At 48.5% G+C, this 71,355-nt stretch overlaps 8 non-coding genes across 8 annotated transcripts; 2 read left to right on the forward strand and 6 right to left on the reverse strand.

Moving 5' to 3' along the window:
* Nucleotides 1–11,982: 11,982 nt before the first annotated feature.
* trnad-guc (transfer RNA aspartic acid (anticodon GUC)) lies at nt 11,983–12,054 on the forward strand. Its single transcript has one exon. It is a non-coding gene; the product is annotated as a tRNA-Asp (tRNA).
* Nucleotides 12,055–13,063: 1,009 nt separating this feature from the next.
* trnad-guc (transfer RNA aspartic acid (anticodon GUC)) lies at nt 13,064–13,135 on the reverse strand. Its single transcript has one exon. It is a non-coding gene; the product is annotated as a tRNA-Asp (tRNA).
* A 3,079-nt stretch (nt 13,136–16,214) lies between these two features.
* On the forward strand, nt 16,215–16,286 carry trnad-guc (transfer RNA aspartic acid (anticodon GUC)). Its single transcript has one exon. It is a non-coding gene; the product is annotated as a tRNA-Asp (tRNA).
* Nucleotides 16,287–17,295: 1,009 nt separating this feature from the next.
* trnad-guc (transfer RNA aspartic acid (anticodon GUC)) lies at nt 17,296–17,367 on the reverse strand. Its single transcript has one exon. It is a non-coding gene; the product is annotated as a tRNA-Asp (tRNA).
* Nucleotides 17,368–19,405: 2,038 nt separating this feature from the next.
* trnad-guc (transfer RNA aspartic acid (anticodon GUC)) lies at nt 19,406–19,477 on the reverse strand. Its single transcript has one exon. It is a non-coding gene; the product is annotated as a tRNA-Asp (tRNA).
* A 4,671-nt stretch (nt 19,478–24,148) lies between these two features.
* Nucleotides 24,149–24,220, reverse strand: trnae-uuc (transfer RNA glutamic acid (anticodon UUC)). The gene has a single exon. It is a non-coding gene; the product is annotated as a tRNA-Glu (tRNA).
* Nucleotides 24,221–26,551: 2,331 nt separating this feature from the next.
* Nucleotides 26,552–26,624, reverse strand: trnaf-gaa (transfer RNA phenylalanine (anticodon GAA)). The gene has a single exon. It is a non-coding gene; the product is annotated as a tRNA-Phe (tRNA).
* A 30,643-nt stretch (nt 26,625–57,267) lies between these two features.
* trnad-guc (transfer RNA aspartic acid (anticodon GUC)) lies at nt 57,268–57,339 on the reverse strand. The gene has a single exon. It is a non-coding gene; the product is annotated as a tRNA-Asp (tRNA).
* Nucleotides 57,340–71,355: the final 14,016 nt, after the last annotated feature.

A 71,355-nucleotide genomic window follows, 5' to 3' on the forward strand; every position in this document is an offset into this window, starting at 1 on the left:
ACTGGTTTTTGTTTTGCTGCTTGTTGGCTCTTTTCTCTAAACAGTTGAGTTGCGTGAGCGACGGGCAGCGCTTCAGAACTGTGAATGGCGGTTGAAAGGTGCACATTTGGCAAGTTGGGGCGGTGCAGTAAGATCGGAAGTGTTCCGCCTTGATCGTAATAGTTCTGTTGAAGCGTGAGATTGAATCGAGTAGAGGATAAAGGTAAAGAGCGCCTGTGGGGAAAAAGGAGCGATTACAGGCCATGAGCGGAAGGTCTTTCAAATTCTCGTGGCGCAGGACGCTGTGTGCGGAAACGGCAGACTTTAAAGCGTGTGTGTCGGAAAGTAAAGTGCGATCTTGTGTGTGAAAAGAGCACAAGAAAGTTGTGCTTGAAGCTGCGCCCTTGAGGCAAGTTGCAGGTTGTCAGGAAAACTGCGATAGTGAAAGCTCAAAAATAAACCCAGAAACTGCTGGCAACACTCAGCAGGTCAGGTCGTATCTGTGGGGAGATACTCACTTTACCGGGGCCTCATTGTGCATTGATTAATATTAAACACCTGCACAAGATGGACGTGTTGCACCTCAACAAGGCTGGGACCAATTTCCAGGCAGGGAAGTTCCTCTTGACTGAACAGAGAGCAATGCCGGCCGTTTTTGGGCGTCAGCTATTTTCAATCTGTATTAACGACTTAGATGAAGGGACCGAGTGCAATGTGTCCAAGTTTGCTGACGATACAAAGATAGATAGGAAAGTAAACTGTGAGGAGGACACAAAGTGTCTGCAAAGGGAGATAGACAAGTTAAGTGAGTGGGCAAGAAGGTGGCAGATGGAGTATCATGTGTGGAAATGTGAGGTTATTCACTTTGATGGGAAGAATAAAAGAATAGAATATGTTTTAAATGGTGAGAAATCATTAAACGTTGGTGAAATTAAAAAGGAAAATAGGAAAGCAAAGAGAGGGCATGAAAAAATAGGCCTCTTGCGCATCCACGATTTTCATCGCTCCACCATTGGCGGCCGTGCCTTCAACCGACTGGGCCCAAAGCTCTGGATTTCCCTCCCGAAACCTCCCCGCCTCTCTACCTCTCTCTCCTCCCTTAAGACACTTAAAACCTACCTCACCTGTCCCAATATCTCCTTATGTGGCTCCGTGTCACAATTTGTTTGATAATCGCTCCTGTGAAGCGCCTTGGGACGTTTTACTCCGTTAAAGGCGCGATATAAATGCAAGTTGTTGTTGTTGTTGGGATGGAGAAAGGGTTTTCTGTCTTTTTATCACTCTTTTCTATCTCTCTATTTCTTTCCTTTCTAGGACTCTGTTTTCCGGGTCTGTTTACTGACACACATTACAATCTGTGTCACTCGGTGTCTAACAATGTGAGGCAATGTGTTTTATTCCCGCTGTGTTATCTCTCTGGCGGTTTGCTGATAAATGTTTAACTCGCGGCCTGTTCCCGTTAATGGTCACAAGCAGTAACAGACAGACAGAGCGTGTCTGACCGCCCTGAGATGTGGAAAAGGCATCAGTTTAGGACAAATGCATCAAATCAAATGTTCATCGAGCACCGAGAGAAACAAAAACCAGAGAGAAAGGCAGAAGGAAATAGAGAAATAAAAGCTAAATACAGACATCCTTGATGTCTCTCTATTCCATCCCCAACCATTCAGTGTCGGGTAAAAATGTCAGTGTCAATAAATGTTTGAGAATCGGCCCAGAGAAGAAGAAACAAAAAACTGCTGAAACCCGGGATCGAACCAGGAACCTTTACATTTTCTGTTAAACGCTCACCCAATTGAGCTGTTTCAGCCCCACTGTGAACTACACTTTGAGTCATCCTCTTGGAATAAAATATAACCCCGGGTGGAATTGCCCCTCCCGCTCATTCCTCACTTCGGGAGAATGAGACCGACCATCAAGGAGAGATTTTCTGATCCTGTCGGTGAATCTCATTTATATTAAACATTCCTTGAACTCTCTGCCGGGGGGATTCAGAGCTGGGGTTCGCCATGAACCAGCTTCCCCTCAATTCCCAGCTTTATCAGTGAATCGACCAATGAACGCTCGAGAGAGCTCAGGTTATATTAATAATAAAAACAGAAAATGCGGGAAACACTCAGCAGGTCAGGCAGCATCTGTGGAGAGAGAAACATCCTTTCAGGCCGATGACATTTCATCAGAACTCTCTCCACAGATGCTGCCTGACCTGCTGAGTATTTCCAGCATTTTCTGTTTTTACTTCAGATTTCCATCATCTGCAGTATTTTTCTTTTGTTTTACAGCTTGTATTAATGTTCTGCTGATTATATCTTAATATTATCTTATTTTTGGCCACTTTAATTAAGTTCACGGACAAATTCTTCCATCATCCCTTCTCCCACATCGCTTCTCTCTCTCATTCATTCTTTTCTCCTTTCAATCCAGAAGAGGGCGGGAATCAGAGCTCACCCCCCCGAACCCTCCGCACACAGACCCCCGTCGACCACTCCTTCTGATCCAAGAGACAATTCAATATATTACACTCTGTATAAACACTGAAAGCTGACACACCAGGTGAGATCGCACGGTGTTGCACACGGAGTGAAATAAACTGAAGTGTTTATAAAAAGTTACAGATCACAACACGTGTCTCTGTCTCTCCCCGCCATCCCGGCCTGTGCTGTGTTATTCGTTCTCACCCAATGTGTTACTGGTAATTTTGTGGAAGTGCATGACGGGATACTTGACCATATTAACTCTTTATTAACTCACATGATAGGATTAGCCACAAACACAAAGTAAGCACAATTGTGTAATTGCGTTTGAGCCTTGGTATGTTGATAATTAGGCCTAGCACAGCCAGGCCTTCCCTGAGAGAAGGACAGAATATCATAATAATAGAGTTGATGAATGGCCATGAAGCCTTGAGACTGGCTCCAGCCTTACTGATAACAAGGAACAGGAATGCAGAGAGAAAGAAAATAGCTGACATCTGCTCAGGCCTACGTGATGGCAATGGATGTTCGGCGGCTGGCTCACTACTTGATTGACCAACTACCTGAGCCAATAAAGAATGTACGTGTACGCCCATATTCTGTAACAGGTGGGCGTTGCCTCATGAATTGTATAAACATGAACTGATTCATTGACTCGGCGAAGTTACACCCTCAACCATTGTTTGAGGTGCACATCCACTTGTATACAAGTTGGGGATCAATAAAGTTTCTCCTTGTACTACTTGTTTGGGTGTTAATGCATTTGTATAGTGTTAAGTTTCGACAGTTTTCATCAACATCTTTGAATGTGGCAGCACAAGTTGGTGAAACCGTTAAAACAGCATCCGGTTCCTTGGCTTAATAATAGAGAAATAGAGCACAAAAACAAGGAAGTTATGTTAAACGTTTATAAATCATTGTTCAGGCCTCATCTGAAGTATTGTGTCCAATTCTGGGCACTATAACTTATTAAGGATGTCAAGGTCTTGGAGAGGATTGAGAGGAGATTTCCCAGAATTATACCAGGGATGGGGTTTAGTTGTGTGGAGAGACTCGAGAACCTGGGATTGTTCTGCTTCGAGCAATGAAGGTTAAGGGTAGAAGTAACCCACGTGTTCAAAATTAAGAGGGGTTTTGATCGAGTAAATAAGGAGAAACTTCACCCACTGGCGGGAGGGTCGGCAACCAACGGACGCAGATTTAAGATAATTGGCAGAAGAACTGGAGGGAAGTGAGGAGGTTTTTTTACACAGCAAATTGTTATGATCTGGAACGCACTGCCTTAAAGGATTGTGGAGCTCGATTCAATCGTAACTTTAAAAGGAGAATTGGATAAATACTTGAGTATCTCTCCACAGATACTATCTGACCTGCTGAGTGTTGCCAGCAGATTCTGGGTTTATTTTTGTGCTTTCACTATCGCAGTTTTCCTGACAACCTGCAACTTGCCTCAAGGGCGCAGCTTCAAGCACAACTTTCTTGTGCTCTTCTCACACACAAGATCGCACTTCACTTTCCAACACACGCGCTTTAAAATCTGCCGTTTCCGCACACAGCGTCCTGCGCCACGAGAATTTGAAAGACCTTCCGCTCATGGCCTGTAATCGCTCCTTTTTCCCCACAGGCGCTCTTCACATTTATCCTCTACTCGATTCAATCGCACGTTTCAACAGAACTATTAAGATCAAGGCGGAACATTTCCGGTCTTACTGCACCGCCCCAACTTGCCAAATGTGCACCTTTCAACCGCCATTCGCAGCTCTGTCGCGCTGCCCGTCGCTCACGCAACTCAACTGCTGAGAGAAAAGAGCCAACAAGCATCAAAACAAAAACCAGTTCTTCAGTTACCATCCCCTGGATCACAAGATTCCACAAGTAAATTTCGTGAACATTCGGGCGGCTGTCTTTCCAGAGACCAGCCCTGCTTTCGTCGTGTTTGTCTGTCGAGCGGTCACGCAGATCGAAATGTGTCGACTGGTTTCAAGGCACAAATGAACATTGGTGTGAATGGGACATGTGCCCAATAGAAACAGCGGTCGTAGCCGAGCAAACCTAAAGGCGTGAGATCCTGAAAGTGAATGTTGGAGTCGGCAATGGAGCAGGAAAGTGTCCATGAAATGGAAGGAGGAAAGTAAAGGCGGCCTATTGACTGTGGAAGGAAGAAAAAGCTGGGAGAAGAGGGGATTTGAACTGTGGAACATCAAGTACAGGCATGTGAGAGAGGTGGGATTTGACGGAATTGAAAGGTTTTCACCAAAACATTTTTCTTTCATGTTCTGAAGATTGATTTCTTGCTGCATCCTCTCAGCATATGTGGCAAAGGAAAAAAATCGGTAAATGAAACTCTGTGGAGACTCGGATTCGCTCCGATGTTACTGCGACCACAACGCAGAGTGTTAATCACAAAACGATCACGACGCAGCACATGAGGTGTGGCAGTTGTGCCCCAACAACATTAATGGCACGCATGACACTGCTGAGAAAAGAAAGATTTTGGTGATGAGGCTAAAATGTTCAACAGCTCAGATTATGGCAGCGCAGAGACTGGAGCCGAAATCCAGCGCCTTCGACCGCTCGGCCACGCTGCCGCTTCACAAGAGTGTTGTCCAGAATCTCGGAACTGGTGATTGAAAAGCGGCTTTCCGACTCTGACCTTTGAGTCCAAGATTTTTGCCTTGAAAGAATCAAATAAAAGGGCTTTCTTTGCACTGTTCTTGCGCCCAGGTGGCTGAGTGGTTGAGGTGATGGACTGCTAATCCATTGAGCTTTGCCAGCATGGTTTTGTATCCCAGCCGCGCCATTACTGCCTTTTTTTAATCGTTCATGGGATGTGGGCGTCGCTGGCGAGGCCACCATTTATTGCCCATCCCTAATTGCCCTTGAGAAGGTGGTGGTGAGCCGCCTTCTTGAACTGTTGCAGTCCATGTGGTGAAGGTTCTCCCACAGTGCTGTTCGGTAGGGAGTTCCAGGATTTTGACCCAGCGACGATGAAGGAACGGTGATATATTTCCAAGTCGGGATGGTGTGTGACTTGGAGGGGAACGTGCAGGTGGTGTTGTTCCCATGTGCCTGCTGCCCTTGTCCTTCTAGATGTGAGAGGTCGTGGGTTTGGGAGGTGCTGTCGAAGAAGCCTTGGCGAGTTGCTGCAGTGCATCCTGTGGATGGTACACACTGCAGCCACAGTGCGCCGGTGGTGAAGGGAGTGAATGTTTAGGGTGGTGGATGGGGTGCCGAACAAGTGGGCTTCTTTGTCCTGGATGGTGTCGAGCTTCTTGAGTGTTGTTGGAGCTGCACTCATCCAGGCAAGTGGAGAGTATTCTATCACACTCCTGACTTGTGCCTTGTAGATGGTGGAAAGGCTTTGGGGAGTCCGGAGGTGGGTCACTCACCACAGAATACCCAGCTTCTGGCCTACTCGTGTAGCCACAGTATTTATATGGCTGGTCCAGTTAAGTTTCTGGTCAATGGTGACACCCAGGATGTTGATGGTGGGGGATTCGGCGATGGTAGTGCCGTTGAATGTCAAGGGGAGGTGGTCAGACTCTCTCTTGTTGGAGATTGTCATTGCCTGGCAATTGTCTGGCATGAATGTTACTTGCCACTTATGAGCCCAAGCCTGGATATTGTCCAGGTCTTGCTGCATGTGGGCACAGACTGCTTCTTATCTGTGGGGTTGCGAATGGAACTGAACACTGCGCAATCATCAGCAAACATCCCCATTTCTGACCTTATGATGGGGGAAAGCTCATTGATGAAGCAGCTGAAGATGGTTGGGCCAAAGACACTGCCCTGAGGAACTCCTGCAGCAATGTCCTGGGGCTGAGATGATTGGCCTCCAACAACCACTACCATCTTCTTTTGTGCTCCTTCTGACTCCAGCCACTGGAGAGTTTTCCACTGAAGCGGCAGCTGAACGGATGGTCTCAATCTTTGTGACAAAATAGTCCAGGAGCTCCTCGCAAATTTTGTGGTGAGGGTGGAGGAGGCAGGGGGTGCAAGAAGTCGGTTTGTGGTCGAGAAGAGATACCGGGGGTATCTTTGGATTCCTGGATAATCCTGGAATAATGAGCAGTTTTCTGTCTCTCTCTGTTTCGGGCTGGTGAATTAGCCCGGGTCTGTTCACAGGGCGATTCTGCGTTTTATTTCTTCCTCATTATTGTGGTTCTGATATCGAGGTGAGGATTTTAAAATCTGCTCGGAGATCAGTGAAATTAAATCGTAGAAAGTGAAAAAGTCCGAGTCAGTTTTTCACTGTATTTTCTTCATTCGATGTTGCTGATAAATGAAAGTGAAGCTTCTAAAGGCAGACCTTCCCGTCGGGGAATTGACCCCAGTCTCCAGGGTGATAAACACTGATACTCACCACGATACTAACGAGGAACTGGTGCCGGAAGGGCATGGACGTTCACCACAGATGCTTCACGTTTCAGTAAATCTGTTTGAGCTATTCTTTTGGTGACAGTTTGTTTAAATTTCCACGGACCACTGTTGAAAGAAGAATTACCGACCACTTTTCCATCTCATGTTGGATCATGATGTGGTGAGTGCGGGAGAGAGTGAGACAGATAAAGACCGACTCAAGAAAACAAAGAAAATATGAGGCACATACACAGACAGAGAGACACAGACACGCATACACATGGAGTGACTCAGAAATATGGAGAGACAGAACATGGATAATTTGGCTGATTTTTGTTCTATTTCTGTCGTAGATTTCGAGAAATCTCACAGATCAATGAGCATAAAACTCGAGGTGTTCAATGCTGTGGAATTTTAATTCACTTCAGAATTATTAATTCCACAAGAAACTTGTTGAATTTTGAAACGCAGAGATGAACACGTTGATAAATGACGGGATCTGAAGTCTCTCAGATTCGAACCTGTGCGAGGGAAATGAATGAAATTTTAATCTGACACCTGAACCACGAGTCAGTTAAAATCACAATCGCTCTGCATCCAGTCTCCAAACAGTCTCTGTTCAATAATATTCTGAAAGCGACAATCAGCTGTTTATTTTTCTCTGTAGTTTTTTTTAGGAAGAAGCTCGGCGAAGACATAAAATTAAAAGTTGGCGTCTTATAAATGCTCACCACGATAAGAGAGAGAAAGAACGAAAGAAAGACAGAGTCAGTTGTTCGTTGTCTAACAAAGAGAAGGAAATGGAAAAGGTTCTTTCAACAGTGGCCCGTGGAAAATTAAACAAACTGTCATCAAATAAATAGTTGAAGAAATTCACTGACACATGAAGCATTTTTAACACCATCTGGGGTGAGTGTAGAATCAATGCAGTAGTTCATCGTTAGTATAGTGGTGAGTATCCCCCGCCTGTCACGCGGGAGACCGGGGTTCAATTCCCCGACGGGGGGATTGAACTTCCGCCGCCTTTCGAAGCTTTTCTCTCATTAATTTCCAATATTGGATGCGGAATGGACAGTGTCAAACTGTTTCGGAGTTTCCCACTTTCCCCAATTTCATTTCACTGATATTCCAGCGGTTTTAAAATCTGCTCTCAGCTTCACTCTTCTCCTCGATGTTCGATTGGCTTCTGTGATGGTGGGAATTTCGGGAGGAGGCCGAGATGGATCGTCCACTCGGCACTTCTGGCTGAAGACGGTTTCTAACACTTTGCACTCACGTGCTGGGCTTTACCATCATTGAGGATGGGGATGTTCATCGAGCCTCTTCCCGTCAGTTGTTTAATTATCCACCATCATTCACAAATGGGTGTGGCAGGACTGCAGAGCTTTGATCTGATCCGTTGTTTGTGGGATCACTAAGCTCCATCAACAGCATGCTGCTTCCACTGTTTGTCAAGTATTCCTGTGTTACTTTCAGGTTATTGGTGTGTGTATGTGTTTATGTAGCTCGGAATGTGTGTGTTTGTGTATGTGTGAATATGACTGTCTGTCTCACTTGTTATATGCGTTTCTGAGTGTCTCTCTCTTTCTTTCTATCTGTCACTTTTTCCCTGCTCCCCAAATAATTTTTCTCTGGACCTTGACTAATAAAGAGATAGAAAGTAAGTCTTCTTTCAACAGTGGCATGTGGAAAGTTAAACAAATTGTCATCAAAGAAGTCGTTAAAATAGATTCACTGAAACGTGCATCCTTTTCATTGCTGTATGTAAGATCTTTCATGTCTGCGCCTGTTCCGAGACCTGTCTCTCTCTGTTTCGGCCTGGTGACAGCGCGATTCTGCGTTTTATTTCTTGCCCATCATTGTGGTTCTCACATCGAGCTGAAGCGTGAGGCAGAGAGCAGATATTTAAAATCGCTGTGAAATCAAATTGCAGAAGTGGGAAAGGCCGAGTCAGTTTTTCATTGTATTTTCAACATCCAATATTTCAGATAAACAAAAGTGAAGCTTCGAAAGCAGCAATAACCTCCTCGTCAGGGAATTGAACCCCGGTCGCCCGCGTGACAGGCAGGGATACTCATCACTATACTAACGAGGAATTGGTAAAGACATTTACCGTATATTCACCAAAGATGCTTCACTTTTCAGTGAATCTGTTTGAACTGTTCATTTGATGACAGTTTGTTTAACTTTCCACGAACCACTGTTGAAAGAAAAATTACCGACCACTTTTGCATCACATGTTGGATGATGATGTGGGTAACGCGGGAGAGAGTGAGACAGAAAGAGACAGATCTTCTCAGGAAAATATAGAAAATATGAGGCACACACACAGACAGACACACAGAAACAGACACACATGCACATGGATTGACTCAGAAATACTGAGAGTCAGAATATGGATAATTTGGCTGATTTTTGTTCTATTTCTGTCGTAGATTTCGTGAAATCTTGCAGATCAATTAAAATGAGCATAAAACTCGAGGTACTCAATGCTGTGGAATTTTAATTCACTTAAGAATTATTAATTCTACAAGAAACTTGTTGAATTTTGAAACGCAGAGATGAAACAGGTTGATGAATGACGGGATCTGAAGTCTGTCAGATTTGAACCAATGAATGAATTTCTAATCTGTCACCTTAATCACCAGTGAGTAAAAATCACAATTGCTCTGCATCCAGTCCTCAAATAGTCTCCGTACAATAATATTCTGAAAGTGACAATCACCTGTTTTTTTGCTCTGCAGTTTTTGTTCAGGAAGAAGCTCGGCGAAGACATAAAATTAAAAGTTTGCGTCTGATAAATGCTTCCTCCCCGTCGGGGAATTAAACCCCGGACTAAGGCGGGGCAACTCACCACGATAAGAGAGAAAGAAAGAACGAAAGAAAGACAGAGTCAGTTGTCGTTGTCTAACAAAGAGAAGGAAATGTAAAAGGTTCTTTCAAGAGTGGCCCGTGGAAAATGAAACAAACTATCATCAAATAAATAGTTAAAAGAAATGCATTGATATATGAAGCATGTCTAACGCCATCTGGGATGAGTGCATGGCCAATGTCGCAGCTCCTCGTTAGTATAGTAGTGAGTATCCCAGCCTGTCACGCGGGAGACCGGGGTTCAATTCCCCGACAAGGAGATTAAACTTTCGCCGCCTTCAAAAGCTTTTATCTCCAATATTGGATGCGGAATATACAGTGAAAAACTGACTCGGAGTTTCCCACTTTCCCCAATTTAATTTCACTGATATTCCAGCGGTTTTAAAATCTGCTCTCAGCTTCACTCTTCACCTCGATGTTCGACTGGCTTCTGTGATGGTGGGGATTTCGGGAGGAGTCCGAGATGGATCATCCACTCGGCACTTCTGGCTGAAGACGGTTTCTAAAACTTTGCACTCACGTGCTGGGCTTTACCATCATTGAGGATGGGGATGTTCATAGAGCCTCTTCCCGTTAGTTGTTTAATTATCCACCATCATTCACAAATGGGTGTGGCAGGACTGCAGAGCTTTGATCTGATCCGTTGTTTGTGGGATCGCTAAGCTCCATCAACAGCATGCTGCTTCCACTGTTTGTCAAGTATTCCTGTGTTACTTTCAGGTTATTGGTGTGTGTATGTGTTGATGCAGCTAGGAATGTGTGTGTTTGTGTATGTGTGAATATGACTGTCTGTCTCACTTGTTATATGCGTTTCTGAGTGTCTCTCTCTTTCTTTCTATCTGTCACTTTTTCCCTGCTCCCCAAATAATTTTTCTCTGGACCTTGACTAATAAAGAGATAGAAAGTAAGTCTTCTTTCAACAGTGGCATGTGGAAAGTTAAACAAATTGTCATCAAAGAAGTCGTTAAAATAGATTCACTGAAACGTGCATCCTTTTCATTGCTGTATGTAAGATCTTTCATGTCTGCGCCTGTTCCGAGACCTGTCTCTCTCTGTTTCGGGCTGGTGACAGCGCGATTCTGCGTTTTATTTCTTGCCCATCATTGTGGTTCTCACATCGAGCTGAAGCGTGAGGCAGAGAGCAGATATTTAAAATCGCTGTGAAATCAAATTGCAGAAGTGGGAAAGGCCGAGTCAGTTTTTCATTGTATTTTCAACATCCAATATTTCAGATAAATGAAAGTGAAGCTTCGAAAGCAGCAATAACCTCCTCGTCGGGGAATTGAACCCCGGTCGCCCGCGTGACAGGCGGGGATACTCATCACTATACTAACGAGGAATTGGTAAAGACATTTACCGTATATTCACCAAAGATGCTTCACTTTTCAGTGAATCTGTTTGAACTGTTCATTTGATGACAGTTTGTTTAACTTTCCACGAACCACTGTTGAAAGAAAAATTACCGACCACTTTTGCATCACATGTTGGATGATGATGTGGGTAACGCGGGAGAGAGTGAGACAGAAAGAGACAGATCTTCTCAGGAAAATATAGAAAATATGAGGCACACACACAGACAGACAGACACAGACACACATACACATGGATTGACTCAGAAATACTGAGAGTCAGAATATGGATAATTTGGCTGATTTTTGTTCTATTTCTGTCGTAGATTTCGTGAAATCTTGCAGATCAATTAAAATGAGCATAAAACTCGAGGTAATCAATGCTGTGGAATTTTAATTCACTTAAGAATTATTAATTCTACAAGAAACTTGTTGAATTTTGAAACGCAGAGATGAAACAGGTTGATGAATGACGGGATCTGAAGTCTGTCAGATTTGAACCAATGAATGAATTTCTAATCTGTCACCTTAATCACCAGTGAGTAAAAATCACAATTGCTCTGCATCCAGTCCTCAAATAGTCTCCGTACAATAATATTCTGAAAGTGACAATCACCTGTTTTTTTGCTCTGCAGTTTTTGTTCAGGAAGAAGCTCGGCGAAGACATAAAATTAAAAGTTTACGTCTGATAAATGCTTCCTCCCCGTCGGGGAATTAAACCCCGGACGAAGGCGGGGCAACTCACCACGATAAGAGAGAAAGAAAGAACGAAAGAAATACAGAGTCAGTTGTCGTTGTCTAACAAAGAGAAGGAAATGTAAAAGGTTCTTTCAAGAGTGGCCCGTGGAAAATGAAACAAACTATCATCAAATAAATAGTTAAAAGCAATGCACTGATACATGAAGCATGTCTAACGCCATCTGGGATGAGTGCATAGTCAATGTAGCAGCTCCTCGTTAGTATAGTGGTGAGTATCCCCGCCTGTCACGCGGGAGACCGGGGTTCAATTCCCCGACGAGGAGATTAAACATTCGCCGCCTTCAAAAGCTTTTATCTCCAATATTGGATGCGGAATATACAGTGAAAAACTGACTCGGAGTTTCTCACTTTCCCCAATTTAATTTCACTGATATTCCAGCGGTTTTAAAATCTGCTCTCAGCGTCACTCTTCACCTCGATGTTCGACTGGCTTCTGTGATGGTGGGGATTTCGGGAGGAGGCCGAGATGGATCATCCACTCGGCACTTCTGGCTGAAGACGGTTTCTAAAACTTTGCACTCACGTGCTGGGCTTTACCATCATTGAGGATGGGGATGTTCATAGAGCCTCTTCCCGTTCGTTGTTTAATTATCCACCATCATTCACAAATGGGTGTGGCAGGACTGCAGAGCTTTGATCTGATCCGTTGTTTGTGGGATCGCTAAGCTCTATCAACAGCATGCTGCTTCCACTGTTTGTCAAGTAGTCCTGTGTTACTTTCAGGTTATTGGTGTGTGTATGTGTTTATGTAGCTCGGAATGTGTGTGTTTGTGTATGTGTGAATATGACTATGTCTGTCTCACTTGTTATATGCGTTTCTGAGTGTCTCTCTCTTTCTTTCTATCTGTCACTTTTTCCCTGCTCCCCAAATAATTTTTCTCTGGACCTTGACTAATAAAGAGATAGAAAGTAAGTCTTCTTTCAACAGTGGCATGTGGAAAGTTAAACAAATTGTCATCAAAGAAGTCGTTAAAATAGATTCACTGAAACGTGCATCCTTTTCATTGCTGTGTGTAAGATCTTTCATGTCTGCGCCTGTTCCGAGACCTGTCTCTCTCTGTTTCGGGCTGGTGACAGCGCGATTCTGCGTTTTATTTCTTGCCCATCATTGTGGTTCTCACATCGAGCTGAAGAGAGAGGCAGAGAGCAGATATTGAAAATCGCTGTGAAATCAAATTGCAGAAGTGGGAAAGGCCGAGTCAGTTTTTCATTGTATTTTCAACATCCAATATTTCAGATAAACAAAAGTGAAGCTTCGAAAGCGGCAACAACCTCCTCGTCGGGGAATTGAACCCCGGTCTCCCGCGTGACAGGCGGGGATACTCACCACTATACTAACGAGGAATTCGTGCAGACATTTACCGTATATTCACCAAAGATGCTTCACTTTTCAGTGAATCTGTTTGAACTGTTCATTTGATGACAGTTTGTTTAACTTTCCACGAACCACTGTTGAAAGAAAAATTACCGACCACTTTTGCATCACATGTTGGATCATGATGTGGGTAACGCGGGAGAGAGTGTGACAGAAAGAGACAGATCTTCTCAGGAAAATATAGAAAATATGAGGCACATACACAGACAGACAGACAGACAGAAACAGACACACATGCACATGGATTGACTCAGAAATACTGAGAGTCAGAATATGGATAATTTGGCTGATTTTTGTTCTATTTCTGTCGTAGATTTCGTGAAATCTTGCAGATCAATTAAAATGAGCATAAAACTCGAGGTACTCAATGCTGTGGAATTTTAATTCACTTAAGAATTATTAATTCTACAAGAAACTTGTTGAATTTTGAAACGCAGAGATGAAACAGGTTGATGAATGACGGGATCTGAAGTCTGTCAGATTTGAACCAATGAATGAATTTCTAATCTGTCACCTTAATCACCAGTGAGTAAAAATCACAATTGCTCTGCATCCAGTCCTCAAATAGTCTCCGTACAATAATATTCTGAAAGTGACAATCACCTGTTTTTTTGCTCTGCAGTTTTTGTTCAGGAAGAAGCTCGGCGAAGACATAAAATTAAAAGTTTGCGTCTGATAAATGCTTCCTCCCCGTCGGGGAATTAAACCCCGGACTAAGGCGGGGCAACTCACCACGATAAGAGAGAAAGAAAGAACGAAAGAAAGACAGAGTCAGTTGTCGTTGTCTAACAAAGAGAAGGAAATGTAAAAGGTTCTTTCAAGAGTGGCCCGTGGAAAATGAAACAAACTATCATCAAATAAATAGTTAAAAGAAATGCACTGATACATGAAGCATGTCTAACGCCATCTGGGATGAGTGCACGGTCAATGTAGCAGTTCCTCGTTATTATAGTGGTGAGTATTCCCGCCTGTCACGCGGGAGACCGGGGTTCAATTCCCCGACAAGGAGATTAAACTTTCGCCGCCTTCAAAAGCTTTTATCTCCAATATTGGATGCGGAATATACAGTGAAAAACTGACTCGGAGTTTCCCACTTTCCCCAATTTAATTTCACTGATATTCCAGCGGTTTTAAAATCTGCTCTCAGCTTCACTCTTCACCTCGATGTTCGACTGGCTTCTGTGATGGTGGGGATTTCGGGAGGAGTCCGAGATGGATCATCCACTCGGCACTTCTGGCTGAAGACGGTTTCTAAAACTTTGCACTCACGTGCTGGGCTTTACCATCATTGAGGATGGGGATGTTCATAGAGCCTCTTCCCGTTAGTTGTTTAATTATCCACCATCATTCACAAATGGGTGTGGCAGGACTGCAGAGCTTTGATCTGATCCGTTGTTTGTGGGATCGCTAAGCTCCATCAACAGCATGCTGCTTCCACTGTTTGTCAAGTATTCCTGTGTTACTTTCAGGTTATTGGTGTGTGTATGTGTTGATGCAGCTAGGAATGTGTGTGTTTGTGTATGTGTGAATATGACTGTCTGTCTCACTTGTTATATGCGTTTCTGAGTGTCTCTCTCTTTCTTTCTATCTGTCACTTTTTCCCTGCTCCCCAAATAATTTTTCTCTGGACCTTGACTAATAAAGAGATAGAAAGTAAGTCTTCTTTCAACAGTGGCATGTGGAAAGTTAAACAAATTGTCATCAAAGAAGTCGTTAAAATAGATTCACTGAAACGTGCATCCTTTTCATTGCTGTATGTAAGATCTTTCATGTCTGCGCCTGTTCCGAGACCTGTCTCTCTCTGTTTCGGGCTGGTGACAGCGCGATTCTGCGTTTTATTTCTTGCCCATCATTGTGGTTCTCACATCGAGCTGAAGCGTGAGGCAGAGAGCAGATATTTAAAATCGCTGTGAAATCAAATTGCAGAAGTGGGAAAGGCCGAGTCAGTTTTTCATTGTATTTTCAACATCCAATATTTCAGATAAATGAAAGTGAAGCTTCGAAAGCAGCAATAACCTCCTCGTCGGGGAATTGAACCCCGGTCGCCCGCGTGACAGGCGGGGATACTCATCACTATACTAACGAGGAATTGGTAAAGACATTTACCGTATATTCACCAAAGATGCTTCACTTTTCAGTGAATCTGTTTGAACTGTTCATTTGATGACAGTTTGTTTAACTTTCCACGAACCACTGTTGAAAGAAAAATTACCGACCACTTTTGCATCACATGTTGGATGATGATGTGGGTAACGCGGGAGAGAGTGAGACAGAAAGAGACAGATCTTCTCAGGAAAATATAGAAAATATGAGGCACACACACAGACAGACAGACACAGACACACATACACATGGATTGACTCAGAAATACTGAGAGTCAGAATATGGATAATTTGGCTGATTTTTGTTCTATTTCTGTCGTAGATTTCGTGAAATCTTGCAGATCAATTAAAATGAGCATAAAACTCGAGGTAATCAATGCTGTGGAATTTTAATTCACTTAAGAATTATTAATTCTACAAGAAACTTGTTGAATTTTGAAACGCAGAGATGAAACAGGTTGATGAATGACGGGATCTGAAGTCTGTCAGATTTGAACCAATGAATGAATTTCTAATCTGTCACCTTAATCACCAGTGAGTAAAAATCACAATTGCTCTGCATCCAGTCCTCAAATAGTCTCCGTACAATAATATTCTGAAAGTGACAATCACCTGTTTTTTTGCTCTGCAGTTTTTGTTCAGGAAGAAGCTCGGCGAAGACATAAAATTAAAAGTTTACGTCTGATAAATGCTTCCTCCCCGTCGGGGAATTAAACCCCGGACGAAGGCGGGGCAACTCACCACGATAAGAGAGAAAGAAAGAACGAAAGAAATACAGAGTCAGTTGTCGTTGTCTAACAAAGAGAAGGAAATGTAAAAGGTTCTTTCAAGAGTGGCCCGTGGAAAATGAAACAAACTATCATCAAATAAATAGTTAAAAGCAATGCACTGATACATGAAGCATGTCTAACGCCATCTGGGATGAGTGCATAGTCAATGTAGCAGCTCCTCGTTAGTATAGTGGTGAGTATCCCCGCCTGTCACGCGGGAGACCGGGGTTCAATTCCCCGACGAGGAGATTAAACATTCGCCGCCTTCAAAAGCTTTTATCTCCAATATTGGATGCGGAATATACAGTGAAAAACTGACTCGGAGTTTCCCACTTTCCCCAATTTAATTTCACTGATATTCCAGCGGTTTTAAAATCTGCTCTCAGCGTCACTCTTCACCTCGATGTTCGACTGGCTTCTGTGATGGTGGGGATTTCGGGAGGAGGCCGAGATGGATCATCCACTCGGCACTTCTGGCTGAAGACGGTTTCTAAAACTTTGCACTCACGTGCTGGGCTTTACCATCATTGAGGATGGGGATGTTCATAGAGCCTCTTCCCGTTCGTTGTTTAATTATCCACCATCATTCACAAATGGGTGTGGCAGGACTGCAGAGCTTTGATCTGATCCGTTGTTTGTGGGATCGCTAAGCTCTATCAACAGCATGCTGCTTCCACTGTTTGTCAAGTAGTCCTGTGTTACTTTCAGGTTATTGGTGTGTGTATGTGTTTATGTAGCTCGGAATGTGTGTGTTTGTGTATGTGTGAATATGACTATGTCTGTCTCACTTGTTATATGCGTTTCTGAGTGTCTCTCTCTTTCTTTCTATCTGTCACTTTTTCCCTGCTCCCCAAATAATTTTTCTCTGGACCTTGACTAATAAAGAGATAGAAAGTAAGTCTTCTTTCAACAGTGGCATGTGGAAAGTTAAACAAATTGTCATCAAAGAAGTCGTTAAAATAGATTCACTGAAACGTGCATCCTTTTCATTGCTGTGTGTAAGATCTTTCATGTCTGCGCCTGTTCCGAGACCTGTCTCTCTCTGTTTCGGGCTGGTGACAGCGCGATTCTGCGTTTTATTTCTTGCCCATCATTGTGGTTCTCACATCGAGCTGAAGAGAGAGGCAGAGAGCAGATATTGAAAATCGCTGTGAAATCAAATTGCAGAAGTGGGAAAGGCCGAGTCAGTTTTTCATTGTATTTTCAACATCCAATATTTCAGATAAACAAAAGTGAAGCTTCGAAAGCGGCAACAACCTCCTCGTCGGGGAATTGAACCCCGGTCTCCCGCGTGACAGGCGGGGATACTCACCACTATACTAACGAGGAATTCGTGCAGACATTTACCGTATATTCACCAAAGATGCTTCACTTTTCAGTGAATCTGTTTGAACTGTTCATTTGATGACAGTTTGTTTAACTTTCCACGAACCACTGTTGAAAGAAAAATTACCGACCACTTTTGCATCACATGTTGGATCATGATGTGGGTAACGCGGGAGAGAGTGTGACAGAAAGAGACAGATCTTCTCAGGAAAATATAGAAAATATGAGGCACATACACAGACAGACAGACAGACAGAAACACACACACATGCACATGGATTGACTCAGAAATACTGAGAGTCAGAATATGGATAATTTGGCTGATTTTTGTTCTATTTCTGTCGTAGATTTCGTGAAATCTTGCAGATCAATTAAAATGAGCATAAAACTCGAGGTACTCAATGCTGTGGAATTTTAATTCACTTAAGAATTATTAATTCTACAAGAAACTTGTTGAATTTTGAAACGCAGAGATGAAACAGGTTGATGAATGACGGGATCTGAAGTCTGTCAGATTTGAACCAATGAATGAATTTCTAATCTGTCACCTTAATCACCAGTGAGTAAAAATCACAATTGCTCTGCATCCAGTCCTCAAATAGTCTCCGTACAATAATATTCTGAAAGTGACAATCACCTGTTTTTTTGCTCTGCAGTTTTTGTTCAGGAAGAAGCTCGGCGAAGACATAAAATTAAAAGTTTGCGTCTGATAAATGCTTCCTCCCCGTCGGGGAATTAAACCCCGGACTAAGGCGGGGCAACTCACCACGATAAGAGAGAAAGAAAGAACGAAAGAAAGACAGAGTCAGTTGTCGTTGTCTAACAAAGAGAAGGAAATGTAAAAGGTTCTTTCAAGAGTGGCCCGTGGAAAATGAAACAAACTATCATCAAATAAATAGTTAAAAGAAATGCACTGATACATGAAGCATGTCTAACGCCATCTGGGATGAGTGCACGGTCAATGTAGCAGTTCCTCGTTATTATAGTGGTGAGTATTCCCGCCTGTCACGCGGGAGACCGGGGTTCAATTCCCCGACAAGGAGATTAAACTTTCGCCGCCTTCAAAAGCTTTTATCTCCAATATTGGATGCGGAATATACAGTGAAAAACTGACTCGGAGTTTCCCACTTTCCCCAATTTAATTTCACTGATATTCCAGCGGTTTTAAAATTTGCTCTCAGCGTCACTCTTCACCTCGATGTTCGACTGGCTTCTGTGATGGTGGGGATTTCGGGAGGAGGCCGAGATGGATCATCCACTCGGCACTTCTGGCTGAAGACGGTTTCTAAAACTTTGCACTCACGTGCTGGGCTTTACCATCATGGAGGATGGGGATGTTCATAGAGCCTCTTCCCGTTAGTTGTTTAATTATCCACCATCATTCACAAACGGGTGTGGCAGGACTGCAGAGCTTTGATCTGATCCGTTGTTTGTGGGATCGCTGAGCTCTATCAACAGCATGCTTTTTGTCAAGTAGTTCTGTGTTACTTTCAGGTTATTGGTGTGTGTATGTGTTTATGTAGCTAGGAATGTGTGTGTTTGTGTATGTGTGAATATGACTATGTCTGTCTCACTTGTTATATGCGTTTCTGAGTGTCTCTCTCTTTCTTTCTATCTGTCACTTTTTCCCTGCTCCCCAAATAATTTTTCTCTGGACCTTGACTAATAAAGAGATAGAAAGGAAGTCTTCTTTCAACAGTGGCATGTGGAAAGTTAAACAAATTGTCATCAAAGAAGTCGTTAAAATAGATTCACTGAAACGTGCATCCTTTTCATTGCTGTGTGTGAGATCTTTCATGTCTGCGCCTGTTCCGAGACCTGTCTCTCTCTGTTTCGGGCTGGTGACAGCGCGATTCTGCGTTTTATTTCTTGCCCATCATTGTGGTTCTCACATCGAGCTGGAGAGAGGCAGAGAGCAGATATTGAAAATCGCTGTGAAATCAAATTGCAGAAGTGGGAAAGGCCGAGTCAGTTTTTCATTGTATTTTCAACATCCAATATTTCAGATCAATGAAAGTGAAGCTTCGAAAGCAGCAATAACCTCCTCGTCGGGGAATTGAACCCCGGTCTCCCGCGTGACAGGCGGGGATACTCACCACTATACTAACGAGGAATTGGTACAGACATTTACCGTATATTCACCAAAGTTGCTTCACTTTTCAGTGAATCTGTTTGAACTGTTCATTTGATGACAGTTTGTTTAACTTTCCACGAACCACTGTTGAAAGAAAAATTACCGACCACTTTTGCATCACATGTTGGATCATGATGTGGGTAACGCGGGAGAGAGTGAGACAGAAAGAGACAGATCTTCTCAGGAAAATATAGAAAATATGAGGCACATACACAGACAGACACAGAGAAACAGATGCACAGAGATTGACTCAGAAATACTGAGAGTCAGAATTTGGATAATGTGGTTGATTTTTGTTCTATTTCTGTCGTAGATTTCGTGAAATCTTGCAGATCAATTAAAATGAGCATAAAAATCGAGGTACTCAATGCTGTGGAATTTTAATTCACTTAAGAATTATTAATTCTACAAGACACTTGTTGAATTTTGAAATGCAGAGATGAAACATGTTGATGAATGACGGGATTTGAAGTCTGTCAGATTTGAACCTGCGCGGGGGAAATGAATGAATTTCTAATCTGTCACCATAACCGCCGGTTAGTAAAAATCTCAATTGCTCTGCATGCATTCCTCAAATATTCTGTTAATTATCCACCAGCTATCACAAATGGGTGTGGCAGGACTGCAGAGCTTTGATCTGATCTGTTGTTTGTGGGATCGCTTAGCTCTATCTACAGCATGCTGCTTCCACTGTTTGCCAAGTCGTCCTATGTTACTTTCATGTTATTGGTGTGTGTATGTTGGTCTGTTTATGTCTGTGTGTGAGTGTTTTTGTAGCTAGAATGTGGGCCTCCATTTTTACAGCTTTTTTATTTTAACCTCTTGGGGCCGGGATTCCTGGGCCTTCTCCTTCACACCACATGAGAGGAGGCGAGAAGGCCCGAAACAGCAGGTAAGTGCCTTTATAGCACAGCTGGTGGCCCGGAGGAGCAGGAGTGCTTTCCGCTGGCCCAACAAGCCAACCTGCCGTGATCCCATCCAGATGATCGGCCGACCCCCTCCAAATCACCGACACCCCTGCACGAACTACGAACCCCATGATCTCCGACCCCTGCAATGACTCCCGAACCCGACCCCCGATGACTGAGCCCTCCCTCCGAGGACTGACCCACCCATGACCTCATGACCCCGTGACCCCCCTCCCCGATAAAATCATGCCCAATGAGTTTGATTCCCGTTGTGTTCTCTCTCTGTCGGTTTGCTGATAAACGTTTAACTCGCGGCCTGTTCCCGTCAATGGTCACAAGTAGTAACAGACAGAGCGGGTCTGACCGTCCCGAGATGTGGAAAAGACATCAGTTCAGGACAAATGCCTCAAATCAAATGGTCTCCCGGCTCCGAGAGAGACAAATTCCAGAGAAGAAGGCAGAAGAGAAAAGAGAAATAAAAGCTCAATAAAGACACTATCTATATTTCCCATTCTTGATGCCTGTCTGTTTCTTCCCCAACCTTTCTGTGCCGGTTAAAATTTCAGTGTAAATAAATGCGAGAATCGACTCAAAGAATGAGAACCAAGCAACAAAAATTGCCGAACACAGAATCAAACCCAGAGACCTTTAGATCTTCAATCTCACGCTCTCCAAACTCAACTTTTTCGGCTCCACTGGAAATTGGACTTTGTGACATCTCTTTGGACAAAAATATAAACCGGGTGGAATTTCCCCTCCCGCTCATTCCTCACTCTGGGGGAATGGGACCCGATCAGATCCCGGAGCTCAGGTTATGTTAATGTTCTGCTGATGACATCTGAATATTATCTTGTGTTTGGCCTCATTTAATCAGGTTCATGGGCACTTTCTTCCCTCATCCCTTCTCCCAAATCGTTTCTTCCCTGAAGCAATGTGGTGCAGCCGTGGCCAAATTTAACAGGAAAAGCCAATTATCGCCTGCTTCCCACAGGAGAAAAAGCTCACCCTGGAGATTCAAGCGGAGCAAATTCCCAAATAACGTTCTCATCTGGGATCGAACCGGGGACTTTTCGCGTGTGAGATAAATGTGATAACCGCTCCACTCCAGAAACCATTGCTCAATTTATCGCATCGTGTGGCTTCTCTGTTAAACAACATCTGTCCCACACTAAAGGCTCTCAATCCTTCTCTTTCACAAACATTTCACTGATCAAAACTTCACAAGTCAGACAGGAAAAAGTCTTCATTTCAAAATCATTAAACTCCCGAAGGAGCTGCGGGAACAGATTGAACGGTGTAACTGAGTACAGAGATACAGAGAGACACCAGCAGAGGGAGGTAGAGAGCGGTGCAACTGAGTGCAGAGATACAGAGAGACACCAGCAGAGGGAGGTAGAGAGCGGTGTAACTGAGTACAGAGATACAGAGAGACACCAGCAGAGGGAGGTAGAGAGCGGTGTAACTGAGTACAGAGATACAGAGAGACACCAGCAGAGGGAGGTAGAGAGCGATGTAACTGAGAACAGAGAAATGCAGAGAATTTGACACCACCAGGTTATTGTCCAACAATTTTATTTGAAAATGACAGCTTTCGGAGGCTTTCTCCTTCGTCAGGTGAGACACCAGCAGAGGGAGGTAGAGAGCGGTGTAACTGAGTACAGAGAAAGAGAGAGACACCAGCAGACTGTGCAGCAAAGCAACCTTTTATCTGAAATCTGAGGCGACATCGAAACTGCACAGAGTGGAGGAAGCATTACTGTGTATCTAACCCGTGTCGTACCTGCCCTGGGAATGTTTGATTTGACAGTGTAGAGGGAGCTTCATTCTGCATATAACCCATGCTGTCCCTGTCCTGCGAGTGTTTGATGGGGCAGTTCAGAGTGAACTTTAATCAGTCTCTCCACATAACTGAAGTCCCTCATCCCTGGCACCATTCTAGTAAATCTCCTCTGCACCCTCTCTAAGGCCTTGACATCCTTCCCAATGTTTGGTGTCCAGAATTGAACACAATACTCCAGCTGAGGCCCAACCAGTGTTTTGTGAAGGTTTGGTATCAATTCCTTGCTTTTGTATTCTGTGCCTCAATTAATAAAGCCAAGGGCCCCATTTGCTTTTTTAAACAGCCTTCTCAACTTATCCTGCCACCTTCAAAGATTTGTGTACATACACCTCCAGGTCTCTCTATTCCTGCACTCCCTTTAAAATTGCACCATTTACTTTTTATTTTCTCTCCTCATTCTTCCTACCATAATGTATCACTTCACAATTCTCTGCATTAAATTTCATATGCCATGTTTCTGCCCATTTCACCAGTCTGTCTGTGTCCTCCTGAAGTCTGTTACTATCCTCCACATTGTTTCTTACATTTCTGAGTTTCGTGTCATGTGCAAACTTTGAAATTATACCCTGTACTCCCAAGTCCCAGTCATTAATATATATCAAAAAGAGCAGTGGTCCTAATACCGAGCCCTGGGGGACACCACTGTATACTTGCCTCCAGTCTGAAAATCAACTGTTCACCACTACTTTCTGTTTTCTGCCCCTTAGCCAATTTTGTATCCACGCTGCCATTGTCCGTTTAATCCCATGGGCTTCAATTTTGCTAACAAGTCTATTGTGTGATACTTTATCCTCCCTTAATCTCTCCCTGCATAGAAACTCCCCGACCCATATTCATGGCCAGTCCCTCGACCTTGCCATCTCACGTGGCCTCTCTACTCCCGATCGTGTCAATCATGGATAAGGCCATCTCTGATCACTTCCTTGTATCCCTCTCCACCCACATAGAATCATAGAATCATAGAAACGTTACAGCACGGAAGGAGTCCATTTGGCCCATCGAGTCCATACCGGCTCTATGCAAGATCAATCCAGCTAGTCCCACTCCCCCAATGCACATCACAGAATGAACTCAGGAATCCCACGCCACTTTCTATGAGCGGTAACAGGCTGCGGTTATGGTGCAGACCGGAACCCAGGGCTGAGGCTGTGGTCATCAGTTACTCTGGGAGTGGCACAGTCTGTTTCATGACTCGCCAAGGGTGAGAGTAACCCCAGGGAGTCAGGCTAGTGTTTAGAAGGGTGTGGGTTCCAGCTCCCGTTCCAGGACTGGGACACATGATCCAGACTGACTGTGTCGTTCTGAGAGGGAGCTGCATCGTGAGAGGTGCTGTCCTTTGAATGAGGTGTTCAGTGGTAATTTGTGAAGAGCAGGGAGTTCTCCCGGTGTCCTGGCCAATATTCTTTCCCCAACCATCAGCACCCAACAAACAGGAGGTCTGCTCAATATCTCATCACTGTTTGTGGGATCTTGCTGTACACAACTTGGCTGCTACGTTCTCTTATAAAACGATAGTGACTGAACTTCTAGTGAAGTGCGTTGGGATGTCCTGAGGATGTGAAAGGTGCTATACAAATGCAAGTTCCTTGTTTCTCACAGTGGGCCGTGTCTCTTTCCTCGTCTCATTGAGACTCTCAGTTAATTGGTCCGTTCTCTCCGCAGATGGGGTTTTACAGTAAATAATAAAAGGACTGCAGTCAGACACTTGGCCATGAGCTGCTGAGTGACCTGTCGGGACATTGTTGCTTGCTTCCCTTCAGCTTGTGGGACTGGGTTTTTGGTGCATTGTCCCTTCAAGTGCTGTGGTTTGCCTCATTTCTCAGTGTGATTATGGTGCGAACTCAGAAGCAGCCACAGTCCGGACTGCAGGCAAATTGGGAGGTTGGGACTAAAAGTTCACTATTCCCACACCGGGAGTCGAACCCGGGCCGCCTGGGTGAAAACCAGGAATCCTCACCGCTAGACCATATGGGAACTGAAATACCAACTAGCAAGAAGGGCACTGAGACTACAACCGGAAAGTTAACGGGCGATTCAAAGGAGGTATTCACAATTATGAAAGGTATTGACAGAGTATTTAAGGAGAAATTGTTTCCAGTGATGGAAGGGTTAATAACCAGAAGAGAAAGATTTAAGGTAAATTGAAAGACAGTCATGGGGGGTGTGACTAAGATTGAGACCATTCATTCAGCTGCCTCTGCAGCTCCCCTCCCTTCCCCGAGCCCACCAAGTTTCTCTCCTATCTCCCCTCATGCCCTCTCTGAGCTCTCTTGACCATGAGACCCACCTCCTGCTCCCTCGACCCTATTCCCACCAAACTGCTGACCACCCAACCTCCCTTCCTGGCCCCATGTCAGCTGACATTGTTAATGTTATCCTCTCCTCAGGTACGGTCCCCCTCCCGATCAAATCTTCCATCATCACCCTCCTTCATAAAAGACCCACCCTTGACCCCTGTGTCCTTGCAAACTACCAACCCATCTCCCACCTCCCTTTCCTCTTCAAAGTGTTGTCCCCTCCCAAATCCATGTCCATCTTTCCCACAACACCATGTTTGAATCCCTCCAATCAGGTTTCCACTCCTGCCACAGTACTGAAACGGCCCTTGTCAATGTCACAAATGACATCCTCTGTGACTGTGTGGAGGGAGATTTAATCTTGATCGAACCCTTGATGTACCTGCCCCCGGAGTGTTTGATGGCACATTGTGGAGGGAGCTTTACTCTGTCATGTACTGTACAGTATCAGTCTGTGATGGAGCAGAGCCCTGCTCTTTAATAGAAATCATTCTTTCGATGAGCCAATGAGCCCCGAAAGCAGCCTCCAAGATCCAAAGTCTGATTTCCATCCCACAGTTCCAGCAGTTAGCGAGGGCTGGGCCACGTTAACAGCAGCTCTCTGTTCCTGGTCTGGAGCTTAGGTGTTGTGTATTGTCCCTGACACAGGGACCAGACGGTGAGCTGCTGGCTCCTATTGTTCTGGGATCATTCCCTGCTGCTCTGTTCTCACCTCTTCACTGGGTCTCAGATTATTACCAGCCATCTTCCTGATCAATAAACAATCGCCAGTCTGACCGCGGAGATTTGAAATGTGTGAAACATTTCATGTGTCTCATCCCTCTCCCTGGACACAAATAAATAGGCCGTCATGAAATGGTCACAGTCCATTTCTTGAGCCTTCTCCTCCTTAGAAGAATCTTTTAAACTCCTTGCTAAAGTGACCATTGATCTTAATGTCCTGTTTTGCGGTATGTTCTAGATTGTTCCAGGTCAGCATTGTAATAATTTGGGGTAGTTGAAAAGTGGGATCATTATATTAAATCAAGATATTTATCACAGCCCCGCCCCCCAAACATTCAAACCACCGTTCAGGAGGAGAACCCCTCTGCTCACTGACCGACATTGGCTCCCAGTCCACCAACATCTCAAATTTTAAATTCTCATCCTCGTGTTCAAATCCCTCCATGACCTCGCCCCTCCCTATCTCTGTAACCTCCTCCACCCCGACAACCCTCCGAGATCTCTGAGCTCCTCCAATTCAGGCCTCTCGCGCATCCACGATTTTCATCGCTCCACCATTGGCGGCCGTGCCTTCAACCGACTGGGCCCAAAGCTCTGGATTTCCCTCCCTTAACCTCCCCGCCTCTCGACCTCTCTCTCCTCCCTTAAGACACTTAAAACCGACCTCACCTGTCCCAATATCTCCTTATGTGGCTCCGTGTCACATTTTGTTTGATAATCGCTCCTGAGAAGCGCCTTGGGACGTTTTACTCCGTTAAAGGCGCGATATAAATGCAAGTTGTTGTTGTTGGGGTGGAGAAAGGGTTTTCTTTCTTTTTATGACTCTTTTCTATCTCTCTATTTCTTTCCTTTCTCGGACTCTGTTTTCCGGGTCTGTTCACTGACACACATTACAATCTGTGTCACTCGGTGTCTAACAATGTGAGGCAATGTGTTTTATTCCCGCTGTGTTATCTCTCTGGCGGTTTGCTGATAAATGTTTAACTCGCGGCCTGTTCCCGTTAATGGTCACAAGCAGTAACAGACAGACAGAGCGTGTCTGACCGCCCTGAGATGTGGAAAAGGCATCAGTTTAGGACAAATGCATCAAATCAAATGTTCATCGAGCACCGAGAGAGACAAAATCCAGAGAGAAAGGCAGAAGGAAATAGAGAAATAAAAGCTAAATACAGACATCCTTGATGTCTCTCTATTTCATCCCCAACCGTTCAGTGTCGGGTAAAAATGTCAGTGTAAATAAATGTTCGAGAATCGACCCAAAGAAGAAACAAAATAATCTAAAAACTGCTGAAATCCGGAATCGAACCAGCGACCTTTAAATTTTCGATCAAACGCTCCGCCAACTGAGCTATTTCAGCCCCACATCAAACTGTGCCTTGGTTCATCCTTTTGGAATAAAATATAACCCCGGGTGGAATTGCCCCTCCCGCTCATTCCTCACTTCGGGAGAATGAGACCGACCATCAAGGAGAGATTTTCTGATCCTGTCGTTGAATCTCATTTATATTAAACATTCCTTGAACTCTCTGCCGGGGGGATTCAGAGCTGGGGTTCGCCATGAACCAGCTTCCCCTCAATTCCCAGCTTTATCAGTGAATCGACCAACAAACGCTCGACAGAGCTCAGGTTATATTAATAATAAAAACAGAAAATACGGGAAACACTCAGCAGGTCAGGCAGCATCTGTGAAGAGAGAAACATCCTTTCAGGTCAATGACCTTTCATCAGAAAAAGGAGATATTCTGTTTTTGCTTCAGATTTCCAGCATCTGCAGTATTTTGCTTTTGTTTTACAGCTTGTATTAATGTTCTGCTGATGATATCTGAATATTATCTTGTGTTTGGGCCACTTTAATCAGGTTCATGGACAAATTCTTCCATCATCCCTTCTCCCACATCGCTTCTCTCTCTCATTCATTCTTTTCTCCTTTCAATCCAGAAGAGGGCGGGAATCAGAGCTCACCCCCCGAACCCTCCGCACACAGACCCCCGTCTACCACCCCGTGTGATCCAAGAGACAATTCAATACATTACTCTGTATAAACACAGAAAGCTGACACACCAGGGGAGATCACACGGTGTTGGACACGGAGTGAAATAAACTGAAGCGTTTATAAAAAGTTACAGATCACAACACGTGTCTCTGTCTCTCTCCGCCATCCCGGCCTGTGCTGAGTGAGCTGATCTCAACTGATGTGGTACTGAGTCCCACACAGAGCAGGATGGGCACATGTTCAATCTCCAGCCTGTACTGAGTTAGCTGATCTCACGAGGTGTGCTACTGAGCCCCGGAGCAAGAAAAGCCGAGGCTCAGTCCTCGGCCTGAGCTGAGTTACCTGGATTCACCCGTGTGGTACTGAGCCCCACAGGGCAAGTTGGATCCCCGGCCTGTGATATGTTAGTTCATCTCACTATAATTTATTAAGGAGGTCAAGGTCTTGGAGAGGATGGAGAGGAGATTTCCCAGAATTATACCAGGGATGGGGTTTAGTTGTGTGGAGAGACTCGAGAACCTGGGATTGTTCTGCTTCGAGCAATGAAGGTTAAGGGTAGAAGTAATCCACGTGTTCAAAATTAAGAGGGGTTTTGATCGAGTAAATAAGGAGAAACTGCACGCACTGGCTAAGGTGCCTGTCTACCTCATACGTTGCAGGAAAGGATGCCCCGGAGCATGGTACATTGGCGAGACCGTGCAGACACTGCGACTACGGATGAACGGACACCGCACAACAATCGCCAGACAGGAGGGTTCCCTCCCAGTCGGGGAACACTTAGCAGTCAAGGACATTCAGCCTCCGATCTTCGGGTAAGCGTTCTCCAAGGCGGCCTTCGAGACACACGACAATGCAAAATCGTCGAGAAGAAATTGATAGCCAAGTTCCGCACCCATGAGGACGGCCTCAACCGGGATCTTGGGTTCATGTCGCGCTACATGTAACCCCACCGCGGCGGGGGGGGGGAGGGGGGGGAAGAGAAAAAAAAAAGTTATCTGTTTTTAATACAACTGGCCATTCTTTGTCTCTCTCTCTGTCTCTTTTTTTCCCCGGGATGAGGGGGCGGACATATGAGGAGAGGTTGAGTAGATTGGGACTCTACTCATTGGAGTTCAGAAGAATGAGAGGCGATCTTATTGAAACATATAAGATTGTGAAGGGGCTTGATCGGGTGGATGCGGTAGGGATGTTCCCAAGGAAGGGTGAAACTAGAACGAGGGGGCACAATCTTAGCATAAGGGGCTGCTCTTTCAAAACTGAGATGAGGAGAAACTTCTTCACTCAGAGGGTAGTAGGTCTGTGGAATTTGCTGCCCCAGGAAGCTGTGGAAGCTACATCATTAAATAAATTTAAAACAGAAATAGAGAGTTTCCTAGAAGTAAAGGGAATTAGGGGTTATGGGGAGCAGACAGGAAATTGGATATGAATTCAGATTTGAGGTTAGGATCAGATCAGCCATGATCTTATTGAATGGCGGAGCAGGCTCGAGGGGCCGATTGGCCTTCTCCTGCTCCTATTTCTTATGTTCTTATGTTCTTATGTCTTTGTAATCTGACCGCTTGCGTATTCAGTGGTCTTGGGTGTAATGTTCCCCTGTCTGAACACCATCCATGCAGAGGTGTGATAACAGGCAGTTGGAAAGATTATCTGTAATCGCCAGGCATTGTTCTGTTACTATACATGCGGAGCTTTTATGGAAACCTTCACACACCTGACGAAGGAGGAAAGCTCCGAAAGCTTGTGATTTTCAATTAAAACTGTTGGACTATAACCTGGTGTTGTAAGATTCCTTACATTTGTCCACCCCAGTCCATCACCGGCATCTCCACATCATATATTCTTTCAGTTCTGGTATCATACTTGTGAATCTTTTTTGCATCCTCTCCAATGCCTCTATATCCTTTCTATAATATGGAGACCAGAACTGTGACCAGTACTCCATGTGTTCTATAAGCGTTTAACATAACTTCTCAGCTTTTGAATTCTTTCCCTCTAGAGATGAACCCCAGTGCTTGATTTGCCTTTTTATGGCCTTATTAATCTGCGTCACTACTTTTAGTCATTTGTGTATCTGTACCCCTAGACCATTTGGTCCTCCATCCAATTTGGACTTTTATTATCCAAGTAGTGTGAGGCCTCCTTATTCTTCCTACTGGTAGATGCCAGTGTTGTCGATGTAGTGGAACAGCTTGGCTGGTTCTGCAACACGTTTTCAGCTGGGATGTTGTTGGGGCACATAGTTTTACTGTGTCCAGTGCGTTCATCCGTGACTTGATATCTTGTTGAGTGAATCGAATTGGCTGAAGACTGGCATTTGTGATGGTGGGGACCTCAGGAGGAGGCTGAGAAGGATCATCCCTTTGGTGCTTCTTGCTGAAGATGGCTGCGAACACTTCAGCCTTGTCTTTTGCACTCACATACTGCGCTCCACCACCTTTGAGGATGGGGATGTTCAGGGAGCCTCTGCGTCCCGTTAATTTCTTAATTCTCCGCCACCATTTTTGACTGGATATGGCAGGACTGCAGAATTTGGACCAGATACGTTGGTTATGGGATCATTTAGCTCTGTCTATCGCCTACTGATTCCGCTGTTTAGCATGTAGTCCTGTGTTGAAGCTTCACCAGGTTGACATCTCATTTTCAGCTACACCTGATGCTGATCCAGAGATGCACTTCTACACTACTCATTGAACCAGGGTTGGCTTGATGGTGATGGAGGAGTGAGAGATATGCCGGGACATGAGGTTACAGATTGTGGTGGATTAAAATTCTGCTGCTGCCAATGGCAAAACAGTGCCTCGTGAATGCCCAGTTATGAGCTGCTAGATCTGTTCTTAATCTTTCCTATTTAGCAAGTTGAGAATGTCACATGACACGATGGAGGGCTTCCTCGTTGGGACCTGGTCTCCACAAGGACTGTGCGGTGGTCACTCCCACCAATACTGTCATGAACAGATGCATTGGTGACAGGTGGATTGGTGAGGACGGTGTCAAGTAGATTGTTACCTTATGTTGTTTCTGTCACTAACTGTCACAAGCCCAGTCTAGTAGCTATATCCTTCAGGATTCTGCCAGCTCTGTCAATGGTGGTTTTACTGAGCCACTTTTGGTGACTGACATTGAAATCCCCACCCAAAGTATATTCTGTGCTTCCTCCAAGTGGTGTTCAACATGGAGGAGAACTGATTCATCAGTTGAGGCGAGGTGATAGGTGATAGTCAGCAAGAGGTTTTCTTGCCCATGTTTGACCTGAGGCCTTGAGACTTCATGTGGTCCAGACTCAATGTTGAAGAATTCCAGGGTCACTCGCACCACACTGTATATCCACTTCTGGTGGGTCAGACCTGCCGGTGGGAGAGGATGTACCCAAGGATGATGATGGGACTTTTGCTGATAGCTTTGATTCTGTAAGATTGACTAGAATGTGGGACTGCTGTCCCAACTTTGGCGCCAGTCCCCAGATGTTGGAAGAGTTTTCATGGTTGACTGGGCTGGGTGTGCCTTTGTCATGTCCGAATTCGATGCTTGGGAGGCAGCCAAGTGGTCCGTCCGATTTTATTCTTCTCAGCCTTTTTTTGTAGCGGTTTGATTCAACTGAGTGTCTTGCTTGGCCATTTCAGAGGGCAGTTCATCATCACGTATAGGCCAGACCGGTAAGCACGGCAGGTTTCCTGCCCTAAACGACAATAGTGAACCACTTAGGATAACCTGACAGCTTCGTAGTCACTTTTTGTTCCAGGTTAATTTTGTTTTTTTCCATTTAAACTGAATTACAATTCACAAACTACCGGTGGCGATAGAGGGAATAGTTGGACCAGGCTGGCAATGGGAGTACAGAAAATTCAAGTAGAACTTTCACATTGATGAACTGAGTTTCGATATTTCTTGCACGGTGTGCTTGTGGTTTCAATCTTCATTTCATATATTTAACTTAGAAATTGTGGCTCTGTCATTGTACAATTCATTGTTCCAAAAGGTTACTCAGCTGGTCGATGTGTAATGTTCCGTCTCCTTCATGATTGTGATAGTCAAAGGTCAGATGGGACCAAAACCTGTTTGTTCAAGAGTCTGTAAGCAATATCAGCAGATATGCGATCTAATTGTCTCATGAGAGGTTTACTTAAACTATAAGTATCTCGCTGCTTTAACTTCGTTACCTGACATTGAAGCCCGCATACCTCTTTACAGCATCGAAATTAATCGTCTCCACAGAGAAATGCATGTGCCTGCAATTGCGGAGACAGAAGCAGTTTATTACCCTATTCTCGCAGCAATTGGGTTACCTGGTAGGTCATTATCAGCACGTATGGTGTAAGTAACAGAACATTGAACTATTTCAACGCTGAGTCTGGTAAACATAGAATGTTATTTTGCAAAGTTTTGTGATACAGCTAAAACTTCCATCCTTGTACCATTGGTCAATGCACCGAGTAACTCACCCTCGCTCTGTGCTGAACTGTCGAGTCTGGGGTCTAAATGTGTCCTTGGTGCTCCCTGGCCAGGCAGGGGTAAAACAGGCAGGGCGCACAGTCCTGAGTGTAATCCACTGCCTCCTGGTGAAAGCGCGCCTGTTGTGGAGATCGGGTGAGGAAGGACCGGGTGAGATTGTCGTGTTTCCCGAGGACCGATCGCCTGGGGTTCCGGAGAGCAGATTGCGGCTGTGTATCCCGGCATGAGTCAGTGTCTTCAGGATAGAAGGACAGGGAACAAATGGAATACATATCAGATAAATAAAACATGTGACAGAAACTGTCCTCCTGAGTTGAAGGTACAATCTTGTGTTCCCATCAAATGTTCCTCTCAGATCATAATTATATTCCCGCAATGACTTTACAGGACTTTTATGCATTTGATGTTTAAAGTATTGTAAGGGCTTGGTGAAAAAAGGTGACTGTAGGAATAAACGGATCATTCTCAGGTTAGCAGGCTGTAACTTGTAGGGTGTCACAAGGATCAGTGCTTGGGCCACAGCTGTTTTCAATCTATTTGAATGACTTAGATAAAGGGACCGAGTGCAATGTATCCAAGTTTGCTGACGATACAAAGCTCGGTGGGAAAGTAAGCTGTGAGGAGGACACAAAGAGTGAGCAAAGGGAGATGGACAGGATAAGTGAGTGGGCAAGAAGGTGGCAGATGGAGTATAATGTGGGGAAATGTGAGGTTATTCACTTTGGTAGGAAGAATAGAAAAACAGATTTTTTTTAAATGATAAGAAACGATTAAATGTAGATGTTCAGAGGGATTTGTGTGTCCTTGTACACAAAACACAGAAAGTTAACATGTTGGTACAGCAAGCAATTGGGAAGGCAAATGGAATGTTGGCCTTTATTGCAAGGGGTTGGAGTACAAGAGTAAGGAAGTCTTGCTGCAATTGTGCATGGCTTTGGTGAGACCACACCTGGATACTGTGTACAGTTTTGGTCTCTTTACCTAAGGAAGGATATACTTGTCTTCGAGGGGATGCAATGAAGAAAAGAAAGAAAGTCTTGCATTTACCTAACGCCTTTCCCGACCTGCCAAAGCGCTTTACAACCAATAAAGTACTTTTGAAGTGTAGTTGCTGTTGTAATGTAGGAAACACAACAGCTCATTTGCTCATAACACAGTCCCACAAATAGCCATGTGATAATCACCAAATGATTTGATTTTTTAGAGATGTTGGTTGAAAGACAGTATCTACCGACAGAGCAACACCCTCAGTCTGACACTGGAAGATCGGCCGAGATTGTTGGTGCAACTTTCGTGCAGTGGGGCTTTGAACCCACCACCATTTGACTCAGAGGCGAGAGTGCTACCAACTGAACTACAGGTTCGCTCGATTAATTCCTGGGATGAGAGGGTTGTGAGGAGCGATTGAGTAGAATGGACCTATAATCTCTGGAGTTTAGAAGATTGAGAAGTGATCTCATTGAAATATGTAAGATTCTGAGAGGGCTTGAGAGGGTAGATGCTGAGAGGCTGTTTCCCCTGGCTGAAGAGTCTTGAACTGGAGAGCATTGTCTCAGGATAAGGAGTCAGACATTTAAGATGAGGAGGAATTTCTTCACTCCAAGGGTTGTGAATCTTTGGAATTCTCTACCCCAGTAGGCTGTGGATGCTGAGTCATTGAATATATTCAAAACTGAGATCGATAGATTTTGAGATTCCAAGAGAATGAACCGGGCGGGAAAGTGGAGTTGAGGTCGAAGATCAGCCATGATCTTATTGAATGTCGGAGCAGGATCGAGGGGCTGGATGGCCTCCTCCTGCTTCTATTGCTTATGTTCTTATGTACTTTTGTACTAATGACTGCATGCTGCTGCCCATGTATGTTATTGTGGAGAGTGGGGGAAACCAGACTTGGCATTAATTCGAGAGGGGTTTAGCTGGAGAACATGAATGAGAGTTGGCGGTCATTTGTTCTTATGTAGCGCGGCTTCTGGGATCCATCTCTTAGAATCATAGAGTAGTTACAGCACAGAGGAGGCCATTCGGCCCATCGAGCCGGTGCCGGCTCTTTGTCAGAGCAATCCAGTTAGTCCCATTTCCCCGCAGCCCTGCAATTTTCTTTCCTTTCAAGTATTTATCCAATTCCTTTTTGAAAGAATTGTGCACACATATCCCCAGATCTCTCCATTCCTGCACCACCTTTAGAATTGTACCATTTAGCTTATATTTCCTCTCCTTATGCTTCCTGCCAAAATGTATCACTTCACAATTCTCTGCATTAAATTTCATCTGCCATGTCCCGCCCATTCCACCAGCCTGTCTGCCTAATTTACGGGAAATTATCTTGTCGCATTTGCTTTCAAATTTGTTGACGTCCTGTCCCGTGGACCTCCCAGTGTCGGAATCGACTGAATAAACTTAATCTCAAGGATCACAAGTGAGGACTCAGCTGTCGGGTGAGGGATCCCGGGGCCACCGTCACCCGAAAGGAACCTCCCAGAATGAGCTGCCCCTTCGGAACAGGAGGCAGAAGCCAAGGGGAAAAACCAATAAATAAACACAATCATAGCCCATGTACATCGGTTAAACTGAGAGCTCATTGATCAGCCCGGTTGGTGATTTCACTGTTTCTGTTTCTCTCTTTCTCTCAGTGAACTTGCTGGTGATTGTGATCCTGTCCCGTGGAAAGTGCGTTCTCTCCAAATGTATCACTCGCTACCTGGTGGCCATGGCGACGGCGGATCTCCTGGTGATTGCCTGTAATGTGATCTTATATCGGATTGCTCATCTTTATTGGGGGATCACTTTCCTGCTCTACACTCCTGTTTGCAGATTCATTCTCTTCCTGGCTCCTGCTGCCACAGACAGTTCTGTTTGGTTAACGGTCGCTTTTACCTTTGATCGTTTTGTAGCCATTAGTTGTCAGAAGCTGAAAACAAAATATTGCACCGAGAAAACTTCACTTGTGATTATCGTGACTTTGAGCGCGCTGTTCGGTTTAAAGAACATTCCCCGGCCCTTCGTGTATGTTCCGTATCCGTATGTAACAATTAACAATATACCGTGGGGTTGTCGTGTATCATCACAGTTTTATATTCTACCCACATGGATCGCATTTTCTTGGATTGAACAGCTGTTAACCCCGTTGCTTCCATTCTGTTTGATTTTATTGTTTAATGCTCTCACCGTCAGACGCATTTTAGTGGCCAGTCGGGCCCGAAGGAGCCTCCGGGACCTCAGCAATGGTGAGAATGACAAGGACCCTGAGATGAAGAACCGCAGAAGGTCCATCGTTTTACTTTTTGCCATATCCGGCAGTTTTATCCTGCTCTGGATGACAACGGTCGTATATTTTTTATATTATCGAATCAAAAGCATCTTTAACCGCAGATCTTTCCATAATCCTTTCGCAAACTTCGAACAAGCGGGAATTATGCTTCAGCTTCTGAGTTCCTGCACGAACACGGCCATTTACACAGTGACCCAGAGTAAGTTCAGAGAGGAGCTGCTCAATGCGATTAAATATCCGTTTACTCTAATTGATAAATTGATCAAATGAGGAAAACGGTTGAAGTGAAGCAGGAATGGACTCCCAACATCACAACTCAATTCCATATCACAATTATCACCTCAATTTACCAAAGGGACTCAGCATCAGGGCCATCGATATCTCCTTTAAAGACATTTGTTGTCAAAATTTAGATCAAAGTTAAATTTGACAGCACCCGACATAAAATGAGCAAAAGCAACAGACAGTAACATTATCAAAACATGTTCCTGTATTCAGATCATTTTTTAAACACGTCCTCAGGGAGTCTGACCTGAAATGTAATTGTCCGGAGGAAGGGCTGTGAATTAGCGACTGGATATTAGTTTCCACTGGACCGGACTAATAATCGAGCCCCGCCTACAGCATCTGTGGGGTTAATTCTCTCTTTTAACTATTTCTGGGCCCCCTTAAAACATTCCTGTAACTCCGTGTCTGTGATATTTTAACAGCCGTTGGTCCTCAATAGTCTGGGAATGACTGGTGTTGATCACAGTGAAGGAATGTTTCCACATTCAGTTGCTGTTCTTTTTAAGGGGCACAACTAATTAAACCCAAATCATACAAAGAAGGACAAAAGAAACTTATTTAATTGAATCATTAAGTTGTTGCTGATGTCGACTGTACGGTCCAGCCCCGACGGTGCCCACTGGTCGCGGAAAGCCTCCAGCAACCGGCGGACGCCGAGTGCTCCTTCTCCAGGGCCCCCTGGGGCGGACAACGCCACGGAAGAGAGGCCGGCAGTCGGAGCTACCACCCCCTCGGGCCAGGTCTAACCTGGACCTGTGGATGGCCACCTTGGCCAGACCCAGGAGGAGATCCTCTGACTGACCCGCCCTCCTCCTCAGTCGGTGGCCAAAGACGAGGAGCGTGGGACTGAAACGCAGCCAGAAGTTGAGGAGTAGCCCCTTTAAATAGTGGAACAGGGGCTGCAACCTCTCACACTCCTTGTAGACATGAAACACAGACTCCTCCAGGTCGCAGAAGGTCCGTTGCTGTTTTAAAACGGCCGTTAAGTCTTTTAAACAAAATTATCAGGCTGATGACTCAGTTAGAATAGTCGATAGAGGAATTTCACAGGAGGAGATGCAATTTCCATCAGTCAGTATATTTATTTTCTATAATGGGAGGAGAGAGGCCGCCAGGCGGAAGGGTTTAACAGAGAGTAAAGCCGGGTTAGCTGCAGGCACTGCCGCAGAAGGGGAACCGAGGAACGAGTGAATGCACAGAAGGCCAGTGTTGGAGGGCCAAAGAGTGTGGGACATGGAGATGGAGGCGTTTGCAGAGGTAGGATAGGGCAAACCTTGGAGGGACTGATTTGTTTCCTGTCCCTCAACATATTACCTATGAGATCTGATAAATTGAGGAATGGGAGGGCGGGGTATGGAGACCGGCGGGGAGGTGATTGAAGAGGTGGAGTCCAGAGATAATGCTCAAAGGAAGAGAAGTTAACGAAGCAGGAAGGGGTGAGGCCAATGTGTGTTTGGAAGAGATCGATGGCAACACCACAGCGGTTAGGGGAGAAGGTGAATTGTACAGACAGGCAGTGAGGATTCAGAAAGTACCTTGTATGACAGTGTTACCACTCATCAGCCAAGTTTCAGTCAAAGAAAGAGACAGTGAAAGGGGAAAACACCAAATACAGGGTGAGGGACACACAGGGAGACAGGATCAGGGACACACGGGGAGACAGGGTCAGGGACACACAGGGAGACAGGGTCAGGGACACATGGGGAGACAGGGTCAGGGACATACGGGGAGACAGGGTCAGGTACACACGGGGAGACAGGGTCAGGGACACAGAATTTTTTTAAAAAGTTAACATTGCTCCAGTTAGCTCAGTTCCTGCAGACAGCAAGTTGTACACAGGGCGTCATCACTGACATATGAATAACCCTCTTTGTAACTGAGTGACAAATTTCACGAGTTTGTTGGATCCCTTTTGTACAATGTGTGACTTTGCCAGTAAGGGTTGGACTGTGTAAGAAATCTCCATGTACTGTGTTAATAAAACTCTGGTCCCGGTGTCACTGGGGACCTGCTCTCTCTTTACTGTAAGAAATCTCCATTAAATGAATAATCTGTGAATCTAAATAGCTGAGATCACCTTAAAGAATGGCTGACCTGCAGCACGAACACAGCTGTCCGTGGGCCTGTCTCTCTGTCTCCCACCTTCCCGTTCACGTCTCTATCTCCCTCTCTCTCTGACACGGTCTGTATCTGTCTTCATCCCTCTCTATCTCCCATTGCCTATCTCACTATTCCTGCTGCGCTGCTTATTTGCCTCCAACTCCTTGCACACTAGTGTATCTCTCTTCCTCCCTGTCCCTTTCACTCGATCCGCATCCCTCTCTACCTTGCTCCCCATCTCCCATTCTCTCCCAACCGAGTTCTCACCTCTGAGTCCACCTCACTGTTTCCCTACCCCTCACTCTCTCACTTCCTTTTCATCCCTCTCTATCATCCCCATCAATCGCTCTTTACCCTCTCTCTTCCCTCCCACTCTGTCCCTATCCACTTTCTCTCTGTGCCTGGCTCTGTTCTCTGCAATTTTGCTGACCCGTTTTCTGCACAATCCCCACATTTTGCCCCGTTCCTGGATCTCTCTGCCTGCCGTTCATTCCTCTCTGTTTAAGTTGCTCCCTTTCTTTATCCACCCTCCCTCTTTCTGAATTTCCTTTTCTCTCTCTCCACATCCCTCCCTCTCCCTACCCATCTCTCTCTACATATTCCATTTCTCTGCCTTAAACTGCAGCTGCCACCTATTTGTTCACTCCACTCCATGGTTGATGTTCAGAGATTATGAGGGTGATTTTAAAACGGAGCCGGGAAAGGGGCGGGGGTCAATTTGAGGTCAGGAAACCCATTAGTACGGGTTTCCCGGACATCCTTACGATTTTGACGAAAGGACATCTTTTATTTTTTTTTTGTCGGTCTCCCGTGTGACTGACCGGTTGATTGACAGGCTGGTATCTGTGGGACGGTCGACCAGCCAAGGAGAGAATGTCTTCAGGTAAGTCTGCAGGTAAGTCTTTGTTTGCATCGATGGGGTGGGGGGGCATGGGTAGGCACGAGGCATGGACGGGCATAGGTGGTCACGGGGGTCACAAGTCATGTGGGATGGGATCCGGGGTCAGTCATGGGGTGGGGGCCGGGATGAGTGGTCATTGCAAGGGTGAGCAATCGTTGAGGGGCAGGGTCCGGGATCGGAGGGGGAGCGTCGGGGGTCGGAGGGGGAGGATCAGGATCGGCGGTCAGAGGGGGAGCTGGGTGTCTGTGCAGGAAGGTTTGTTGGGCCTGGGGGAAGCACTCCTGCTCCTCAAGGCCCACAAGCTGTGCCTTTCTAGGCACCTACCTGTTCCTCTCAGACCTTCTCACCTCCTTTCACGAGGAGTAAAACAGAAGGCCCAGGAATCCTGGCCCCCAAGGGTTGAAATCGGGAATTAGTAAAATTGGATGCCTGAAGCCTCCTTGAAAGGTTTTAAGGCCCGACCCGCACCCTGGGAGCGGGCTGTTCGCCCGCCCTTCGTCAGGCCCCCGTGAAAACGGGAAATTGGCAGGTTAGAGGCGGGTCTGAAATGGTGGCAATTTTCAATGCACCCCCGCCCCCAACCCACCTGTTCTTTACTTATAAAATCGAGCCCATTGTTGAGGCGGTCTGGCTGCTGCTGCTTCCGCCTCTCGCCCTCCGAGAGTCCCGGCGGCGGTCGGTACCGATCTCCCTCCTCTGGATCCGGATCCACCTCGTGCCGCAATTAACAGCTTATGACTCCCGATCAGTTCGAATCAGGTCGGGATCACAGCATTTTCACAGCGGCTCAGGGTCCTGGGACTGGTTTTATATCAGTGTTTGAGGGATGGGCTGTTCAGGTTTCATACCATAATAATGATCAGAATTAAGTTTGATGGATTAAAATGTTTTTTCTGTTACTTTCTATTTACACACTCACCAGTTTCAGACAGAAACGGGTAACAATGTTTAAGGGATGTGATGTGCAGCCTCATCTCCCATCCTTTAAGACCAAGGTCGCAGACTTGAACGTTTATGGCGGGTAATTGGTTCAGCCATTCATCGCCAGATCTGGCGGGAACACTTAAAGCTCCATCAGGTCCTGCTCTCTGCCAAAACTGCTCATTATTCCAGGATCATCCTAGAATTTAAAGATAACCCCGGCTTCTCCTCACTACGAACAGGCTTCTTAAACCCCTCTCCCCTCCCCCGGCCACCCTCACCTCCAACAACAAGTGCGAGGAACTCATGGATTTCTTTGTCACTAAGATTGAGACCATCCGTTCAGTTGTCTCTGCTGCTTCCCTCCCTTCCCCTAGTCCACCGAGCCAAACTTTCCCTACGGTTCCCCCCTGCCTAGCCCTGAACTCACAACTTTCTCTCCTTTCTTTCCTATCTCCCGTCATGCCCTCTCCGCGCGCTCATAAGACCATAAGACCATAAGAGATAGGAGCAGGAGTAGTCCATTCGGCCCCTCGAGCCTGCTCCGCCATTCAATGAGATCATGGCTGATCTAATTTTTACTTCAACTCCACTTTCCTGCCCTTTCCCCATATCCTTTGACTCCCTTGCTGATCAAAAGTTTGTCTAACTCAGCCTTGAATGTATTCAATGACTCAGCCTCCAAAGCTTTTTGGGGTAAAGAATTCCAAAGATTCACGACCCTCTGGGAGAAAAAAATCCTCCTCATTTCCGTCTAAAAAGGGCGACCCCTTATTCTGAGACTATGTCCCCTAGTTTTAGATTCCCCCATGAGGGGTAACATCCTCTCAGCATCTACCCTATCGAGTCCCCTCAGAATTTTGCATGTTTCAATAAGATCTCCTCTCATTCTTCTAAACTCCAATGAGTATAGACCCAACCTGTTCAATCTTTCCTCATAAGACAACCCTTCCATACCCGGAATCAACCGAGTGAACCTTCTCTGAACTGCCTCCAATGCAAGTATGTCCTTCCTTAAATGAGGGCACCAGAACTGTACGCAGTACTCTAGGTGTGGTCTCACCAGCACCCTGTACAGTTGAAGCATGACTTCCCTGTTTTTATACTCCATCCCCCTGAAAATAAAGGCCAATATTCCGTTTGCCTTCCAGATTACCTGCTGCACCTGTATGTTGACTTTTTGTGTTTTATGTACGAGGACACCCAGATCCCTCTGTACCGCAGCATTTTGTAGCATTTCTCCATTCAAATAATATTTTGCTTTTGTTTTTTCCTCCCAAAGTGGATGACTTCACGTTTTCCCACATTATATTCCATCTGCCAAATTTTTGCCCATTGGCTTAACCTGTTAATATCTCTTTGCAGACACTTTGTGTCCTCATCGCAACTTGCTTTTCCACCTATCTTTGTATCATCAGCAAATTTGGCCATAAGACACGCTGTTCCTTCATCCAAGTCATTGATATATATTGTAAATAGTTGAGGCCCCAGCACTGAGCACTGCAGCAACCCACTAGTTACAAATCGGCATTTTGAAAATGACCGTTTTATCCCGACTCTTTGTTTTCTGTTAGTTAGCCAATCCTCTATAGATGCCAGTTTATTACCCCCAATACCATGAGCTCTTATCTTGTGCAGTAATCTTTTATGTGATACATTATCGAATGCCTTTTGGAAATCCAATCATACTGCATCCATTGGTTCCCCTTTATCCATCCTGCCCGTTACTTCCTCAAAGAACTCCAATAAATTTGTCAGACATGATTTCCCCTTCATAAAACCATGTTGACTCTCCTGGATTGTATCATGTATCTCCAAATGTCCTGCTACTACTTCCTTAATAATGGATTCTAGCATTTTCCCAATGACAGATGTTAGGCTAACTGGTCTATAGTTACCTGCTTTCTGTCTCACTGCCTTCTTGAATAGGGGTGTTACGTTTGCGGTTTTCACATCTGCTGGGACCTTACTAGAATCAAGTGAATTCTGGAAGATTACAACCAATGCATCCACTACCTCTGTAGCCACTTCCTTTAAGACCCTTGGATGCAAGCCATCAGGTCCAGGGGACTTGTCAGCCTTTAGACCCATTAGTTTACCTAGTACTTTTTCTCGAGTGATAGTGATTGTTTTTAGTTCCTCCCTCCCCTTTGCCCCTTGATTTTCTACTATTATTGGTGTATTATTAGTGTCTTCTACTGTGAAGACAGATGCAAAATATCTGTTCAATTCCTCTGCCATTTCCTTGTTTTCCATTATTATTTCCCCAGTCTCATCCTCTAAGGGACCAATGTTTACTTTAGTTACCCTCTTCCTTTTTATATACTTGTAGAAGCTTTTACTGTCAGTTTTTATATTTCTTGATCGTTTACTCTCATAATTTATTTTCTCCCTCTTTATTATCTTGACCATGAGACCCACCCGCTACTCCCTCAGCCCTATTCCCAACAAACTGCTGAACCCCAACTTCCCTTCCTGGCCCTCATGTTATCTGATATTGTTAATGGTTCCCTCGACTCAGGTTCTGTCCCCCTCCCCTTCAAATCTGCCATCATCACCCCCCTCCTCAAAAAATCCATCATTGACCCTCTATCATTGCAAACTATCACCCCATCTCCAACCTCCCTTTCCTCTCCAAAGTCCTTCAACGTGTTGTCGCCTCCCAAATCTGTGCCCATCTTTCCTGCAAAATTATGTTTGAATCCCTCCAATAAGGTTTCGGCCCCTGCCACCGGAGTGAAACGGCCCTTATCAAAGTCACAAATGACATCCTCTGTGACCGTGGTGAGCTATCCCTCCTCATCCTTCTCGACCTGTCTGCAGCCTTTGACACGGTTGACCATTCTCCTCCAAAGCTTCTCCTCCGTAGTCCAGCTGGGTGGGACTGAGCTCTCCTGGTTCCATTCCTATCTATCCAGTTGGAGCCAGGGAAACACCTGCAATCGCTTTTCTTCCCATTCCTGCAACATTACCTCTGGAGTCCCCCAAGGATCTATCCTTGGCCCCCGCCTATTTCTCATCTACATGTTGCCCCTTGTGATATCATCCGAAAACACAACGTCAGGTTCCACATGTACGCTGACAACACCCACCTCTATCTCGCCACTAGTCTCGACCCCTCCACTGTCTCTGATTTGTCACACTGCTTGTCCAACATCCAGTAATGGATGAACAAAACATTCCTCCAAATAATAATTGGGAAAAGTGAAGCCATTGCGTTCGGTCCCCACCACAAGCTCTGTTCCCGAGCCACCGACTCCATCCCTCTCCCTGGCCACTGTCTGAGGCTGAACCAGACCGCAACCTTGGCGTCCTATTTGACCCTGAGATGAGTTTCTGACACCATATCCCCTCCATCACCAGTACCGCCTACTTCCACCTCTATAATATCGCATGCCTCCTCCCCACCTCAGCTCATCTGCTGCTGAAATCCACATCCATGCCTTTGTTTCACTAGGCTCGACTACTCCAAAGCTCTCCAGGGCGGCCTCCCATCTTCCACCCTCTATAAACTTGAGCTCATCCAAAACTCTGCTGCCCACATCCAAATTCACAACAAGTCCTGTTCACTCATCACCCTTGTGCCCGCTGAGCTACATTGGCTCCTGATCGTAAAATTCTCATCCTTGTTTTCAAAACTCTCCATGGCCTCGCCTCTCCCTATCTCTGTAACCCCCTCCCTCTCCGTTTCTCTGTAACCTCCTCCCTCTCCCTATCTCTGTAACCTCCCCCCTCTCCCTATCTCTGTAACCTCCTCCGCCCGACACCCCTCCGAGATCTCTGCGCTCCTCCAGTTGTTGCTTCTTGCGCATCCCCAAGTTTAACCACTCCACTATTGGCGGCCGTGCCTTCAGCTGCCTAGGCCCTAAGCTCTGGACTGATCCAATATTGCCCAAGATCAATTTCTGTCCCATGTTTTCTGAAAAGACAATAGGCTATCCTGAAATGTTCACAGTCCATTTGTTGAATCCAAAACTCTGCTGCCCATATCCTAACTTACACTAAGTCCTGTTCTACTCTTTAGATGGATCTTCTAAACTCCTTGCTAAAATAAGCATTGATCTTAATGTCTTGTTTTGCGGTATGTTCTAGATTGTTCCAGGTCAGCATTGTAATAATTCGGGGCAGTTGAAAAGTGGGATCATTATATAAAATCTAGATATTTATCACAGCCCCGCCCCTCAAACATTCAAACCACCGTTCAGGAGGAGAACCCCTCTGCTCACTGACCTACATTGGCTCCCAGTCCACCAACATCTCAAATGTTAAATTCTCATCCTCGTGTTCAAATCCCTCCATGACCTCGCCCCTCCCTATCTCTGTAACCTCCTCCACCCCTACAACCCTCCGAGATCTCTGAGCTCCTCCAATTCAGGCCTCTTGCGCATCCACGATTTTCATCGCTCCACCATTGGCGGCCGTGCCTTCAACCGTCTGGGACCAAAGCTCTGGATTTCCCTCCCTAAACCTCCCCGCCTCGCTACCTCTCTCTCCTCCCTTAAGACACTTAAAACCTACCTCACCTGTCCCAATATCTCCTTCTGTGGCTCCGTGTCACATTTTGTTTGATAATCGCTCCTGTGAAGCGCCTTGGGACGTTTTACTCCGTTAAAGGCGCGATATAAATGCAAGTTGTTGTTGTTGTTGGGGTGGAGAAAGGGTTTTCTTTCTTTTTATGACTCTTTTCTATCTCTCTATTTCTTTCCCTTCTCGGACTCTGTTTTCCGGGTCTGTTTACTGACACACATTACAATCTGTGTCACTCGGTGTCTAACAATGTGAGGCAATGTGTTTTATTCCCGCTGTGTTATCTCTCTGGCGGTTTGCTGATAAATGTTTAACTCGCGGCCTGTTCCCGGTAATGGTCACAAGCAGTAACAGACAGACAGAACGTGTCTGACCGCCCTGAGATGTGGAAAAGGCATCAGTTTCGGACAAATGCATCAAATCAAATGTTCATTGGGCACCGAGAGAGACAAAAACCAGAGAGAAAGGCAGAAGGAAATAGAGAAATAAAAGCTAAATACAGACATCCTTGATGTCTCTCTATTCCATCCCCAACCGTTCAGTGTCGGGTAAAAATGTCAGTGTAAATAAATGTTCGAGAATCGGCCCAAAGAAGAAGAAACAAAATAACCCAAAACTGCCGAAACCCGGGATCGAAAGATCTTCAGTCCAACGCTCTCCCAACTGAGCTATTTCGGCTCCACATCAAAATGGCCTTTGGGTCATTCTCTTGTAATAAAATATAACCCCGGGTGGAATTGCCCCTCCCGCTCATTCCTCACTCCGGGAGAATGAGACCGACCATCAAGGAGAGATTTTCTGATACTGTCGGTGAATCTCATTTACATTAAACATTCCTTGAACTCTCTGCCGGGGGGATTCAGAGCTGGGGTTCGCCATGAACCAGCTTCCCCTCAATTCCCAGCTTTATCAGTGAATCGAACAACAAACACTCGAGAGAGCTCAGGTTATATTAATAATAAAAACAGAAAATGCGGGAAACAAGCAGCAGGTCAGGCAGCATCTGTGGAGAGAGAAACATCCTTTCAGGTCGAAGACATTTCATCAGAGCTCTCTCTTTCATCAGGCCGATCCGCTTCCACCCACTTTATGCTACGGCCCAAGACCATTCTGATTCCCGTTGAAATGAACGGCAGGGAATTTCCCGCGGTTTGTATAAACGGCGGGCGGTCCGCCCACCAAATGACCTCCAGGTGGTGAAGACATATCTCGACCCCTCCTCGTCTCGGGGGCAGATTTGGAACTGGTGCTCGGGCATGAAACAGCCGTTGGCTCTGAGGGACCCAGACCGACTGGAAGTGTACGGGGATATGCTTCTGGCAGGCAGCATGGCAGAGTCCACGAGGAAAGGCATCATCACCCTCATCTCCAAGTGAAGCTTTGTTACACCGCCTCTCAGGCAAGTTTATCCTTGCTTAGATAAGGAGACCAAAACTGTACACAGTACTCCAGGTGTGGTCTCACCAAAGCCCCGTACAATTGCAACAAGACTTCCTTACTCTTGTATTCCAGCCCCCTTGCAATAAAGACCAACATTCCATTTGCCTTCCTAATTGCTTTCTGTACCAACATGTTAACTTTCTCTGTTTCTTGTACCAGGACACCCAAATCTCTCTGAACACCAACATTTAATAGTTGCTCACCATTTAAAAGTATTCTGTTTTTCTATTATTGCGACCAAAGTGAATAACCTCACATTTCCCCACATTATACTCCACCTGCCACCTTCTAGCCCACTCACGTAACCTGTCTATATCCCTTAGCAGACACTTTGTGTCCTCCTCACAGCTGACTTTCCCACGTGGCTTTGTATGGTCAGATATCTTGGATACATTACACTAACATAGATTGTAAATAGCTGAGGCCCAGTAAAGGCCGGTATCGCTCGCTGATAAGTCAAGGGTAACATCCCTGCGAGGACATTGGTCCCAGAACCGATGAGGTCCAACCCGTCCATCTTGCACAGGTCTTCAGTATTAATCAAAGTGCACAATGAGGCCCCCGGTAAAGCGAGTATCTCCCCACAGATACTACCTGACCTGCTGAGTGTTGCCAGCAATTTCTGGGTTTATTTTTGAGCTTTCACTATCGCAGTTTTCCTGACAACCTGCAACTTGCCTCAAGGGCGCAGCTTCAAGCACAACTTTCTTGTGCTCTTCTCACACACAAGATCGCACTTTACTTTCCTACACACGCGCTTTAAAATCTGCCGTTTCCGCACACAGCGTCCTGCGCCATGAGAATTTGAAAGACCTTTCGCTCATGACCTGTGATCGCTCCTTTTTCGCCACAGGCGCTCTTTACATTTATCCTCTACTCAATTCAATCGCATGTTTCAACAGAACTATTAAGATCAAGGCGGAACACTTCCGATCTTACTGCACCGCCCCAACTTGCCAAATGTGAACCTTTCAACCGCCATTCGCAGCTCTGCAGCGCTGCCCGTCGCTCACGCACCTCAACTGCTGAGAGAAAAGAGCCAACAAGCATCAAAACAATAACCAGTTCTTCAGTTACCATCCCCTGGATCACAAGATTCCACAAGTAAATTTCGTGAACATTCGGGCGGCTGTCTTTCCAGAGACCAGCCCTGCTTTCGTCGTGTTTGTCTGTCGAGCGGTCACGCAGATCGAAATGTGTCGACTGATTTCAAGGCACAAATGAACATTGGTGCGAATGGGACATGTGCCCAATAGAAACAGCGGTCGGAGCAGAACAAACTTAAAGGCATCAGATCGTGAAAGTGAATGTTAGAGTCGGCAATGTTCATGAAATGGAAGGAGGAAAGTAAAGGCGGCCCATTGACTGTGGAAGGAAGAAAAAGCTGGGAGAAGAGGCGGGTTTGAACTGCGGCACATGAAGTACAGGCATGTGAGAGTGCTGGGATTTGATGGAATATTTGGTTTCATTTCATGTATTAAAGATTGATATATGACTGCGTTCGATGAGCAAGAGAGGCAGAAGACAAAAACTATGCTGTGACTCGGATTCGAACCGAGGTTGCTGCGGCCACAACGCAGAGTACTAACCACTATACGATCACGGACAATCAAGGACAGTCAACATGGATTTGTTAAGCGAAGGTTTTGTCTGACTGACTTGATTGAATTTTTTGTGGAGGTGACAAGGAGGGTTGGTGAGGGCCATGCGTTTGATGTAGTGTACATGGATTTTAGCAAGGCTTTTGACAAGGTCCCACATGGCAGACTGGTCAAAAAAATAAAAGCCCATGGGATCCAGGGGAAAGTGGCAAATTGGATTCAAAATTCGCTGAGTGGCAGGAAGCAAAGGGTCATGGTTGACGGATTGTGACTGGAAGGCTGTTTCCATTGGGGTTCACGGGGTTCAGTACGAGGTCCCTTGCTTTTCGTGGTATATATTAATGATTTAGACTTAAATGTAGCGGGCATGATTAAGAAGTTGGCAGATGATACAAACATTGGCCGTGTGGTTAATAGTGAGGACGAAAGCAGTAGAATGCAGAAAGATATCAGTGGACTGGTCAGGTGGGCAGACAAGTGGCAAATGGAATTCAATCCAGAAACGTGTGAGGTAATGCATTTGGGGAGGTCAAACAAGGCAAGGGAATACACAATAAATGGGAGAATACTGAGAGGTGTGGAGGGAGAGAGAGACCTTGGAGTGCGTGTCCACTGATCCCTGAAGGTAGCAGGACAGGTAGATAAGTTGGTTAAGGAGTCATACGGGATACTTTCCTTTACTGGCCGAGGCATAGAATATTAGAGCAGGGAAGATATGCTAGAACTGTATAAAACACTAGTTAGGCCACAGCTTGAGTGCTGTGCACAGTTGTGGTCACCACATTACAGCAAAGATGTGATTGCACTTGAGAGGGTACAAAGGAGATTTATGAGGATTTTGTCAGGACTGGAAAATTTTAGCTGTGAGGTAAGATTGGACAGGCTGGGGTTGTTTTCTTTGGAACAGAGGAGCCTGAGGTGTGGTTTAATTGAGGTGTATAAAATTATGAGGGGCCTGGATAGAATGGACAGGAAGGACCTATTTCCCTGAGCAGAGGGCCCATTTAGCAGGGGATTGGTCGGAGGATTAGAGATGAGCTGAGGAAAACAAAATTCACCCAGAGGGTGGTGGGGTTCTGGAACTCACTTCCTGAAAGGGTGGTAGAGGCAGAAACCATCGTCACATTTAAAAAGTACTTGGATATGCACTTGAATTGCCATAACCTAAAGGGCTACGGAACAAGTGCTGGAAAGTGGGATTAGGCGGGGTGGCTCTTTTACGACCTGTAGAGACATGATGGCCTGAATGGCTTCCATCTGTGCCATAAATTTTCCATGTTTCCATGTTGATGTTCATTTTGCTGTCTTGTACATGAAATACACGAAGTTAACATGCAGGTACAGCAAGCAATTAGGAAGGCAAATGGTATGTTGGTCTTTATTGCAAGGGGGTTGGAGTACAAGAGTAAGGAAGTCTTGTTGCAATTATACAGGGCTTTGGTGAGACCACACCTGGGGCATTGTGTGCAGCTTTGGTTTCCTTATCTAAGAAAGGACATACATGCCTTAGTTGCGGTGCAATGAAGGTTCACTAGATTAATTCCTGGGATGAGAGGGTTGTCCTATGAGTGGAGATTGCGTAGAATGGGCCTATACTCGCTGGAGTTCAGAAGAATGAGAGGTGATCTCATTGAAACATGAAAAATTCCGAGACGGATCGACAGGGTAGATGCTGAGAGGCTGTTTCCCCCGGCTGTGGAATCCACAACTAGGGGTCTTAGTCTCAGGGTAAAGGGTCAACCATTAAGACTGAGGTGAGGACGACTTTCTTCATTCAGAGGGTTGTGAATCTTTGGAATTCTCTATCCCAGAGGGCTGTGGATATTGAGTGTATTCAAGTCTGAGATCGATAGATTTTTGGACTCTAAGGGAATCAAGGGACATGTGGATCGGGCGGGAAAGTGGAGTTGAGATCGAAGATCAGCCATGATCTGAGTGAATGGTGGAGCAGGCTCGAGGGGCCGCATGGCCTCCTCCTGTTCCTATTTCTTATGTTCTTAAAATGTGGAACTCGGTACCACAAGGAATAGTTGAGGATACTAGCATAGATGCATTTAGGGAAAGCTCGACAAACACATGAGGGAGAAAGGAATAGAGGATATGTTGATAGGGTGCGGTGAAGAAGGGTGGGAATGTGGAGCATGAACACAGTCATGGAACATTTAGGCACAATGGACCGTTTCTGTGCTGTAAATTCTATGTAATTCTACGATAGACAAGTTAATAGAAGGTGCAGACAGTTGATAAATTTAATTTAATGTGGAAATTATGAGATAATATATTTTAGGAGGAAAAACCAGGACTGGAAGTGCTCACTCAATAGAACGGCACAGACCCTGTGAATGAACAGAGAGACCTCGCGTTTCAAATATATATTCCATGAAAGTACAGATCCAGGTCGATAATGCCCATCTCCAACCTCCCTTTCCTCTCCAAAGTCCTTGAACGTGTTGTCGCCTCCCAAACCCGTGCCCATTTCAACCGCAATTGCATGTTTGAATCCCTCCAATCAGTTTTCCGCCCCTGCCACAATACTGAAACGGCCGTTATCAAAGTCACAATTTACATCCTCTGTGACCGTGACCGTGGTGAACTATCCCTCCTCATCCTTCTCGACCTGTCTGCAGCCTTTGACATGGTTGACCACACCATCCTCCTCCAGTGTCTCTCCTCCGTCTTCCAGCTGGATGGAACTGAGCTCGTCTGGTTCCATTCCTATCTCTCCAATCGGAGCCAGGGAATCAAATGGAATGGCTTCTCTTCCCGTTCCTGCACCATTACCTCTGGAGTTCCCGAAGGATCTATCCTTGACCCCCACCTATTTCTCATCCACATGCTGCCTCTTGCGATATCATCCGAAAACATAATGTCAGGTTCTACATGTACGCTGATAACACCCACCTCGACCTCACCACCTGTCTCGACCCCTCCACTGTCTCTGATTTCTCACACTGCTTTTTCAACATCCAGTAATGGATGAGAAAAACATTCCTCCAAATAAATATTGGCACAAACTCCGTTCCTTCGTCACCGACTCCATCCCTCTCTCTGGCCACAAATAAATAGACCATCATGAAATGTTCACAGTCCGTTTCTTGAGCCTTCTCCTTCGTAGAAGAATCTTTTAAAATCCTCGCACAAGTGACCATTGAACTTAATGTCTTGTTTTGCGGTATGTTCTAGATTGTTCCAGGTCAGCATTGTAATAATTCGGGGTAGTTGAAAAGTGGGATCATTATATTAAATCGAGATATTTATCACAGCCCCGCCCCCCAAACATTCAAACCACCGTTCAGGAGGAGAACCCCTCTGCTCGCTGACCTACATTGGCTCCCAGTCCACCAACATCTCAAATTTTAAATTATCATCCTCGTGTTCAAATCCCTCCATGACCTCGCCCCTCCCTATCTCTGCAACCTCCTCCACCCCGACAACCCTCCGAGATCTCTGAGCTCCTCCAATTCAGGCCTCTTGCGCATCCACGATTTTCATCGCTCCACCATTGGCGGCCGTGCCTTCAACCGTCTGGGACCAAAGCTCTGGATTTCCCTCCATAAACCTCCCCGCCTCTCCACCTCTCTCTCCTCCCTTAAGTCACTTAAAAACTACCTCACCTGTCCCAATATCTCCTTATGTGGCTCCGTGTCACATTTTGTTTGATAATCGCTCCTGTGAAGCGCCTTGGGACGTTTTACTCCGTTAAAGGCGCGATATAAATGCAAGTTGTTGTTGTTGTTGGGATGGAGAAAGGGTTTTCTTTCTTTTTATGACTCTTTTCTATCTCTCTATTTCTTTCCTTTCTCGGACTCTGTTTTCCGGGTCTGTTTACTGACACACATTACAATCTGTGTCACTCGGTGTCTAACAATGTGAGGCAATGTGTTTTATTCCCGCTGTGTTATCTCTCTGGCGGTTTGCTGATAAATGTTTAACTCGCGGCCTGTTCCCGTTAATGGTCACAAGCAGTAACAGACAGACAGAGCGTGTCTGACCGCCCTGAGATGTGGAAAAGGCATCAGTTTAGGACAAATGCATCAAATCAAATCTTCATCGGGCACCGAGAGAGACAAAATCCAGAGAGAAAGGCAGAATGAAATAGAGAAATAAAAGCTAAATACAGACATCCTTGATGTCTCTCTATTCCATCCCCAACCGTTCAGTGTCGGGTAAAAATGTCAGTGTAAATAAATGTTCGAGAATCGGCCCAAAGAAGAAGAAACAAAATAATCCAAAACTGCCGAAACCCGGGATCTTTAGATCTTCAGTCCAACGCTCTCCCAACTGAGCTATTTCGGCCCCACATCAAACTGGCCTTTGGGTCATCCTGTTTGAATAAAATATAACCCCGGGTGGAATTGCCCCTCCCGCTCATTCCTCACTTCGGGAGAATGAGTCCGACCATCAAGCAGAGATTTTCTGATACTGTCGGTGAATCTCATTTATATTAAACATTCATTGAACTCTCTGCCGGGGGGATTCAGAGCTGGGGTTCGCCATGAACCAGCTTCCCCTCAATTCCCAGCTTTATCAGTGAATCGACCAACAAACGCTCGAAGGAGCTCAGGTTATATTAATAATAAAAACAGAAATGCGGGAAACACTCAGCAGGTCAGGCAGCTTCTCCAGCCTGGACTGAGTTAGCTGATCTCACGAGGTGTGCTACTGAGCCACGGAGCAAGAAAAGCCGAGGCTCAGTCCCGGGCCTGAGCCGAGTGAGCTGACTCAATGTGTTCCTGGTAATTTTCATCAACATCTTTGAATGTGGCAGCACGATTTCTTCAAGCCTTTAAAAGAGCATCCAGTTCCTTGGCTTAATAATAGAGAAATAGAGTACAAAGGCAAGGAAGTTATATTAAACGTTTATAAATCATTGTTCAGGCCTCATCTGAAGTATTGTGTCCAATTCTGGGCACTATAATTTATTAACGATGTCAAGGTCTTGGAGAGGATGGAGAGGAGATTTCCCAGAATTATACCAGGGATGGGGTTTCGTTGTGTGGAGAGACTCGAGAACCTGGGATTGTTCTGCTTCGAGCAATGAAGGTTAAGGGTAGAAGTAATCCACGTGTTCAAAATTAAGAGGGGTTTTGATGGAGTGAATAAGGAGAAACTTCACCCACTGGCGGGAGGGTCGGCAACCAACGGACGCAGATTTAAGATAATTAGCAAAAGAACTAGAAGGGAAATAAGGAGATTTTTTTGACACAGGGAATTGATATGATCTGGAACGCACTGCCTTAAAGGATGGTGGAGCTCGATTCAATCGTAACTTTAAAAGGAGAATTGGATAAATACTTGAGTATCTCTCCACAGCTACCACCTGACCTGCTGAGTGTTGCCAGCGGTTTCTGGGTTTATTTTTGAGCTTTCACTATCGCAGTTTTCCTGACAACCTGCAACTTGCCTCAAGGGCGCAACTTCAAGCACAACTTTCTTGTGCTCTTCTCACACACAAGATCGCACTTTACTTTCCGACACACGCGCTTTAAAATCTGCCGTTTCCGCACACAGCGTCCTGCGCCACGAGAATTTGAAAAACCTTTCGCTCATGGCCTGTAATCGCTTATTTTTCCCCACAGGCGCTCTTTATATTTATCATCTACTCGATTCAATCGCACGCTTCAATAGAACTATTAAGATCAAGGCGGAACACTTCCGCTCTTACTGCACCGCCCCAACTTGCCAAATGTGCACCTTTCAACCGCCATTCGCAGCTCTGTGGCGCTGCCCGTCGCTCACGCAACTCAACTGCTGAGAGAAAAGAGCCAACAAGCATCAAAACAAAAACCAGTTCTTCAGTTACCATCCCCTGGATCACAAGATTCCACAAGTAAATTTTGTGAACAATCGGGCGGCTGTCTTTCCAGAGACCAGCCCTGCTTTCGTCGTGTTTGTCTGTCGAGCGGTCACTCAGATCGAAATGTATCGACTGGTTTCAAGGCACAAATGAACATTGGTGCGAATGGGACATGTGCCCAATAGAAACAGTGGTCAGAGCAGAACAAACTTAAAGGCGTGAGATCGTGAGAGTGAATGTTAGAGTCGGCAATGCCGCAGGAAAGTGTCCATGAAATGGGAGGAGGAAAGTTAAGGCGGCCTATTGACTGTGGAAGGAAGAAAAAACTGGGAGAAGAGGTGGGTTTGAACTGTGGAACATCAAGTACAGGCATGTGAGAGTGCTGGGATTTGATGGAATGAATAGGTTTTCGCCACCAACAAAAAATGTTTTTCTCATGTGTTCAATATTGAGAAATTGTTGCATTTTTTTCGCAAGCGCGGGAGAGAATAAAAGAAGCAGCGCACACTATGTCGTGACTCAGATTCGAACCGAGGTTGCTGCGGCCACAACGCAGAGTACTAACCACTATACGATCACGGCGCCTCACGTCAGTCGGTGAGTTTTTGCCCGAACTATTTACATAGCACCATTAAGGTAGCGAAACGTCCCAAGGCGCTTCACAGGAGATTTTAAACAAAATTTGACCCCGAGCCACAGAAGGAGATATTAGAAGCAAAATACTGCCGATGCTGGAAATTTGAAATAAAACCAGAAAATGCTGTAAATAATCAGCAAGTCAGGCAGCGTCGGTGGAGAGAGAAACAGAGTTAACTTTTCAGGTCGATGACCCTTCGTCAGAAATGGAAAAAGTTGAAGATTAAACAGTTTTTAAGCAAGTCCAGCGTCAGGAAAAGGGATGGGGGAGGAAGGGGAGGGGAGGAAAGAACAAAAGGGAAGGTCTATGATAGGGTGGAGGGCAGGAGTGATTAAATATCAAAAGGGATGATGGTGCAAGGCAAGGAGGGTGGTAATGGGACAAGTAAAGAAACAAAATATGGGTCTCGAGGAGCTGTAAATGGCAAAATTTGAACCACAATCAGCACTTGCTGTCCGAAAAAATGTGAGCAGTGTTTATGATCTGAAGTTATTGAAATCAATGTTGAGTTCAGAAGGTTGTAAAGAGCCTGATCGAAAGATGAGGTGCTGTTTCTCGAGCTTATGTTGAGCTTCATTGGAACGGAGTAAGAGGCCGAGGACAGAGAGGTCAGAGTGGGAGTGGAACGGGGAATTAAAATGGCAAGCGACCGGAAGCTCAGGGTCACGCTTGTGGACTGAGCGGAGGTGTTCAGCAAAGCTATTACAAATAAATCGCTGTTTCACCTGGAAGGAATGTTTGGGACCCTGGAAGGTGGGAAGGGAGAAGGTGAAAGGTCAGGTGTTGCATCTCCTGCACTCGAATGGGAAGGTACCGTGGGGAGGAGATCGAGTGTTGGGGGTGATGGAAGAGTGGACCAGGGTTTCCTGGAGGGAGCGGTCCCTTCGGAAGGCTGAAAGGGGAGGGGAGGGGAAGATGTTTGTGGTGATGGTGGAAGTGGCGGAGGATGATACGTTGAATGTGGAGGCTGGTGGGGTGGAAGGTAAGGACAAGGGGACCTACCGTGGTTCTGAGAGGGAGTGGAATGGGTCAGGGCAGAAGTGCAGGAAATAGGACGGACACAGTCGAGGTCCAGTCAACTGCAGTGGAGGGGAATCCTCTGTTGAGGAAAAAGGAAGACATATCAGAAGTAGTGTTGTGGAAAGTGGCATCGTCAGAACAGACGCGACGGAGAAAGAAAAACTGTGAGAATGGGATAGAAACAGCGGTCGTAGCAGAACAAATAAGATCGTGAAAGTGAATGTTAGAGTCGGCAATGCCGTATGAAAGTGTCCCTGAAATGGATGGAGGAAAGGAAAGCCGGCCTATTGATTATGGAAGGAAGAAAAAGCCTGGAGAACAGACCGTTTTGAACTGTGGAACATCAAGTCCAGGCATGTGAGAGTGCTGGGATTTGAAGGAATGGATAGGTTTTCACCAGCAACAAAAAAAATTTCTTTCATGTGCTGAAGATTGATTTCTTGCTGCATTCTATTCACAAATGTGGCAGAGGACAAAAGCGGTAAACAAAACTGTCCTGTAACTCGGATTCCTGCGACCACAACGCAGAGTGTGGACCAGGATACGATCACGGCGACGCACATCAGCTGTGGCAGTCGTGCCCGAACAACAGCAATGTCGCGCACGGCACTGGTTGGAAAAGAAGGATGTTTGGTGATGTGGTTAAAGTACTAAGCACTTTAAATTCTGGCAGAGGTGGGACCGGAACCCATATCCCTTCAGAGACTGGAGTTTTAATCCAGCGCCTTGGACCGCTCGGCCACGCGACCAATTGATAGTGTTCCCTCATAATTTGCTATCTAATGATTGAAATGCGGCTTTCTTGCTTTTTGACCTTTGAGTCGAGGATTTTCCATTGAACGAATAAAATAAATGGACTTTCTGAGCAATGTTCATGCGACGAGGTGACCGAGTGGTTGAGGTGATGGATTCCTAATCCATTGTGCTCTGCACGCATGGTTTTTATCCCATCCGCGCCATTATTACATTTCTCGTTTGATGTGTTGGTTCCTTCCTTGTATTCATCCAGAAGTCCTGGGCCTCGGTCCAATCCGAAGCCACGGTGGATGAACTTTGCATTGCTCGCTGAACTCTGCTCAAATCTGCAAAGTCCTGAGGTGTTGCGAGTGTAAGATGTGAATAACGTGAAGTATCAATCAAAGTGCACAATGACACCCCGGGAAAGCGAGGATCTCTCCACAGATACTGCGATTTATTTATTAATCCAACTGTCTTTTGCGAAATGACCGAATGTGTTTATTTATATATCTGTATGGGTAAGGAAAACCCCATTTTGATCATTTCCAGGAACCAGTCAAGTACATAAATTAGTTTGTCAAACTCAAAACAACCGCTGGGATTTGCTGATTGAAAATTTCAATGGAAATTGAGACCGTCACGAAGTATCGGAACAAATATACCCGCTGGGGTTTCGGGGTTGTTATCGGTTTATTGATATCACTGAGGAACCCATTTTAAACTAGGTGTAGGTGCAAATCTAACGATGGATTTCAAATTTATCACCTTAACCACTGCTTAGTTAAAATCGCAATGAGTGATCGCTCGGTAACACACCGTGCATCCAGCCCCCAACCCGTCTCCGTTCAATCATGTTCTGAAAGTGACAATCACCTGTTTAATTTTTTCTTCTGTTCTATTTTTCTCTGTAGTTTTGTAAGAAGAAGCGAGCCGAAGACATAAAATTAAAAGATGGTGTCTGAAAAATGCTTCCCCCCTGCCGGGGAATTAAACCCCGGACGAAGATGGGGCAACTCACCACGATAAGAGAGAAAGAAAGAACGAAAGAAAGACAGAGTCAGTTGTCGTTGTCTAACAAAGAGATGGAAATGTAAAAGATTCTTTCTCGAGTGGCCCGTGGAAAATGAAACAAACTGTCATCAAGGAAATAGTGAAAAGAAATGCACTGATACATGAAGCATGTCTAACGCCATCTGGGATGAGTGCACAGACAATGCAGCAGTTCCTCGTTAGTATAGTGGTGAGTATCCCCGCCTGTCACGCCGGAGACCGGGTTTCAATTCCTCGACGGGGCGATTAAACCTTTGCCGCCTTTTAAAGCTTTTTCTCTCATTTATCTCTAATATTCGATGCGGAATATACAGTGTAAAACTGACTCAGAGTTTCCCACTTTCCCCGATTTAATTTCACTGATATTCCAGCGGTTTTAAAATCTGCTCTCAGCTTCACTCTTCACCTCGATGTTCGACTGGTTTCTGTGATGTTGGGGATTTCGGGAGGAGGCCGAGATAAATCAACCACTCGGCACTTCTGGCTGAAGACGGTTTCTAAAACTTTGCACTCACACGCTGGGCTTTACCATCATTGAGGATGGGGATGTTCATAGAGCCTCTTCCCATCAGTTGTTTAATTATCCACCATCATTCACAAATGGGTGTGGCAGGACTGCAGAGCTTTGATCTGATCCGTTGTTTGTGGGATCGTTTAGCTCTGTCTACAGCATGCTGCTTCCACTGTTTGTCAAGTAGTCCTGTGTTACTTTCAGGTTATTGGTGTGTGTATATGTCTGTGTGCGAGTGTTTATGTAGCTCGGAATGTGTGTGTTTGTGTATGTGTGAATATGACTATGTCTGTCTCACTTGTTATATGCGTTTCTGAGTGTCCCTCTCTTTCTTTCTATCTGTCACTTTTAACCTGCTCCCCAAATAATTTTTCTCTGGACCTTGACGAACAAAGAGATAGAAAGTAAGTCTTCTTTCAACAGTGGCATGTGGAAAGTTAATCAAATTGTCATCAAAGAAGTAGTTAAAATAGATTCACTGAAACATGCATCCTTTTCATTGCTGTATGTGAGATCTTTCATGTCTGCGCCTGTTCCGAGACCTGTCTCTCTCTGCTGGTGACAGCGCGATTCTGCGTTTCATTTCTTGCCCATCATTGTGGTTCTCACATCGAGCTGAAGCGTGAGGCAGAGAGCAGATTTTTAAAATCGCTGTGAAATCAATTTGTGGAAGTGGGAAAGGCCGAGTCAGTTTTTCATTGTATTTTCAACATCCAATATTGCAGATAAATGAAAGTGAAGCTTCGAAAGCAGCAATAACCTCCTCGTCGGGGAATTGAACCCCGGTCTCCCGCGTGACAGGCGGGGATACTCACCACTATACTAACGAGGAATTCGTGCAGACATTTGCGGTATATTCACCACAGATGCTTCACGTTTCAGTGAATCTGTTTGAACTGCTCATTTGATGACAGTTTGTTTTACTTTCCACGGACCACTGTTGAAAGAAGAATTACCGACCACTTTTCCATCTCATGTTGGATCATGATGTGGGTAACGCGGGAGAGAGTGAGACAGATCTTCTCAGGAAAATATAGAAAATATGAGGCACATACACAGACAGACAGACACAGACACACATATACATGGATTGACTCAGAAATACTGAGAGTCAGAATATGGATAATTTGGCTGATTTTTGTTCCATTTCTGTCGTAGATTTCGTGAAATCTTGCAGATCAATTAAAATGAGCATAAAACTCGAGGTCCTCAATGCTGTGGAATTTTAATTCACTTAAGAATTATTAATTCTACAAGAAACTTGTTGAATTTTGAAACGCAGAGATGAAACAGGTTGATGAATGACGGGATCTGAAGTCTGTCAGATTCGAACCTGCGCGGGGGAAATGAATGAATTTCGAATCTGTCACCGAACCCACCAGTTAGTAAAAATCACAATTGCTCTGCATCCAGTCCTCAAATAGTCTCCGTACAATAATATTCTGAAAGTGACAATCACCTGTTTTTTTGCTCTGTAGTTTTTGTTTAGGAAGAAGGTCGGCGAAGACATAAAATTAAAAGTTAGCGTCTGAAAACTGCGACCTCCCAGTCGGGGTATTAAACCCCGGACTAAGGTGGGGCAACTCACCACGATAAGAGAGAAAGAAAGAACGAAAGAAAGACAGAGTCAGTTGTCGTTGTCTAACAAAGAGATGGAAATGTAAATGGTTCTTTCAAGAGTGGCCCGTGGAAAATGAAACAAACTGTCATCAAATAAATAGTTAAAAGAAATGCACTGATACGTGAAGCATGTCTAACACCATCTGGGATGAGTGCACAGTCAACGCAGCAGTTCCTCGTTAGTATAGTGGTGAGTATCCCCGCCTGTCACGCGGGAGACCGGGGTTCAATTCGCCGACGGGGAGATTAAACCTTTGCCGCCTTTTAAAGCTTTTTCTCTCATTTATCTCTAATATTCGATGCGGAATATACAGTGTAAAACTGACTCAGAGTTTCCCACTTTCCCCGATTTAATTTCACTGATATTCCAGCGGTTTTAAAATCTGCTCTCAGCTTCACTCTTCACCTCGATGTTCGACTGGTTTCTGTGATGTTGGGGATTTCGGGAGGAGGCCGAGATAAATCAACCACTCGGCACTTCTGGCTGAAGACGGTTTCTAAAACTTTGCACTCACACGCTGGGCTTTACCATCATTGAGGATGGGGATGTTCATAGAGCCTCTTCCCATTAGTTGTTTAATTATCCACCATCATTCACAAATGGGTGTGGCAGGACTGCAGAGCTTTGATCTGATCCGTTGTTTGTGGGATCGTTTAGCTCTGTCTACAGCATGCTGCTTCCACTGTTTGTCAAGTAGTCCTGTGTTACTTTCAGGTTATTGGTGTGTGTATATGTCTGTGTGCGAGTGTTTATGTAGCTCGGAATGTGTGTGTTTGTGTATGTGTGAATATGACTATGTCTGTCTCACTTGTTATATGCGTTTCTGAGTGTCCCTCTCTTTCTTTCTATCTGTCACTTTTAACCTGCTCCCCAAATAATTTTTCTCTGGACCTTGACTAACAAAGAGATAGAAAGTAAGTCTTCTTTCAACAGTGGCATGTGGAAAGTTAATCAAATTGTCATCAAAGAAGTAGTTAAAATAGATTCACTGAAACATGCATCCTTTTCATTGCTGTATGTGAGATCTTTCATGTCTGCGCCTGTTCCGAGACCTGTCTCTCTCTGGTGACAGCGCGATTCTGCGTTTCATTTCTTGCCCATCATTGTTGGTCCCGAGGAGCGTACGTGAGGTCGCGGCTCCAGCTCCTTCGGGACCTGGACCGCGGCTCTCCCTTCTTCTACTCGCTGGAAAAGTGGCGGGGGGCTCGTAAGCAGCTCCTTACGCTGTTGGCCGACGACGGGTCCCTCGTCTCGGACCCGGAGGGAGTCAGGGCCCGTGCTCGATCTTACTACGAGGCTCTGTTCTCTCCGGATCCGTCCAGCGAGGAGGCGCGCAGAGTTTTGTGGGAGGACCTGCCGAAGGTCGGCCCGGAGGACGCTGAGCGTCTGGACGCTCCGCTCAGTTTGGCGGAGCTGACCGGCGCCCTCCACCAGCTCTCTAGGGGCAAATCCCCGGGGCTGGACGGGCTGACCGTGGAGTTCCTCAGGGCCTTCTGGGACGTCCTGGGGGGCGACTACGCGCGGGTCCTGGGGGAATGTCTGGCGACCGGGGAGATGCCCCTTTCGTGGCGCAGGGCGGTCGTGGTCCTGCTGCCTAAGAAGGGGGATCTCCGCAACCTTAAAAACTGGCGCCCGGTCTCCCTCCTCAGCACGGATTATAAGGTCTTCGCCAGGGCGATGTCTGCTCGCCTCGGCACCGTGCTGGCCCACATGATCCACCCCGACCAGTCCTACACGGTCCCGGGCCGGACGATCCACGATAACATCCACCTGGTCCGGGACCTGATCCACCACTCCCAGAGGGCTGGTCTGTCGGTCGCCTTCCTTTCCTTGGATCAGGAGAAGGCGTTCGACAGGGTGGATCACGAGTATCTATTCGGGACTCTGCGCGCTTTCGGATTCGGGTCGCATTTCGTCGCCCGGATCCGACTTCTGTACGCCGCCGCGGAGTGTCTGATGAAGGTTAACGGATCCTTGACGGCGCCCCTTCGCTTCGGGAGAGGAGTGCGTCAGGGGTGCCCCATGTCCGGCCAATTATATACCATCTGCGTAGAGCCTTTCCTGCACCTCTTGCGAAAGAGGCTGTCGGGACTGGCTCTGCTCGAGCCGGGCGTGGAGGTCGTCCTTTCGGCTTACGCCGACGACGTGCTCCTCATGGTCACCAATCCCCTTGACTTGCGGAGAATGCGCGAGTCTCAAGAGGTCTACTCTGCCGCGTCCTCCGCAAGAATCAACTGGGAGAAATGTTCCGGACTCCTGGTGGGTCAGTGGCGGGTGGACTCCATGCCGGAGGAGCTCAGGGCTTTCGCCTGGAGTACCACGCACCTCCGGTACCTGGGAGTCTACCTCGGCCCTGCCGAGGAAGCCTGGCCGGCGAACTGGGAAGAGCTGGAGGCCAAAGTCACCGCTCGCCTGGCGCGCTGGACAGGACTGCTCCGAGTGTTATCCTACAGGGGTCGAGTGCTGGTCATAAACCAGCTGGTGGCCGCCATGTTGTGGTACCGGTTGGTTCCTTTGACCCCCCCCCCTGATTTTGTCGCCAAGATTCAGAGGAAGTTCGTCGACTTCTTCTGGGCCAAAGGGATGCACTGGGTCGCTGCCGCGGTCCTGAGTCTCCCGCTTAGGGAGGGCGGTCAGGGGCTGGTGTGCGTCCGCACCCAGGTGGCAACTTTCCGCCTTCGGATGCTGCAGCGATACCTGTACGCGGAGCGTCCTCTTAGATGGCGTGCGCTGGCGACGTATTTTTTCCGCCAGCTGCATGGCCTGAACTACGACACGCAGCTCCTGTTCGTCTCGCTGCTGGGCGGCCGCACGTCTTTGCAGGAGCTGCCTGTATTTTACCAGGATCTGCTCAGGGTCTGGACCATGGTCGCCTCCAGCCGGAGCTCTTGCCCGTCAGGGGTAGCGGCCGTCCTGCAGGAGCCGCTGCTCGGGAATCCGTTCCTCCGCGATGTCGGCTTCAGCCGCTCGTGGCTGACGGAGCGGAGGGCTGTGGCCGGTCGGGTAACCAGAGTCAGGGACGTCCTGGATGGCGGAGGGTCGGGTTGGCTCGAGCCGTGGGCGCTCGCCGCTCGCATGTCCTCGTGGCGTGCCGGGGACGCGGCCGCCGCCATCCAGGAGTTGAAATCGGCGCTCGGCCCTGACTCCACTCGGGGTGTGGAGGCGGCTCAGGCGTGCGGAGCCATCCCGTCCGACCTGACCCCCGTTCGGACGGAATTCCTCCTCGGCGCCAAACCCCGGAACCTCCCTCGGAGGGCCGCGCCTCACAACTTGAGCCGTCTCTCGGAAATTCCCTCCGTGCCGTTTCACACCGCGCGGAGGGATTTCCTGTACGGGCTGCTCCTGCACACCATCCACTTCCTCGCCCTCGTCTCTCGCCCGGACACGCCCTGGCGTACCATCCTGCCGTCCGGCGGAGACGGGGGTCCCCAGTGGGAGGCTCTCTATACAGGGGTCCTCCCGTGTTACTTTGGGGATCTGGGGTGGAGGGTGTTGCACGGAGCAGTCCCGTGCAACAGGCGTTTACGCCATTTTACGGACACCCAGGCCGCTTGCATTTTCTGCGGCCTGGAGGAGTCCGTTTTTCATTTGTACACTGGGTGTGCGAGACTGCAGCCCCTGTTCCATTATTTGGAGGGGCTGCTCCTCAAGTTCTGGCTGCACTTCAGTCCCACGCTCCTGATCTTTGGCCGCCCGGTGAGGAGGGGGGCGGGCAGGTCGGTGGACGTCCTCGTGGGCCTGCTCCTGGGCCTGTCCAAGGTGGCTATCCACAGGTCCGGGATGCTCGCGGTCCGCGGGGGTGGGCGCTCGGCCTGTCTGCCTCTCTTTCGCGGGTTGCTCCGCGCCCGGGTGGCCCTGGAGATGGAGCACGCGGTGTCTGCCGGTACGCTTGAGGCTTTCCGCGACCGGTGGGCACCGCAGGGGCTGCAGTGCATCCTGAACGAGGATAATAAAATTTTGATTTGAACTCTTGGTTTTGGTTTGTTTGGTTTTTAGTTGTTAAGCACACCCCGCACCCCCCCTTCTTATAAAAGGGGGGCCTAATTAGAAAAAAAAAAAAAAGTTCTGGAATTATAAAAAAAAAAATCCAGACACCAAAAAACAAAGGACAGAAGGTGGGGTGTGATTCCCAGAACCAATCAGACCTTTGGAATACAGGCGGGATTGGAGAATTATTCTGTGATGTCATTGCTGTTGGTTTCTTTGACTTTCCTCAGACGAAATCTGATCACATCTCTGTTGGGTTGTCTTTGAGACACACCAGCTCGGCATTGGAGCTGATTGTGGCTGAACTGCCACTGAGTGGAGAGCAGAGAGAGCAGAGAGAGCAGGCCCTTGCCCGGGTCCCTCTGAGTCAAGGAGAAGGAGCAACCACCATCAACAAGGAGGGAGGGCGAAGAAGGATACGACCAAACAGCAGCCGGGAGGGGTGTGCTGCTGCTGCTGCTGGTTTGCGACACCGAACAGAGGGAGGAAGAGGAGGTCGGTGCAGTGAGGTGCGTCGGCTGAAGGTAGGGGGAGGAAGAAGACCTTAGAGGACAGGGGGTTCCCCCAAGTGTCTGGCCCAGGACAGCTGGAGCTGCCTGGGTGAAGTTACTTTTTTCAATCTTTGGAGGACTGAGCCTAGGCAGCTCCAGCTGTCTAGGGGGAGACATCTCCTCCCCCTGCCCACTGGAAGACAGACAGAAGAAGATCCACCTTTTAAGGTGCAACCCCGCCCCACTTCCACCCACTTCTGCAGCAGCCGACCCCTGCAGACTCCCTCCTTCCCATTCCACCATTAATCCCTCCCACCTTCTCCTGCTCTCCCGGATATTCTGGGGGAAAATAAAACCAGCAAAGGGGCCCCTCTCCCAACCAAGCTCTGGGATTCGGGGAGAGAGGTTTCCTCAGGGCTTCTTTTAAAAAGGCCTAATTTCATCAGTAGGCCCGAGACTTGGGGTGGGTGTGGCTCTTTAGGTCATGGCTTCACCATCTTCGCCGGTGCCGGGACCCAGCAGGACGTATGCGGCGGTTACCTCGGGGGCCGCTCCTACAGTTCGTGCCGCTCCTGCTGGGCCGGCGCCTTTCCGCCTCATTACGAGGAAGCATGGGGTGAAGAGCTACGCCCACCCCAACATGACCATTGAGGCCTGCGTAAAGGCCATGGCCGAGGTTGTCGGCCCCTCGGCCATCGTCGCGGCCTCAAAAATGTACGGGAGGGCGGTGTTCTTCCTGAGGTCCGAGCGGGCGGTGTCCCTGGCCCTTAGTAAGGGGCTCACGGTGGGCGGGACCTTCCTGCCGGTGGACCCGCTGGAGGCCACCGCGCAGCGAGTCATTTTATCCAACGTCCCGCCTTTCCTGTCGGACGAGCTCCTCCTCCCCCACCTACGTCAACTGGGGGAGGTGAGGTCGGGGGTAACGCCGCTGCCGCTCGGACTCAGGGAGAACAGCCTCCGGCATGTTTACTCCTTCCGTCGCCAGGCATTCGTCAAGCTGGCACGGGAGGAGGTTACGGAGGGGGGCTTTAACGCCCTCCACGAGGGGACCCCTTACCGCGTCTTTTGGACGGCAGAGGGTGGGCGGTGCCATGCCTGTAAGGAGGTGGGGCACCTGAAGAGGAACTGCCCTGCCTCTCAGGCCGCCAAAACAGCTACGGCGGCCGGGGCTGGCGCCGCCACCGCTCCTCCCCCCAACCCCGCCCCCGCGTCGGGAGAGTCAACTGCGCGGGTGGAGGTTGGCGTCGAGGCCTCCGCCAGGGGGGAGGAGGGGAACCCTCGCCAGAGAAAGGCGCGGAGAAAGAGGAAGAATCTAGAGGCTGGTCCCCGGGACAGAGAAGATCTCAGTCAGCCCGAGGCCGTGACCGCGGCCAGTCAACATCTCGCGGTCGCGACAGAGCCCGGGCTGGCGGGTGATCAGGAGGGAGCGGAAGCGGGGGTCCCAGCAGACATGGAGTCCCCCCTCCCTCCGCGACCCTCCTGGAAGAAAAAGAGGCACCACTCCCCGGAAGCGAACGGGCTCCCTGCTAAGGGACGGCCCCCCGTAGAAGGGGAGTCGGTGCCGGTCGCGGATCCTGTGGCCCCGCCCGTGACATCCGAACAGCGGCGGGGGTCATCCACCTCTCGGGGGGAGGAGATCGTGCCCGTGCCTCCCGGGGGGGATGGAGAGACCCCGCCGATAGGGGGGGTCGCGGATCCGCATTTACCCGACACTACCCTGTTCACCGGGTCGGGCGTCCTGGGTGCCGGGGTGGGCGAGGCCGTTGCGGCCAAATTCGTCTGCCCCCGGCTCGACCTCTCCCAGGACCTGCTCGACCTGGTGGTGGGTTTTAACCAGAATATCTCACCGGCCGGGTCGGTCGGTGGCGACGTGGGTGGGGGTCCCCTTCCTCTCAGTCTCTGGGCTCGGAGCCGGGGGAGGTGGGAGAACTTGAGTACACGTTCTCCCCGGTTTCCCCGGGTTCCCCTTATATCCGGGTGCCGGTTTTTCACCGCTCGGAGGCTGGGGAGGGTCCCCGCCCGGCGCCGCCCTCTGACCCGGACCCCCCGGTGGAGCCCGGGGAGGACTCCTCTGCCGACGATCCTGGGGGTGGGATCGTGGCGGAGGCGGGGCCGGCCGGCGCGGCCGTCTCGTTCTCCGCGCTTTGTGCGGGGAGCGGGTCGGCCGCGGGCGACGATGACCCGGAGGAGGACGGGGACTCGGTGGTGGGCACTGGGGAGGATTTGGAGTTCGCCGCCAGTGAGGTGGTGGACGCCCTCGTGCCCGACACCGAGTCTCCCCTCATCCCCGTTGAGGAACTCCGGGATTTTGCGTCCGGTTGGAGCCGTCGTCGCGATGGCGTCCGGCTGGCCCTCGACCATTGGTCGGAGCCGGCGCAGTTAATCCGCTCGGTCCTGGCCGCCGTCGCGTCCGTGGCCGCGGAAGGGGACGGCGGCGGGGTCGGGCTGCGTCGGCTCAGATCCCTCCTCACCGGGCTCTTGAGGGAGTGGCGGTCGACTAGCGGCCCCGCTCCCTCCGCGCGTTAGGTTTAAGTAGGTTGCGCTGTGCTCTTGCCATGGAGATAACCATAGCCAGCCTCAACATCAATGGCGGCAGAGACGCCCGCCGTAGATTTGACAAGTTCTCGGTCCTGCGGGACGGGAAGTATGCGGTGTGCTTTCTGCAGGAAACCCACACCGTTCCGGGAGACGAGGCCACGTGGATCCTGGAATGGGGAGGGGGGGTCTACTTGAGTCACCTCGCCAGCGTTTCGAGCGGGGTGGCCATCTTGTTGGCCCCGACTTTTCAGCCGGAGATCTTGGGGGTCAAGGAGCCGGTGCCGGGCCGCTTGCTCCACGTAGCCCTTCGCCACGGGGACGTGCCGCTTCACCTGATGAACGTGTACGCCCCCTGGTCCGAGGGCGAGCAAGTGAGCTTCTTTGAGGAAGTGTCTACTTACCTAAACTCCGTCGACGCCGGCGAGTGCATTATCCTCGGGGGGGATTTTAACCGTTCCCTCGAGGCGAGGGACCGCTCCGGTCCCGCGCGTGCCCGAACGGCGACGGAGAAGTTGAGGGACCTGGTCGGGTCCTTCGACTTGGTGGACGTCTGGCGGAATCTCCATCCCGACTCCGGCCAGTTCACCTTTGTGAGGGCCGGAGGGGGGAGCACCAGAATCGACCGCCTGTACGTTTCGCGGGCGTACGCCTCCTGCGTCCCGTCGGCCTCCATCCGGCCGGTGTCGTGCTCGGACCACCACCTGGTGTGGATGGAGCTCGCTCTGCTCCGCGCCCGGTCGGGGTCCGCGTACTGGCACTTTAACAACCGGCTGCTGGAGGACGCGCGGTTCCGGGACTCGTTCCGTCTGTTCTGGAGCGACTGGAGAGGGAAGCGGGGAGGCTTCTCCTCCTTGAGGCAATGGTGGGACGTGGGCAAGGCTCACGTCCGCCTCTTCTGTCAAGAGTACGCGAGGGGGTCGACTAAGAGGCGGGAGTCCGAGGTCAGGCGGTTGGAGCAGGAGGTGCTTGGCCTGGAGTCCCGTCTCGGTCAGGCCGCCGAGGATCCGGCCCTGCGGCAGGTGTACGAGGAGAGGAAGGACGCTCTGAGGGACCTGCAACTGGTCGGGTCCCGAGGAGCGTACGTGAGGTCGCGGCTCCAGCTCCTGCGGGACCTGGACCGCGGCTCTCCCTTCTTCTACTCGCTGGAAAAGCGGCGGGGGGCTCGTAAGCAGCTCCTTACGCTGCTGGCCGACGACGGGTCCCTCGTCTCGGACCCGGAGGGAGTCAGGGCCCGGGCTCGATCTTTCTACGAGGCTCTGTTCTCTCCGGATCCGTCCAGCGAGGAGGCGCGCAGAGTTTTGTGGGAGGACTTGCCGAAGGTCGGCCCGGAGGACGCCGAGCGTCTGGACGCTCCGCTCAGTTTGGCGGAGCTGACCGGCGCCCTCCACCAGCTCTCCAGGGGCAAGTCCCCGGGGCTGGACGGGCTGACCGTGGAGTTCCTCAGGGCCTTCTGGGACGTCCTGGGGGGCGACTACGCGCGGGTCCTGGGGGAATGTCTGGCGACCGGGGAGATGCCCCTTTCGTGGCGCAGGGCGGTCGTGGTCCTGCTGCCTAAGAAGGGGGATCTCCGCAACCTTAAAAACTGGCGCCCGGTCTCCCTCCTCAGCACGGATTATAAGGTCTTTGCCAAGGCGATGTCTGCTCGCCTGGGCACCGTGCTGGCCCACATGATCCACCCCGACCAGTCCTACACGGTCCCGGGCCGGAAGATCCACGATAACATCCATCTGGTCCGGGACCTGATCCACCATTCCCAGAGGGCTGGTCTGTCGGTCGCCTTCCTTTCCTTAGATCAGGAGAAGGCGTTCGACAGGGTGGATCACGAGTATCTATTCGGGACTCTGCGCGCTTTCGGGTTCGGGTCGCATTTCGTCGCCCGGATCCGACTTCTGTACGCCGCCGCGGAGTGTCTGATTAAGGTTAACGGATCCTTGACGGCGCCCCTTCGCTTCGGGAGAGGAGTGCGTCAGGGGTGCCCCATGTCCGGCCAATTATACGCCGTCTGCGTGGAGCCTTTCCTGCGCCTCTTGCGCAAGAGGTTGTCGGGACTGGCTCTGCGCGAGCCGGACGTGGAGGTCGTCCTTTCGGCTTACGCCGACGACGTGCTCCTCGTGGTCACGGATCCCCTTGACTTGCGGAGGATGCGCGAGTGCCAAGAGGTCTACTCTGCGGCGTCTTCTGCAAGGATCAACTGGGAGAAATGTTCCGGACTCCTGGTGGGTCAGTGGCGGGTGGACTCCCTGCCGGAGGAGCTCAGGCCTTTCGCCTGGAGTACCACGCACCTCCGGTACCTGGGAGTCTACCTCGGCCCTGCCGAGGAAGCCTGGCCGGCGAACTGGGAAGAGCTGGAGGCCAAGGTCGCCGCTCGCCTGGCGCGCTGGACAGGACTGCTCCGAGTGTTATCCTACAGGGGTCGTGTGCTGGTCATAAACCAGCTGGTGGCCGCCATGTTGTGGTACCGGTTGGTCACTTTGACCCCCCCCCCTGAGTTTGTCGCCAAGATTCAGAAGAAGTTTGTCGACTTCTTCTGGGCCAGAGGGATACACTGGGTCGCTGCCGCGGTCCTGAGTCTCCCGCTTAGGGAGGGCGGTCAGGGGCTGGTGTGCGTCCGCACCCAGGTGGCAACTTTCCGCCTTCGGACGCTGCGGCGATACCTGTACGTTGAGCGTCCTCTTAGATGGCGTGCGCTGGCGACGTATTTTTTCCGCCAGCTGCACGGCCTGAACTACGACACGCAGCTCCTGTTCATCTCGCTGGTGGGCGGCCGCATGTCTTTGCAGGAGCTGCCTGTCTTTTACCAGGATCTGCTCAGGGTCTGGAACACGGTCGCCTCCGGTCGGAGCTCTCGCCCGTCAGGGGTAGCGGCCGTCCTGCAGGAGCCGCTGCTCGGGAATCCGTTCCTCCGCGATATCGGCTTCGGCCGCTCGCGGCTGTCGGTGCGGAGGGCCGTGGCCGGTCGGGTGACCAGAGTCAGGGACGTCCTGGATGGCGGTGGGTCGGGTTGGTTGGAGCCGTGGGCGCTCGCCGCACGGATGTCCTCGTGGCGTGCCGGGGACGCGGCCATCGCCATCCGGGCGTTGAAATCGGCGCTCGGCCCTGACTCCACTCGGGATGTGGAGGCGGCTCAGGCGTGCGGAGCCATCCCGTCCGACCTGACCCCCGTTCGGACGGAGTTCCTCCTCGGCGCCAAACCCCGGAACCTCCCTCGGGGGGCCGCGCCTCACAACTTGAGTCGTCTCTCGGAAATTCCCTCCGTGCCGTTTCACACCGCGCGGAGGGATTTCCTGTACGGGCTGCTCCTGCACACCATCCACTTCCTCGCCCTCGTCTCTCGGCCGGACACGCCCTGGCGTACCATCCTGCCGTCCGGCGGAGACGGGGGTCCCCATTGGGAGGCTCTCTATACAGGGGTCCTCCCGTGTTACTTTGGGGATCTGGGGTGGAGGGTGGCGCATGGAGCAGTCGCGTGCAACCGGCGGTTACGCCATTTCACGGACACCCAGGCCGCTTGTGATTTCTGCGGCCTGGAGGAGTCCGTGTTCCATCTGTACACTGGGTGTGCGAGACTGCAGCCCCTGTTCCATTATTTGAAGGGGCTGCTCCTCAAGTTCTGGCTGCACTTCAGTCCCACGCTCCTGATCTTTGGCCGCCCGGTGAGGAGGGGGGCGGGCAGGTCGGTGGACATCCTCGTGGGCCTGCTCCTGGGCCTGTCCAAGGTGGCCATCCACAGGTCTAGGATGATCGTGGTCCGTGGGGGCGGTCGCTCGGCCTGTCTGCCTCTCTTCCGCGGAATGCTCCGCGCCCGGGTGGCCCTGGAGATGGAGCACGCGGTGTCTGCCGGTACGCTCGAGGCTTTCCGCGGCCGGTGGGCACCGCAGGGGCTGGAGTGCATCCTGGACGAGGAAAATAAAATTTTAATTTGAACACTTGGTTTTGGTTTATTTGGTTTTTATATTTAAGCACACCCCACACCCCCCCTTCTTATAAAAGGGGGGCCTAATACAGAGAAAAAAAAAAAAAAAAAAAAAGGATAACAGCCTCCGGCATGTTTACTCCTTCCGTCGCCAAGCCTTTATTACACTGGCACGGGAGGAGGTGACGGAGGGGGGCTTTAACGCCCTCCATGACGGGACAGCCTACCGTGTCTTCTGGACGGCGGAGGGTGGGCGGTGCCATGCCTGTAAGGAGGTGGGACACCTAAAGAAGAACTGCCCCGCCTCCCAGGCCGCCAAACAAGCTACGGCGGCCAAGGCTGGCGCCGCCACCGCTCCTCCCCTTAACCCCGCCCCCGCGTCGGGAGAGTCAACTGCGCGGGCGGAGGTTGCCGACGAGGCCTCCGCCGGGGGGGAAGGAGGGCACCCTCGGCCGCGAAAAGCGCTGAAGAAGACGAGGCACCAGGAGGCTGGTCCCCGGGACGTTAACGGGTCGAGCCAGCCCAAGGCCGTGGTCGTGACCGCGGCTGATCAACATCTCGCGGTCGCGACAGAGCCCGGGCTGGCGGGTAGTCAGGAGGGAGCGGAGGTGGGGGCCCCAGCAGACATGGGGCTCCCCCTCCCTCCGCGACCCTCCGGCAAGAAGAAAAGGCGCCACTCCCTGGAAGCGGGGGGGAAACCTGCTAAGGGACGGCCCCCCGTGGATGGGGAGTTGGCGCCACTCGCGGATCCTGCGGCCCCACCCGTTACATCTAAACAGCGGCGGGGGTCTTCTGCCTCTCGGGGGGAGGAGATCGTGCCCGTGCCGCCCGGGGGGGATGGAGAGACCCTGCTGATAGGGGGGGTCGCGGATCCGCCCATAGACATACGTACCCCGTTCACCGGGTCGGGCGTCCTGGTTGCCGGGGCGGGCGAGGCCGAAGAGGCCGGATTCGTCTGCCCTCGGCTCGACCTCTCCCAGGACCTGCTCGACCTGGTGGCGGGGTTTAATAAAAACATCTCACGGGCCGGGTCGGTCGGTGGCGACGTGGGTGGGGGGACCCCCTCCTCCCAGTATCTGGGCACGGAGCCGGGGGAGGTGGGAGAACTGGAGTATACGTTCTCCCCGGTTTCCCCGGTTTGCCCCTATATCCGGGTGCCTGTTTTTCACCGCCCGGAGGATGGGGAGGGTCCCCGCCCGGCGCCGCCCTCTGACCCGGAGCCCCCGGTAGAGCCTGGGGGGGACTCCTCTGCCGACGATCCGGGGGGTGGGATCGTGACAGAGGCGGGGCCGGCCGGCGCGGCCGTCTCGTTCTCCGCACCCTGTGCGGGGAGTGGGTCGGCCGCGAGTGACGATGATCCGGAGGAGGACGGGGACTCGGTGGTGGGCACTGGGGAGGATTTGGAGTTCGCCGCCAGTGAGGCGGCGGACGCCCTCGTGCCCGACACCGAGTCTCCCCTCATCCCCGTTGAGGAGCTCCGGGATTTTGTGTCCGTTTGGAGCCATCGTCGCGATGGCGTCCGGCTGGCCCTCGACCGTTGGTCTGAGCCGGCGCAGTTAATCCGCTCGGTCCTGGCCGCCGTCGCGTCCGTGGCCGCGGAAGGTGACGGCGGCGGGGTCGGGCTGCGTCGGCTCAGATCCCTCCTCACCGGGCTCTTGAGGGAGTGGCGGTCGACTAGCGGCCCCGCTCCCTCCGCGCGTTAGGTTTAAGTAGGTTGCGCTGTGCTCTTGCCATGGAGATAACCATAGCCAGCCTCAACATCAACGGCGGCAGAGACGCCCGCCGTAGATTTGACAAGTTCTCGGTCCTTCGGGACGGGAAGTATGCGGTGTGCTTTCTGCAGGAAACCCACACCGTTCCGGGAGACGAGGCCACGTGGATCCTGGAATGGGGAGGGGGGGTCTACTTGAGTCACCTCGCCAGCGTTTCGAGCGGGGTGGCCATCTTGTTGGCCCCGACTTTTCAGCCGGAGATCTTGGGGGTCAAGGAGCCGGTGCCGGGCCGCTTGCTCCACGTGGCCCTTCGCCACGGGGACGTGCCGCTTCACCTGGTGAACGTGTACGCCCCCTGGTCCGAGGGCGAGCAAGTGAGCTTCTTTGAAGAAGTGTCTACTTACCTAAACTCCGTCGACGCCGGCGAGTGCATTATCCTCGGGGGGGATTTTAACCGTACCCTCGAGGCGAGGGACCGCTCCGGTCCCGCGCGTGCCCGAACGGCGACGGAGAAGTTGAGGGACCTGGTCGGGTCCTTCGACTTGATGGACGTCTGGCGGAATCTCCATCCCGACTCCGGCCAGTT

This window comes from Heptranchias perlo, chromosome 35 (assembly GCF_035084215.1).
Source record: "Heptranchias perlo isolate sHepPer1 chromosome 35, sHepPer1.hap1, whole genome shotgun sequence".
NCBI classification, from domain to species: domain Eukaryota; kingdom Metazoa; phylum Chordata; class Chondrichthyes; order Hexanchiformes; family Hexanchidae; genus Heptranchias; species Heptranchias perlo.